Below are 72,089 nucleotides of genomic sequence, written 5' to 3'. Positions count from 1 at the left end.
CATAATTCTGTTTGTTTTTAAATAGTAATGGAAAAGGATAGACCAGATCTAAAAGTTGAAGTTCTAAATTGGAAAAAGCCCAATTTTGACGGTATTAGACAAGAACTTTCAAAAGCTGATTGAAGGTAGATGTTCGCAGGTAAAGGGATGGCTGGAAAATTGGAAGCCTTCAGAAATGAGATAAGAAGAATCCAGAGAAAGTATATTCCTGTCAGGGTGAAAGGGAAGGCTGGTAGATATAGAGAATGCTGGATGACTAAAGAAATTGAGCGTTTGGTTAAGAAAAAGAAGGAGGCATATGTCAGGTATAGACAGGATAGATTGAGTGAATCCTTAGAAGTATATAAAGGAAATAGGAGTATACTTAAGAGGGAAATCAGGAGGGTAAAAAGGGGACATGAGATAGCATTGGCAAATAGAATTAAGGAGAATCCAAAGTGTTTTTACAAATATATTAAGGACAAAAGGGTAACTAGGGAGAAAATAAGGCCCCTCAAAGATCAGCAAGGCGGCCTTTGTGTGGAGCCACAGAAAATGGGGGAGATACTAACTGAATATTTTGCATCAGTATTTACTGTGGAAAAGGATATGGAAGATATAGACTGTAGGGAAATAGATGGTGACATCTTGCAAAATGTCCAGATTACAGAGGAGGAAGTGCTGGATGTCTTGAAACAGTTAAAGGTGGATAAATCCCCAGGACCTGATCAGGTGTACCCAAGAACTCTGTGGGAAGCTAGAGAAGTGAATGCTGGGCCTCTTGCTGATTATTTGCATCATCGATAGTCATAGGTGAGGTGCCGGGAGACTGGAGGTTGGCAAACATGGTGCCACTGTTTAAGAAGAGCGGTAAAGACAAGCCAGGGAACTATAGACCAGTGAGCCTGACCTCAGTGGTGGGCAAGTTGTTGGAAGGAATCCTGAGGGACAGGATGTACATGTATTTGGAAAGGCAAGGACTGATTCGGGATAGTCAACATGGCTTTGTGCATGGGAAATCATGTCTCTCAAACTTGATGGAGTTTTTTGAAGAAGTAACAAAGAAGGTTGATGAGGGCAGAGCAGTAGATGTGATCAATATGGACTTCAGTAAGGTGTTTGACAAGGTTCCTCATGGGAGACTGATTAGCATGGTTAGATCTCATGGAATACAGGGAGAACTAGCCATTTGGATACAGAACTGGCTCAAAGGTAGAAAACAGAGGGTGGTGGTGGAGGGTTGTTTTTCAGACTGGAGGCCTGTGACCAGTGGAGTGCCACCAGGATCGGTGCGGGGTCCTCTACTTTTTGTCATTTACATAAATGATTTGGATGCGAGCAAAAGAGATACAGTTAATAAGTTTGCAGATGACACCAAAATTAGAGGTGTAGTGGACAGCGAAGAGGGTTACCTCAGATTACAATAGGATCTGGACCAGATGGGCCAATGGGGTGAGAAGTGGCAGTTGGAGCTTTATTTAAATAAATGTGAGGTGCTGCATTTTGGGAAAGCAAATCTTAGCAGGACTTATACACTTAATGGTGCGGTCCTAGGGAGTGTTGCTAAACAAAGAGACCTTGGAGTGCAGGTTTATGGCTCCTTGAAAGTGGAGTCGCAGGTAGGTAGGATAGTGAAGAAACTTGAAAGAGTTCAGAAAAGATTTACAAGGATGTTGCCAGGGTTGGAGGATTTGAGCTATAGGGAGAGGCTGAACAGGCTGGACTGTTTTCCCTGGACCGTCAGAGGCTGAGGGGTGACCTTATAGAGGTTTACAAAATTATGAGGGGCATGGATAGGATAAATAGACAAAGTCTTTTCCCTGGTATCGGGGAGTCTAGAACTAGAGGCCATAGGTTCAGGGTGAGAGGGGAAAGATATAAAAGAGACGTAAGGGGCAACTTTTTCACGCAAAGGGTGGTTTGTGTATGGAATGAGCTGCCAGAGGAAGTGGTGGAGGCTGGTACAATTGCAACATTTAAGAGGCATTTGGATGGGTATATGAATAGGAAGGGTTTGGAGGGATATTGGCCAGGTGCTGGCAGGTGGGACTAGATTGGGTTGGGATATCTGGTCGGCATGGACAGGTTGGACCAAAGGGTCTGTTTCCATGCTGTACATCTCTCTGATTCTATGACCATCTGTTTCCAGGGCTCATCATAGCACCTCATTGGGGTGAGGGGTTGGCGGTGTGGAGGGAAAGAGGGAATGTAATTGTGGTTGAATCTAGCTTAATAGCCTTTCAAGACTGGGGACACAGGAGTCTTCCACAGTTTTCCTTGGGGAGCCAACTCCCATTTGAGTTTCCCAGCTGAATTTCCCCACACCCGGAAATCTCTGCAGGACCCATCAATTTCAAAGCAGTCTCCCATCTAATTAAACAGAGCTCAATATAAACATGTCAATAAACCTCACACCTTTCTACTTTGACACTCCAATATCTTCAGGCATAAAAATAGCAGATGAGCTTTTTAATCAACTCCCATCCCAACATTCTCCTACCCAGGTAGTGTGGGAGAAATGGTAATATTGAGACCCTTGGTCACACAGGCATTTAAATGCAAATAAAGCTGGGCAGCTATGTATAATTGCACTAGAGGATGGCGTGTAAGATGCTTAAGAGCATCCTGAGGTAGTAAAAGGGACAATATGAATGCAAATCTTTTTTTAATTGGCATTTGAAACTGATAATGTCGAGAGTTTGCTGCTGGAAAAGCACAGCCAGTCAGGCAGCATCTGAGAAACAGGACAATCGACGTTTTGACATAAGCCCTCATCACGAACCTGTACCCCATACCTCTTTGTTTGGCAACACTTCCCAGGACCCTACTATTAACTGTATAAGTCCTGCCCTGATTTGCCTTACCAAAATGTAACACCTCACATTTGTCTACGTTAAACTCCATCTGCTATCCCTCAGCCCATCAGCCCATCTGGTCAAGGTTCCTTTTACTTTGAGATAACCTTATCTGATGTCCACTCCATCACTAACTTTTGTGTCATCTGCAAACATACTAACCATTCCTCCTATATTCACATCCAAATCATTTATATTAATGGCAAAAAACAATGGACCCAGCACCAATCCTTTTGGCACACTGCTGGTCATAGGCCTCCTGGCTGAAAAAACAACCCTGTACCCAACCCTCTTTCGCCTACCTTCAAGGCAATTTTGGATCCAAATGCCTAGGTCTCCCCAGTCTACCACATGGAACCTTGTCAAATGCCTTGCAGAAGTCTCTATAGGCAACATTTACCATTCTGTCTTCACCAATCTTCTTTGTCACTTCTTCAAAAAATGCAATCAAATTAGTGAGACATAATTGCACATGCACAAAGCCATGTTGACTATCTCTGATCAGTCCTTGCCTTTCCAAATGCATGTAATTCCTGTCCCTCAGAATCCCCTCGAACAACCTACCCACCACCAAAGTCAGGCTCACCGTCTGTAATTCCCTGGGTCTTCTTTACCACTTTTCTTAAATAATGGCACCACATTAGCCACCCTCCAGTCTTCTGGTACCTTACCCATGCCTATTGATGATACAATATCTCAGCAAGGGGCCCAACAATCACTTCCCTAGCTCCCCACAAAATTCTAAGATACACCTGATCAGGTTCCAGGATTTACCCACCTTAATGCTTTTTAAGACATCCAATCCCTCCTCCTCTGTAATATGGACATTTTTCACAATTTCACTATTTATTTCTCCAAGGTGTCTAGCTTCCATGTCCTTCTCTACAGTAAATATTGGAGCGAAATGCTCATTTAGGTTCTCACCCATCTCCTGCAGTTCCACATTTAGACGGCCATGTTGATCTTTAAGGGGCCCTATTCTCTCCCTGATTACTCTTTTGCCCTTCATGTACTTGTACAGTCTCTTTGGATTCTCCTTAACCCTATTGATGAAAACTGTCTCATGTCTCACTTTTGCCCTCGTGATTTCCCTCTTGAGTATACTCCTACCGCCATTATACTCCTTAAGGGATGCACTTAATCCCAGCTGTCTATATCTACCATATACCTCCTCTTTCTTGACCAGAACCTCAATTTTTTTGAGTTATCCAGCTCTATTACCAACACCAACCAGCCTTGTCCCTAACACTAACAGGAAGGCCTCCACTTTTCAAACATCCCTTTACCTGCGAATAGCCTCTCCTAATCACCTTTTGAAAGCTCTTGCCTAACACAATCAAAATTGGCATACCCACATTTAGAACTTTAATTTTTAGATAAGGTCTATCCTTTTCCATAACCATTTTAAAACTAATAGAACTATGATCACTGGCCCTAAAGTGCTCCCCCACTGACACTTCAGTCACTTAGCCTAACTTACATCCCAGGAAGTCATGTTTTGCTCCTTCTCTAGCAGGTACATCCACAGACTGAATAAGAACGTTTTCTTGACACACTTAACAAATTCCTCTCTATCAAAACCCTTAACACTATGGCAGTCCCAGGAAGCTGAGGGGCGACTTTATAGAGATTTATAAAATCGTGAGGGGCATGGATAGAGTGAATAGCCAACTTCTTTTTCCCAGAGTATGGAAGCTCAAAACCAGAGGAAGTAGGTTTAAGGTGAGAGGAAAAAGATTTAAAAGGGACCTAAGGGGCAATGTTTTCACACAGAGGATGGTGCATGTATGGAATGAACTGCCATATGAAGTGGTGGAGCTTGGTATAATTACAACATTTAAAAGGCATTTGGATGGGTATATGAATAGAACGAGTTAGAGGGATATGGGCCGAATGCTGGCAAATGGGCCTACATTAATTTAGGATATCTGGTTGGCATTGACAATTTAGATTGAAAGGTCTGTTTCCATGCGGTGCATCTCTATGATTCTATGGCTGTCCATTTTATTAGAAACCTATCATGCACATGTGGTCTGTGTACTTAGCACTATACTTCCATTGGTACTGAAAATGTATGACGTTTGAACTTTCTGTGTTATGCAACCTTAATAGAATGTTAGCTGCTGATGTTCTCCAAAAGGGGATCTCCCTGCTCATGTTTCATAGCAGCAATTCCTGAGAGAGACAAAGATGCCACTGGCTGCAGCCCTTGAACTGCCTTTTGCCTTCCTCCTTTCTTCAGAGCAATGCAAGTAGGAGGCGGCAGCAGACTTGTGCAGGTAAAGAGAGAAACAGCACCATCCTCTGTGCATATTTCTGACACAATTATGATTGAAGGAACTGTAGCTGCTAACCTACAGAAAACAAAGTTAATGGCTCCAGTGACTTCAGTGAAGCTTATGGGTCAACTTCCACCCGAGAGATTTAAATGCAAAAAAGCTAGACAGCTATATATAATTCCACCAGGTTGACAATGTAAGATGCTTCAGAGCATCCTGAGGTTATGAAAGGGTCTGTATAAAATGCAAGTCTTTCTTATTGACATTTGTAACCGGTGTCCAAACCAAAACAATGGGACGCTTCTCCAATCTGGCATTCCTCAGCCTCTATGTCACTAACTTAAGCTACAGATGGAAGGTGTTCCTAGAGCTGATACATTGAATGTTTGACTAAAGATTTCCCTGAATATAATATACATGTTGCCTCCTTCACTCGGCCACCTCATTGTGTCTGGCAATATTTGAGGCCTTTTGGTCATGGGTGGGAATGGCTTGTGTGACTCTGGTGAAGATATCTGTGAGTATGAGAATGTGCTTAGTTGATAAGACCATAAAACTGTAAGATATTGGAGCAAAACAAGGCCATTTGACCCTTCAAGTCTGCTGTGCCATTCAGTCATGGCTAATATGTCTCTCAAACCAATCCTTATGCCTTCTCCCTATAACCCTTGATCTCATTCTAATCAAGAACCTATTTATCTCTTTCTTAAAGATACTTGAATGACTTGGCCTCCACAGCCGTCTGCGCCAATGAGTTCCACAGATTAAGCATGAGAGAAATTTCTCCTTATCTCAATTCTAAAGGACATCCTTTCACTCTGAGGCTGTGCCTTCAGGTCTTAGTTTCTCCTATTGGTGGAAACATCTCCTCCACATCCACTTAATCCAGATCTCTCAGTATACTATAAGTTTCCGTGAGATCCTCCTTATCCTTTTAAACTCCATCGAGTACAGACCCAGAGGCCTCAACCGTTACACATATGACAAGCTCTTCATTCTCAAGAATAACTCCCCTCTGAACCCCCTCCAAGACCAGCACATCTTTCGGTCCAAAACTGCTCACAATATTTCAAATGCTGAGTATTTTCCAGGACTTGCTGTTTTTAAGCTCATTTAATAAATATATTCCTGGAGTTTAAAAGAGCAGTGGTAATTTTTTTCAAAGTTTTTATGATTAGCATTGAAACTGGTAAGTACGATAGAGATGAATTGGTTCCACTGTTGGGAGATCCAGAACGAGGAGCTAAAAATGAGAGCAAGAGCTTCCAGGGGTGAGTGTGGAAACACTTCTTCAGGTACTAAAAAATAGTAATTGCTGGGAAAATTCAGCAGGTCTAGCAGCATCTGTGGAGAGAAAGCTGAGGTAACATTTCGGGTCCAGTGACCTTTCTTCAGAACTGTGCCAGGTAAATTTGGTATAATATTGGAATTCTAACATTAATAGAGCTTTGTTAACATAAGGGGTTAAGAAACAACTAGCAAAGGGTGACAGATCAGCCATGCTGGGGACATTCAGCAGGTTGGGAAGCTTCTGTTGAAACAGAAACTAGGTTAACATTTCAGCTCTGTGAGCAGTGGAAGCTGGAAAATGAAGAAAGGGGAACTGTCTTTGATAGGATGGAGGTCAGGAGGGGTTAGCTGGAGGAAGGTTTCACATTGCAAGGTCAAAGGGAGTGGTAATGTGACAGCTAAAAACACAATGTGCCTGGATGAGATATGAATAGGAGAAACACAACTGTAAATGTTAAGTAAAGAAAATCATAAAGAATCAAGGGGACAATAACAAAGGAGCACACTTTCAAGGTGGAAGGCAGGAGGATTAGCAGGGGTTTGAGGAAAACGATTTTTACCCAGAGGGTGGTGAGGGTCTGAAATGCACTGCCTCAGATGGTATTTCTAATGGGTAACCTCACAACCTTACAAAAGTACTTGGATGAGTACCATTCAAGAGTATTGGCCTTGTGGTTGAAAGTGGGACTAGTGCAGATTTAGTGTAGTTGTGGCAGTACAGTCTCAATGGGCCAAAAGGCCTCTTCTGTGTTGTGTAATTCTATATTTCTATACATAATGTAAACTGTAGTTGTGACAATGGACTGAAATGTGTTAATGCCTGGAAAATCTGATACCCTGCAAAATTTGCATTCAAGTAATAGAATTAGATTAGATTACTTACAGTGTAGAAACAGGCCCTTCGGTCCAACAAGTCCACACCGACCCGCAACCCACCCAGACCCGTACCCTTACATTTACCCTTTCACCTAACACTACAGGCAATTTAGCATGGCCAATTCACCTAACCTGCACATTTTTGGACTGTGGGAGGAAACCAAAGCACCCAGAGGAAACCCACGCAGACACAGGGAGAATGTGCAAACTAAACTCCACACAGTCAGTCACCTGAGGCGGGAATTGAACCCAGGTCTCTGGCACTGTGAGGCAGCAGTGCTAACCACTGTGCCACCATGCTGCCCGTTCATTTCCAAATGAATGTCCAAAACCAAGCTTTCCATTATTACTGGGGTCAAGGACCAAAAAAATTGAAAAGACCTCTAGACATCTCTTGGAGACCAGGATCCCATGCTCAGGTGAAGTTGTTTCACCTACAATTACAACAATGTTCATCAAATCACGTCTATCCTGAGCTAGTAACATTGTTTTCTGATCAGACTAGTTACTTTTTCGGTTACTTGGTGCTCTCTTGATCATGAACTGCTACCAGCAATAACTTCATCATTGTCTCATGTTATTGGAGGAAAATAGGAGAATTTATTCTTAGAAGTGTCAAAATAGGGTTGATTTTTCAGCTTTAAGGGTTATTTATTTCAGAAAAGAATTGTGCACATAATACAGGATCAAACCTTCTTACAAGAACAGCAATAGAATCTTCCTCAATTCAACCAACCATTTGCAAGAATACACATAGTTTTACCCTCATCTTAAATTAATCTCCCTCTGTGAAAATGACATGTATTTGGTCAGATTGTGTTTGAAAAGATTTTTATTTCCTGAAAACATTTTCTCTATACAGTTAGAGTAATTCTGATGTCTCAGTTACCCTTATGCATTCTCAACGAAATTATGATCAGCATGAACTGGTTGAACCAAAGGATATGCTTCCATGCTGTATGATTCTGTGCATTTATGACTCCTATTTTTGGTACCCCAACAGTAGAAACACCTACTTACGAAACCCTTGCAGAATTTTAAAAACTCAATCAGGTCATTGCTCATCCTTAAGATCCCAGTCTTCTCAATCTTTCACCTTCCTTCATTAAACAGACTCACTGTAGTGATAGACAGCCATTTCTTGAAAGCCAGAGTGTTTCTTTATTTCCTTCCATTACTAGAACTCTCAAAATATTTGTCCAGTTTCATTGTGAAAGGGGATGTCTACAAATGTGATCGTTATTCACATTCTGGTCACGAGAGGGCAGTGCAGTAAATCATTCCCTTTCATCAATGCCATTTTATAAATATTTTTTCAAAAAGTTTGAAAGTGCATGTTATAATCACAATTTCTGCTTCAAATTTATTCAACAGGTATTCCTTGCTATTTGCATTTTGTTTCCTGTTATTTATCACTAAGTGCACTTGTTTTATTGTGCACTTGTCCAGTTGAGTGCCAAAGCACTCAATATTCATCTGGCATTGCAAGACACTTGACATAAAATTGCTACCGTATAGAATTAGGCACATTATGTCTGCACTGGCTCTCCAAAATGAACAATAAGTATTAATTCAGAATAGTAATGGAAGGAAATAAAGAAACATTCTGGTTATCGAGAGATGGCTGTCTATCACTACCGCGAACCTGTTTAATGAGGGAAAGTGAAAAATTGAGAAGGCTGGGACTCTAAGGGTAAACAGTGACCTGATTGAGTTTTTAACATTATGTAAAGATTTCATAAGACCTATGTAGAGAAGGTGTTGCCACTTCTTGGAGATACTAGGGACCACAAGTATAAGATACTCATTGAATAAATCAGGAGGATAAATCAAAGCATAGACCTCACTATTGTTATGTTGGTGTATGGTATGTTAGGACAATATTCCTTTAAGAGGTGAGTCATGTGAATGTTCAGACAGTGCTCACCAGCTTATTCAAACTTGTGTGAGATTTTTCAGTGGTTTGGAATAAAAACCTCCCTGTTTGTTGGACAGGTTTTATGTTCTTAGTGCTGACTGGAGCTGACTAACTGCCAGAATGGAATAACTACAACAAGTGTTGGTGTCTTCAATGGGAAATCAGATGAGCACATTAAGCAGTGAATTAGAAGGATATTTGATTGGTCTGGATGAAATAGTTCATGGTTAGAGCAAAAACACCAAATGGACATTTTGGGGCAATTGGTTAAATTGGCTTCTTTCAAAATATAAACATGTTTGTTCTGAAAGGAAGACATCCAAAAAGGAAGGGATCCTTTTGAAACTTATCCTTTTGCTATCAACTGAAGGAGTGGAAGAAAGAAGGGAGCCAGTTTATCTCTCCTCTTCCGTATGTTTGACAATCTGTGATATCCCATTTAGAACTGTATGAAATTGGGGAACCTCACTCAGGGACTGGTTATAATATACCCAATGGCAAACGCCAATTTTCAATGGCACCTCCTTCCTAATGGTGGAACTGGAAGTGTGCATTGTTTCTGCTCTCTTGTTTCTTATTTTGACAGTACTGATACTCTGCCTTGGGCCTTTCAATTTCTTCTAATCACACCCAAGATGCCAGTCCCTTTCATTTTCACTTGTCTATGAACCGACTCCCACCCTCTTTCCTCCCCTCTCCTTCATTCCCTGGTGCTTCTGATGTCCACCCTGAACAACTACTTCACTTGACCATAAGATATAGAAGCAGAGGTTTGAGAATTTGAGCTATAAGGAGAGGCTGAATAGGCTATTTTCCCTGGAGTGTCAGAGACTGAGGGGGGACCTGATAGAGGTTTACAAAATCATGAGGGGCATGGATAGGAAAATTAGACAAGGTCTTTTCCCTGGGGTGGGGGAGTCCAGAACTAGGAAGCATAGATTTAGGGTGGGAGGGGCAAGATTTAAAAGGGACTAAGAGGCAACCTTTTCACTAGAGGGTGGGGCATGTATGGAATGCGCTGCCAGTGGAAGTGGTGGAGGTTGGTACAATTACAACATTTTAAAGGCATCTAGATGGGTATATGAATAGGAAGGGTTTAGAAGGATATGGGCCAATTGCTGGCAAATGGGACTAGATTATGTTTGGATATCTAGTTGGCATGGACGAGTTGGACTGAAGGGTTTGTTTCCTTGCTGTGCATCTCTATGACTCTTAATTAGACCATTCAGCCCATTGAGTCTACTCTGCCAGTCAATCACAGCTGATTTGTTTCTCAGACCCATTCTCCCACTTTCTCCACGTAACCCCCGATTCCCCCTTACTAATGAACAATCCATTTATCTCTCTCTCAAATATATTAAATGATGCGGTCTCCATGGTCTACTGTGGCAATGGGTTCCACAGAGTCACCACCCTCTGGCTGAAGAAATTGCTCCTCATCTAAGTTCTAAAGTGTCGTCTCTTCACTCTGAGGCTGTGCCACTGATTCCTATTCTCTCCTACTAATGGAAACATGCTCTCCAGATCCATTTTGTCCAGACTTGATGGACTTAAGCCTCTGTATAAACAGCCATTCTTCTGCTTTCCATATATGTGCCAGGAAGGTCAGTAAAGAAGACAGAGCTGCAGAAAGCTGACTGGTGCACATCACTTTTACAAAGTCATGAACCTGGTACAATTCATTGCTGACTTTATCTTCAAGGCAGACTTTGTAAGAAAAATGTTCTTTGTTAATTAATGCTCATGATGTGCAAAAGATGCACCCATTACAGGCTGGCCTGAGACCTCGCACACTTCAAACACAATACTGACCTTATCTCCGCGTCCCATCCCACTTTCAGGTAATTGAGGTTTCACAACCCACCAAATTCAATCACTCTACCTTCATGCAGTTGCAGTTTCCATAAAATCCATGTCCAACTCAAATTGGTGTTCTCAAGGTGTGCCATTTTTCTCTTGGAAGAAAGAAGGCTGAGGATTGACCTAATTGATGATAGTTTTGATGAACTGCTTGCACAGAGAGAAGATTTCCTTTTCTGGGGAAGATGGGGAAGCAAGGAGATCATGATGGAGCTCTATATAATAGTACATCCCCAGAGTACTGTGTACAGTTATGGGAGCCACACTATAAAAAGCATGTGAATGCACTCGAGCAGCTGCAAAGGACATTCACCAGGATGTTGTCTGAACTGGGGGAGCAACTCAGCTATGAATAGAGACTAGGTAGGGCTGGGACTGTTTTCCTAGCAGCTGACCGAACTGTGTGTGTGTGTGTGTGTGTGTGTGTGTGTGTGTGTGTATCCTGATTGATACATACAAACTTATGAAGGGTATAGATAGGATAGATAAGGATGCATTTCCCCTTAGGTAAGGGGTCAATAACCAGAGGGCACAGTTTGAAGTTGTGGAAGAGGAGATTTACAAAGGATTTGAGCAAAACATTTTTCACCCAGTGGGTGTTGGGTATCAGGAACTCGATGCCTAAAAGGGTGGTAGAAGCAGGAACCATCAGAACATTTAAGAAGAATTTAATTGAGCACTTGAAATGTCATAGCATACAAACCAAATGCTGCTAAACAGGATTAGAATGGATAGATGCTTGATGAATAGCACAGACATGATGGGCTGAATAGTTTTTTTGGTTGAAGAAAATAGTATGTATGCATTTGATGGAAAGCTGGACAAGCATTTGGCAAATATGGAATAGAAAACTGTGCTGGCACATTATAAATGGTGAGAGGAGCCTCAAGTAGAGCAACAAACATTATGAACCCATTGGGCCAAATGGCCTTTTTGCTGAGCTAATCTTACATGAAACCTTTTTGACCCTGCCCAAGCAACAGGATTTTAAAGCCTGAATCTATCAACTGCCCACTGATGTGGAAAATCAAAAGATTTGGACAAAATTAATGGAGGCTATTTCTCTGCAGTTAAGGGTATGATAAGTGGTGGATTGTTGCTGCTAGTAGAGCTGAGAGATTTCTCAGATGTTTAGAAGACATTAGAGATATAGGGAAAGGTGAGGCCATTGAAGGATCTTAGCATATGAATTTACATTGTAAATTTGACATGTTTTTATATGGGGAGCCAGTGTAGGGCAGCAAGCACTGTGATGATGAATGAATGGGACCCGATGCAGAAGAGTCATAGAGTCACACAGCATAGAAACAGGCCCTTCAGCCCACCATGTCTCTGCCAACCAACAAATACCAAACCACACTAATTCCATTTACATGTATTTGGTCTGTGGTCTACTAATTAAGTACCCATTCAGATGCTTCTTAAATGTTGTTAGAGTATCTGCCTCCATCACCCTCTCAGGAGTGTGGTCCATACTTCGACCACCCTCTAGGTATAAAAATTCTTTCTCAAGTCTCCTCTAAAGCATTTGCTCCTCACTTTAATTTTATGCCCTTTTGTCTTAGACACATTTACTATCGGGAAGAGATAATCATGATCCATTCCATCTATATCTCTTATAGTCTTGCATATCTCAATCAAACCCCTCCCCCCCCCCCCCCCCAACCCCCCCACCATCCCAGCCTCCTCTGCTCAAAGGAAAACAAACCTAGTCTATCTAGTCTCTCCTCGCAAGTGTGAATTTTCAACTGGGACAGATCCTGATGAATCTCCTTTGCACCCTCTTCAATGCAATCCCGTCCTTCTGATGGTTTACCGACCAGGACTCCATACAGGATTCAAACTGTGGACTAAGCAATGTTTCATAAATTTGTAATGAGACTTCCTTGCTCCTATGTTCTACACCCCAGCTAATGAAAGCAAACATCCCATGTGCCATCTTCTTCCCAGTGTTACATGTGCTGATATCTTTAGGAATCTATAGACTTGTACACCAAGGTCCCTTTGTTCCTCAGTACTACCTGGGGACCTATCATTCACTGTGCATGTGCATCTCTTGTTGGCCCTCCCATTATGCATCACTTCACATTTATCAGGATTAAATTGCATCAATCGTTGATATTGAGAAAGTGAGGACTGCAGATGCTAGAGATCAGAATTGAGAGTGTGGTGCTGGAAAAGCACAACAGGTCAGGCAGCATCAGGGAGCAGGAGAATTGATGTTTCGGGCATAAGCCCTTCATTAGGAATGAGGTTTGTGGGTCAGGGCTGAGAGATAAATGGGAGGTAGTTGGGGTTGGGGGAACATAGCTAGGAAAGCACTAGATGAATGAAGGTGAGGGAGAAAGTGATAGGTCAGAGGGGGCAGTGATGGACGGGTCCGGAGGCCGGTGCCAAGTTGGAGGCTTGGGACTGAGATAATATGGGGGGATGGGAAATGAGGAAGCTGTTGAAATCCACATTTATCCCGTGTGGTTGCAAGGTCCCAAGGCAGAATATGAGGCGTTCCTCCTCCAGACGTTGGGCGGTAATTGTTTGGCTGTGGAGACAGCCACGGGTGGTGGGGTTGTTGGGTGCAGATGTCCCAGAGATGTTCTCTGAAACACCCACACTCACCAACCCCATCGCCCTGTGGCTGAACTCCGTCAAGGACATGCAGCTCCTGGGTCTCCTCCACCGCCAAACATTATCCCAGTCCCAAGCCCCTAACTCGGCACTGCCCTCCGGACTCGTCCATCACTGCTCCCTCTGACCTATCACCTTCTCCCTCACCACGGTTCACCTATTGCTTTCCCAGCTACCTCTCCCCAATCCCACCCCCTCCCATTTATCTCTTAGGCCCAACCCACAAGCCTCATTCCTGATGCAGGGTTTATGCTTCTCAGATGCTGCCTGACCTGCTATGATTTTCTAGCACCACACTCTCGACTCCACCACTGATATGCCCCAATGTACCAGCTGATTAAAATCATACTGTAGCATGGGGCCATTTTCCACAGTGTCAACAACCCCACCAATTTTTGTGTCAACTTACTGCAAACTTACAATTTATCCCTCATACATTCACATCCAAATCATTAATGTAAATGACAAACAGCAAGGGTCTCATCACTGAATCCTGTGGTACATCACCGGTCATAGACATCCAATTACAAAAGTAACCCTTCACATCTCTTTTTACCTCCCACTTGTAAGCCAATTTTGGATCAAGTTAGCCAACTTGCTTTAAATCTCATGGACTCTTACCGTTTGCACCTGCCTTCCATGTAGAGCCTTGTCAAAGGCCTTGAAGTCCATGTAACCAACATCAACAGTACTACCCTCATCAATATATTTTGTCACCTTTTCAAAAACCACAACTAAATTAGATAGGCTCACCCTCGAACAAATCTGTGCTAACTACCGATGGTCAATCCTTGCCATTCCAACAATTGATAAGTCATAGAGTCATAGAGATGTACAGCATGGAAACAGACCCTTCAGTCCAACTCGTCCATGCCGACTAGATATCCCAACCCAATCTAGTCCCACCTGCCAGCACCCGGCTTATATCCCTTCAAACCCTTCCTATTCATATACCCATCCAAATGCCTCTTAAATGTTGCAATTGTGCCAGCCTCCACCACTTCCTCTTGCAGCTCATTCCATACATGTACCACCCTCTGTGTGAAAAGGTTGCCCCTTAGGTCTCTTTTATACCTTTCCCCTCTCACCCTAAACCTATGCCCTCTCATTCTGAACTCCCTGACCCCAGGGAAAATACTTTGTCTATTTACCCTATACATGTCCCTCATAATCTTGTGACCTTTTAGAAGTTTACAATTTCCCCTAAACTGACGTCAGACTAACTGACCTAGAATGACCTGGCTTATCCCTGCTCAGAACAAGGAACAACCTTAGAGGAAGAGCTAAGTTATACAAAACAGAATTCAAGAAGCCATTTTTCACACAGAGGGTTGTGCAAGTCTTGAATTTGCTCCATTTTTCAAGACAGTTTTTTTTAGGCAGAGGGTATCAAGTGGCATGGATCAAAAGCAAGCAAGCTGTATGGAGGTACAATCAACTGTCATATAATTGAATGGCTGCTTGATGTCTTATGCCTATAAATGACCTGTGTTGGTTTGTGTTATATCAATGGACATGATTGCAATGGAATTTCTGGTTCACAATATTTTTAAAGAGTGTTAGAAATACTGCTTTGGCATTTGACCTTCATTCCTCATTTGAATCACCATTGTACTGCTTGCCCCTGTTTATGAATACTGTAATAGGTAGAATAATTATGTTTTAAACTGCTTCCTTCAATTCAAGGTAAACTGGAATAGTTGACCTAGGAGTCTCCTGAGAGTTCAATCTACTGGGAGCCCATTTGAATGGAAAGGACACTGGACAACTCAGCCTGGGGCAGTGAAAAGAGGTCCTGTTACAGTGAGGAGGACTGTGGGACTTTATACAAGAGACCAAATTCTGCAGAAAATGCAGTGTAATATATCAACATGACACGGGTATTCACTTGTGTTAGAACTAAATGTGTAATAGCTTTTCTACAGTATAGTATATCAGTTACAAATTAAATAAAATTTTGTCAGTGTTGATTTTAATTGGATAAAGTAGAAGCCTTAAAACATTAATCTTGTGAAGTACTTTGCATGGGTCACTGGAAACTCTTTTTAAAAGATATTGATTTTTGTGGGGATTGTAACAATTTGATTTCTCAAAGTTATGCCTGTGCTTACTGTCACTTGAGAGCAGAGAATTGAATATTGCTGAAAAGAAAGATATGGAACTGAAGCTTTTCACCTTGTACATATCAGGACAAATGCAAGAATGCCAAATTGCAAATGATCACAACAATTTATATTACCAGAAAAAAGGGTACTGGTTGGTTGGAAGTAGACACATTATCTGAGGCATTGCCATAACTAATGCAATGGAGAACTATAAAGCTCCTCAAGCATCATTTGAAATGTAGGATTCTTGGATCTTGTCCTGATATGTGCCAAAGGAAAAGCTTCAGTTACACGTCTCCCTCTTCTCAAGTATATTCAATTATGCTTATGATGATGTGTTTAGCACACTTGCTTTTCACGTTGATTTGGTTAGTTGAGTTGTCATGTTAGACTGAACCCTTGCTGTTGGAACTTGATTTAATAGATATACATAAAGTATGTGGGTCAAATTATTTGCCTCATTTACAGGATATACGACACAAATCACAATTCTGCTCATATTAATAATATTGGAGTTACACATAACACTGAATAAAGATTTAACTGTACTCTGCCAGTCTTTGGAGCCCATTCAAGAATCACTGAGTTAGAATTTGATTTATCTCAGATGAACTGATGAGTGAATTGTTTTTCATTTTGGGATATAAAATGGAAGTAGACCTTACTGTCTTTTTGGTGCAATACTTGATCTTTCTCATCTACCGAAGCATTCCAACTCAAACATGAAAGTACACTTTTAAGATAGTACCTGCTATTTAAAAGGATCTGGCATGCTTCAGTACTAGATAGAACTTCCTTTGACAAACCTGAGATAATGACTAGATCTTTTGAGTTGGACATGAGATGGAGTCAAAAGTACGAGCTTTCAGTTTTCACTTGAGCATTCCAGTTCAGCCTGCCTCATTGCCAACATTTGCATGTTTTTTTTTCAAGAGCCCTTTGTCTTCAATATGTCATATTCCTTGATACAAAGAATCAAAGGAATTTGTTCTGAATGGCAAACATGTACATCTATATGTTGTATGCCAAACATTCATCTTCTTCCAGTCATAATTCAAGAAATTAGATATCTCACTAACCTGCCAAGTCTTTCTTACTTTTATGTAACCTATTTTTGTGTAAGGGACTGAAAAATTAAACACACCTCCGATTCATTTGCAACCCATTGCACTGGAATTGTCTGACATTGATAACTGTGCTGAGAGACTAGAATCCTTGGCTTGACTTTCAAAAGCTGCATTGTTACTTTGGCCATTATAAACTGTTCTGTACTCTCCTTTTTGCTCTGAAAATTTCCAAATTTAGATTGACATATCACACATCTATTAATGGCTAACATGTAATGCTCCATACCTTATAAATTCAGCTTCATTTATATATTGTAAATAAATTACTGTACAAATAGGAGCAGATTTCACATAGCTCACAGCAAGTCACTTATTTTATAATGACAGAAATGTCACATCACATAATGTACAAAGTATGATTCTGCTGTTAAATTGGAACCGGGCTTCCTCTGGGCTAACTGATATTTATGATGACAAACATTAACTGCTCTGAGTGCTTGGGAGATATTAATATTGCAAGGGCAAACTTCCAGGTTACAGATGATTCTAAACCATCCCTTTCCTCATCCATACACCGAGTATGGTTTAACCCATAAGGTGCAGGTCCCAGTGTTCTGCTTGAGTGTCATTAGCCAGCACACCCTGAATTTAATGTTTATTGTAAAGTCATGATGTGGAGATGCTGATGAAGGAGCAGGGCTCCGAAAGCTATTACTTCCAAATTATTTATGGTAAAGGGTGAGCAGTGATCAAGATGGACAAGAGTGATCACAGAGCAAGAATTTGTCAAATCTACTGTCATATTGCAGCTCTGTGTGAGGTGTTTAAAGGGTTAACAAAATAATAACTCACATCAGAAAGTTCACAAGACAGAAAATCCTCTAAGAATTCAACATCAGGATTCTCCAGCAGCAGAACTTCAAAAAGGCACACAGCAGAAGGATTAAACCCTGGACATCCAGGTACAAATGAAATTGGTTGAAATCATAGCTAAATTCCATCATTAATCAAGTAGTAACTGAGTTGAGGCTTAACTTGCTTACTTGAGGGGTCTTATTTTAGTTGGTACATGCAATAAAGTTCAAATTATGGTTTCAGTACATGATTATCTGTGAGATTCTTAACAAGTATCGAAAATAAACATATCTTGTGCTAATTTAAACACAACAATTAGTAGCCCCGGGTGACCCACAATAAGGAGTGACCTTAGATTGCTCTAAAGTCAAAGCTACCAGCCTTGTATTCTCAAAAATCTAGCCTGAGCCTGCATTAAGAGGGAAGCTGCCCCATGTGATGACGAGGATTCAAGTAGGTGGATTAGAATAGAGGTAATCGAACAAATACCTTTTCAGATTTCATCAGGCCATTTAAATTTCTGTATAATTGAATTTTGCTTTGAAACTTTGCTGTGAAATCATGGCAGACAATCAACCTGAATGGGAGAACTTGATTATGGAATATTTGAATAAGAAACTGCCAAAGTGGATTATGTATTGTAAAGCCTGTGATGTTATGAGTCCGGGTACATCAAATAATTTGTTAGTCAGTTAGGAAGTCCTTAGGAAAGGCTGCAACCAAAGAGGATAGGCTGATAAAGGACTATTTGTTCAAAAGACACTGGAAAAAAGGATAGGGAGGGCCTATTTAAACCCTTTATCAGTGGCTCATTTATGGTAGAAGATGGTAAAGGAAGACAGGATGTAGCATTTATGTGGAAACCTGCCTTCTTGAACCACTCCAATCCATTTGGTGTAGGTATACCCACAATTCGGTTAGGGAGGGAGTTCCAGGATTTTGACCCAGCAACACTATCAGTTATATATTTCAAGTCAGGATGGTGAGGGCTTATGGAAAAGCTTGCAGGAAATGGTGTTCACACATATCTGCTACCCTTGTGCTTCCAGTTGGTTGTGGTCAAAGGTACTGCCTGAGGAATCTTGGTGCATTTCCCTCAATAGTGAGTACTCCCCTTTGTGATCTTCACCCCACCACGTTTGTCTCTAGTATCCAGCAATGACCCTATGGTGGAGGCTTCAAATCGGTGTGTGGAACTTGCATTACCTACTGTAAATTCCAGTTTTTATCAGCTGACTTTTCATGTGGATGAATTATCTCCTGCCCTATTTTGAGGAAGAGTACAGTTTTTCCTCCTGGTATGCTGGGCACCATTTACATTTATTCCTCAACTAATAGAACCTAAATAGATAATCTGGTCATCATCACACCACTCTTTGCAAGAGTTTGATTGGTTGTCACATATCCTGCGATTAAATAGTAACTATATTTCAAAAGTACTCTATTTGCTGTAAGGGGCTTTGGAATATCCTGAGACCATGAAATGAGTTGTGTAAAAATACAAATCTTTCTTCTTTTTTGTTCTTAAAATGATCTTGTATATGGGACACAGACATTTATAGGGGAAATTAAACAAAATACAGGAAAAACCACTTACGTTTCCTCTCTAGAATAGAGTTTAGCTTCAGTCTTTATTAGTGCACAGTAATACTGTCAGTCTCCACTGCTAACATTGCTTTTCATTTGATCAGAGCTGTGTGCATTATTTATTTCTTTACTGGGGAATCACTTCAGAACAATAAATGTTACATGGAAACCTGGGTACTATTAGCTTTCACATAGTGGTCACTATTATCTGTTAATTCAAATGGTTGTGGATTGAGGTCCCAATGCAGGGACATGAATATATAAATCTAGCTAAAAATCACGCAACACTAGGTTATAGTCCATCAGGTTTATTTGGAAGCATTAGCTTTCAGAGCACTACTCCTTCATCAGGTAGCTGTGGAGTAGGACCATAAGACACAATATTTGTAGCAAAAGGTTACAGTGTCACGCACCTGAAATTATATATTGAACAAATCTAGATTGCTGTTAAATCTTTCATCTTTAAGAATGGGTTGCAGGTTTCAGTTCATTAATAGGTAAATCATATAACTTCTTTTAAAAAGTCACATTCTCGAGATAATTTAAGGTTTAATTTTTAAAAAGTCATGATGTAGAGGAGACTGTGTTGAACTGCGGTGGACCAAATTAAAAATCTCCATTGCTACCTGATGAAGGAGCAAAGCTCTGAAAGCTAGTGCTTCCAAATGAATCTGTTGGACTATAACCTCATGTTGTGTGATTTTTAACGTAAAAAAGGTGATATCTCAGCTCAAAGGTGTGAAGTTAGAGTCTGTCTGTTTCCCAATCTTGTGTCAGACTGGTTCTATTTCCAAAGTGGCATTTATAAACTAATACATGGATTGACTGCCTGCAGGTTGTGCACTTTTTGAGCAAATGTAAGTTCACTACATAGACTTACATATATATGTGTGTGGGTGTGTGTGTGTGTGTGCATGAGAGAGAGAGAGAGAGAAAACGAACGAGCGAACACATGAGTGTCAGTGTGCCTGAGTTTATTTGTGTGTGCGCATGCTTGGTAAAGTGCGTGTGTGTGATGGAGTATAAACCTGAGAGGGGGTGTGTATATGGGACCGTGTGACTCTACCAGTCTGACTCGAGATTGGGATACATACAGACTGTAAACTCACACCTTTAATGCAATGTCTGAGCTGAGAAGTCACTTTTTTTAATAAAACTTTAATTTATTTTGAGAATGTGACTCAAAAGGTCTTACATATTAATGAACCGAAACCTGCAACCCATTCTAAAAGATGGAAGACTGAACAGCAATCTAGGTTTGTTAAATATCATATATACTCAAGTAACAGTCGAATTTTTTCCCCTACTTTTTAAGATTAAAGGATCGATTATTACATGGATACTACTTTTGAGGGTCTGAAATTCATGCCTGTCAAAATTCACACTGTATCATTAGCAGCCACACTGTAGGGAATCTAATCTAAAAAAAACTAATCTAAAAGAAGCCCAACTGATCTGTAAATAAATAAACAAAATAAAAAGAAATATGGTAATTCCATAAACCCGGAGCAGAACTCAACAGCCAGTGGACTGGAAGACTGGGAGTGGAGCAGAACAACTGGCAGACTGGAAAGCTGAAGCGGGACATGATGGCTGGCACACTGACTCATAAACATTGATGTGTTATCTGTGAAAAACTACTGTCGATTTTCACACACGACTTATGGAAAATTCCAGGTTATTTGGACAAAAATAGGGGGCTGACTTTTACTCTGGTATGAAAATGTGTTGCTGGAAAAGCGCAGCAGGTCAGGCAGCATCCAAGGAACAGGAAATTCGACGTTTCGGGCATAAGCCCTTCATCAGGAATGAGGAAAATGTGTCCAACAGGCTAAGATAAAAGGTAGGGTGGAGGGACTTGGGGGAGGGGCGATGGAGATGTGATAGGTGGAAGGAGGTCAAGGTGAGAGTGATAGGCCGGAGCAGGGTGGGGGCGGAGAGGTCAGGAAGACGATATAAGGTTAGGAAGGCGGTGCTGAGTTCGAGGGATTCGACTGAAACAAGGTGGGGGGAGGGGAAATGAGGAAACCGGAGAAATCTGAGTTCATCCCTTGTGGTTGGAGGGTTCCTAGGCGGAAGATGAAGCGCTCTTCATCCAACCGTCGTGTTGTTATGGTCTGGCGATGGAGGAGTCCAAGGACCTGCATGTCCTTGGTGGAGTAGGAGGGGGAGTTAAAGTGTTGAGCGATGGGGTGGTTGGGTTGTTGGTCCGGGTGTCCCAGAGGTGTTCTCTGAAACGTTCCGCAAGTAGGCGGCCTGTCTCCCCAATATAGAGGAGGCCACATTGGGTGCAGTGTATGCAATAGATGATGTGTGTGGAGGTGTAGGTGAATTTGTGGCGGATATGGAAGGAAGTAGGGCGGCACGGTGGCACAGTGGTTAGCACTGCTGCCTCACAGCGCCAGGGACCTGGGTTCAATTCCCGCCTCAGGCGACTGACTGTGTGGAGTTTGCACGTTCTCCCCGCGTCTGTGTGGGTTTCCTCCGGGTGCTCCGGTTTCCTCCCACAGTCCAAAGATGTGCGGGTCAGGTCAATGGACCATGCTAAATTGCCCCTAGTGTTAGGTAAGGGGTATATGTAGGGGTATGGGTGGGTTGCGCTTCGGCGGGTCGGTGTGGACTTGTTGGGCCGAAGGGCCTGTTTCCACACTGTAAGTAATCTAATCTAATCTGATCCCTTGGGGCCTTGGAGAGAAGTAAGGGAGGAGGTGTGGACGCAAGTTTTGCATTTCTTGCCGTTGCAGGGGAAGGTGCCGGGAGTGGAGGTGGGGTTGGTGGGGGGTGTGGACCTGACGAGGGAGTCACGAAGGGAGTGGTCTTTTCGGAATGCTGATAGGGGTGGGGAGGGAAATATATCCCTGGTGGTGGGGTCCGTTTGGAGGTAGCGGAAATGACGGCGAATGATACGCTGTATATGGAGGTTGGTGGGGTGGTAGGTGAGAACCAGTGGGGTTCTGTCCTGGTGACGGTTGGAGGGGCGGGGCTCCAGGGCGGAGGAGCAGGAAGTGGAGGAGATGCAGTGGAGGGCATCGTTGATCACGTCTGGAGGGAAATCTGCGGTCCTTGAAGAAGGAGGCCATCTGGGCTGTACGGTATTGGAACTGGTCCTCGTGGAAGCAGATGCGGCGCATATATTCCACCACATCTGCTCCCAGGAGGACCAGTTCCAATATCCGCCGCATCTGCTCCCAGGAGGACCAGTTCCAATACCATAAAGCCCAGATGGCCTCCTTCTTCAAGGACCGCAGATTCCCCCCAGACGTGATCGACGATGCCCTCCACCGCATCTCCTCCACTTCCCGCTCCTCCGCCCTTGAGCCCTGCCCCTCCAACCGCCACCAGGATAGAACCCCACTGGTTCTCACCTACCACCCCACCAACCTCCATATACAGCGTATCATTCGCCATCATTTCCGCCACCTCCAAACGGACCCCACCACCAGGGATATATTTCCCTCCCCACCCCAATCAGCATTCCGAAAAGACCACTCCCTCTGTGACTCCCTCGTTAGGTCCATACCCCCCACCAACCCAACCTCCACTCCCGGCACCTTCCCCTGCAACCACAAGAAATGCAAAACTTGCACCCACACCTCCTCCCTTACTTCTCTCCAAGGCCCCAATGGATCCTTCCATATCCGCCACAAATTCACCTGCACCTCCACACACATCATCCATTGCATCCGCTGCACCCGATGTGGCCTCGTCTACATTGGGGAGATAGGCCGCCTACTTGCGGAACGTTTCAGAGAACACCTTTGGGACACCCGGACCAACCAACCCATCCACCCCGTGGCTTAACACTTTAACTCCCCCTCCCACTCCACCAAGGACATGCAGGTCCTTGGACTCCTCCATCGCCAGACCATAACAACACGACGATTGGAGGAAGAGCGCCTCATCTTCCGCCTAGGATCCCTCCAACCACAAGGGATGAACTCAGATTTCTTCAGTTTCCTCATTTCCCCTCCCCCCACCTTGTCTCAGTCGAATCCCTCGACCTCAGCACCGCCTTCCTAACCTGCAATCTTCTTCCTGACCTCTCCGCCCCCACCCCGCTCCGGCCTATCACCCTCACCTTGACCTCCTTCCACCTATCACATCTCCATCGCCCCTTCCCCAAGTCCCTCCTCCTTACCTTTTATCTTAGCCTGCTGGACACACTTTCCTCATTCGTGATGAAGGACTTATGCCCAAAACGTCGAATTTCCTGTTCCTTGGATGCTGCCTGACCTGCTGCGCTTTTCCAGCAACACATTTTCAGCCCTGATACTCCAGCATCTGCAGACCTCACTTTCTTCTCGAAGATTTTACTCTGGTATATACGGTAAATTGTTTCAGTTGCATGACACTGTAAACTTTTGCTATAAATTCTGTGTTTTATGATCCTGCTCAACAGCAACCTGATAAAGGAACAGTGCTCTGAAAGCTCGTGCTTCCAAATAAACGTGATGGACTATAACCTGATGTTATGTGATTTTTAGCTTTTTCCACCCTAGTCCAACTCCAGCTGCTCCACATCATATATAAATCTAGGCTGACATTTCAGTGTAGTCTGAAAGTGGCAGAGGGTTTTCAGGATATACGTGCATAGAGGACAGATTGAGCAAACAATTAATAAAGCATACTGTGTTCTAGATTTTAGACACAAAATTATAAAATAATTACAAGAAGATAATTATGAACTCAGAAAACTAACTCTCAGCAATCCACTGAACTTTATCACTATATCTTGTTTGGAATTGCATCCTTTATTTTGCGTTATTTTTCATCATTCTTCTTGATAAATTGAATCACACTTCTTAATTTCATGTCATGCATCCATTATGCCAGACTTCCAATGTGCTCTTGAAGTCTCCGGTATTATCCTTCTCACAGCGCACATTTTTCATAAATTTTGAAATTGTGTCCCGCACATCCAAGTCTAGGTCAGTAAAATTGATAAGAAAGGAATAGCTTTAACATTATACCCTTAAGAAACCCCAGTCTATATTTTATCTTTACAATTTGAAACAAAAACTTGTCTGTACTGCTCATCCCGCTATTGATGATACAGGATTGATGAGAATGTTTTCAGTATTGAGTGGTAAATTGGAGAAACTAAGATTTATTTTCCTAAAGTAGACTGCAAAGACATTCCATAAGATTTTCAAAATCATAAGGGGTGTGGTCTGATGGTGGAAACTTGTTCCCATTTTCCAATAAGGGTGAGAATCATAACCTACCAGTTTAAGATGGGAAGCAACAGCAACAGGACAAACCCAAGGGGTTATGATACTGTTCAAGAAGAAGATTTAATTATGGCTTTCCAATGAGAATTGAATTTATTTGGAGAGAGCAAAATATAGATACTACATGCAGAGAAAACACAACCGGGGAGTAGAACTAGGTGAGTTACTTTTGCAAAGTACCAGCATTTTCTGCAATTCCTATTCTATGGCTTGAAGAAGAATCAAATCAGACTTCAAATATTAACAGTTTCTCCCTCCATGAATGTTGAAACTCTCCAGTATTTTCTGTTTTGATTTTCAAATTTCCAATGCACAAAGCAAATCACTGAAACCATAATAAAAATATAAGGATGCTGGTAATCTTGTTTGTTCTTCACTCATGAGTCATGGGCATAGCTGGCTTCCAGCGATGCCAATCCCTAGTTGCCCTTTTGAAGGTAGTGGTGAGTTGTCTTTTTGAACTATTGCAGTACACATTCTGTAGATTGACTCACAATGCACTTAGGGAAGGAATTCCAGAACTTTGACCCAGCAACAGTGAAAGAACGGTAATATATTTCCAAGTCAAGATGGTGAGTAGTGTGGAGGGGATCTTGTAGTTGGTAGTATTCTCATGTATTCTTTGTCCTTCTAGGTGGAAGTGGTCATGAGTTTGAAAAGTGCTAAGGATCTTTGGTGAATTTCTGCAATTCATCTTCTAGATAGTACACATTGCTGCTATTAAACAATGGTGGAGGGAATGTATGTTTGTGAATGTGGCGCCAAGCAAGCAGGCTGTTTTGTTCTGAATGGTGTCAAGCTTCTTGAGTATTGTTGGAACACCCATCCAGCCAAGTCTGCTTAGAGTCAGTGGACTGGTCCATATTCAAGAACTCAAACAGCCAACCTAAAAGAGCATGCCACTACCATCACAGACTTCATTAGTATGTGTGTAGAAGACTGTATGCTAAAGAAGTTAATCCCAATGTTCCCCAGCCAGAAACCATGGATGAACCAGGAGATCCACTTCCTACTGAAATCCAGGTCTGTGGCATACACATTGTGCAACCTTAACCTCTATAGAAAATCCAGATGCGTAATGAAATCAGAGATGTCAAGAAGCAATACCAAATTAAACTTGAGACCCAGAACAACCACACAGCTACTCGTCATTTGTGGCAAGCTTACATGAAATTACAGGCTATAAGGTGAAAATAGGGACTGCAGATGCTGGAGATTAGAATCAAGATTAGAGTGGTGCTGGAAAAACACAGCAGGTCAGGCAGCATCTGAGGAGCAGGAAAATCAATATTTTGGGCAAAATCAGAAATGGCTCACATCAACTCCAGTCTACCATATTGCCTTGACACATTGCAATTTGCCTACCAGCACAACGGGTCTGCAGCAGACACCATCTCCCTGGTCCTACACTCATCCCTGGAACATTTGGATAACAAGGATACCTATGTCAGGCTCCCTACTTATTGACTACAGTTCCATCTTCAACACCATAATTCCAAACAAACTCACCTCTAAACTCAGAGACCTAGATCTTGGCTCCTCACTCTGTTACTGGAACCCCAGCTCCTAATCCATAACAGCAACAATAGGTAATAGCATCTCCTCCATCATAATCTTCACCACCTGTTCCCTGCAAGGCTGCATACTCAGCCCCCTATTATAGTCCTTATACACTCATCATGGTGTGGCCACATTCCACCCCAAATCCATTTACAAGCTTGCTGACGACATCACCGTTGTAATTCGGTCTCAAAACCATGAGACAGAATAGGAAAGAGGTTGAAGCTTAGTGTAAAGACAACAATCTCTCCATCAACGTCAGCAAAACGAAGAAGTTAGTCATTGACTTCAGGAAACAGAGTGGAGGGCACACGCCGATCTGTATCAATGGTGCTGAGGTGGAGATGGTTGAGTCTGTCGAGTTCCTGGGAGTGATGATCACCACCAATCTGTCCTGGTCCACCCATGTCAATGTGACAGTCAAGAAATGATACAAGGACTCTTGCCAGCTTTTAAAGATGCACCACATTCTATTCTATCTGGATGCATCACAGTGTGGTTTGGCAAATGTTCTTCCCAAAACCGCAAGACCACAAGAAACTAAAGAAAGTCATGAACATAGCTGAGTCCATCATGTAAAACAGCCTTCCATCCACTGCCACCATCTATACTTCCCACTGCCTCGGAAAACCAACCAACATAATTAAAGACTTCTCCCACCCCAGTAATATTCTTTTCCATCCTCTTCCGTTGGGCAGAAGATGTAAAAGTTTGAATACTTGAATGAATAGATTCAAGAACAGCTTCTTCCCCGCTGTTACCAGACTTCTGAACGGGCCTCTCAAATGTTAACTCTGATCTCTCTCTCTCTCTGCACCTTCTCTGCCAGTGAGCCTGATGTAGGTGGTGGGAAAGTTGTGGAGGGAATCCTGAGGGACAGGATGTACATGTATTTGGAAAGGCAAGGACTGATTAGAGATAGTTAACATGGCTTTGTGCATGGGAAATCATGTCTCACAAACTTGATTGAGTTTTTTGAAGAAGTAACAAAGAAGATTGATGAAAGCAGAGCAGTAGAAGTGATCTATATGGACTTCAGTAAGATGTTCAACAAGGTTCCCCATGGGAGACAGATTAGCAAGGTTGGATCTCACGAAATACAGGGAGAACTAGCCATATGGGTACAGAACTGGCTCAAAGGTAGAAGACAGAGGGTGGTGGTGGACGGTTGTTTTTCAGACTGGAGGCCTGTGACCAATGGAGTGCCACAAGGATCGGTGCTGGATCCTCTAACTTTTGTCATTTACATAAATTATTTGGATGCGAGCATAAGAGGTACAGTTAGTAAGTTTGCAGATGAGACCAAAATTGGAGGTGTTGTGGACAGCTAAGATGGTCACCTCAGATTACAACAGCACCTTGACCAGATGGGCCAATGGGCTGAGAAGTGGCAGAAGGAGGTTCATTCAGATAAATGCGAGGTGCTGCATTTTGGGAAAGCAAATCTTAGCAGGACTTATACACTTAATGGTAAGGTCCAAGGGAGTGATGCTGAACAAAGTGCAGGTTCATAGCTCCTTGAAAGTGGAGTCGCAGGTAGATAGGATCGTGAAGAATGCATTTGGTATGCTTTCTCTTTTATTGGTCAGAGTATTGAGTACTGGAGTTAGGAGGTTATGTTGTGGCTGTACAGGACATTGGTTAGGCCACTGTTGGAACATTCGTTTAATTCTGGTCTCCTTCGGAAAGATGTTGTGAAACTTGAAAGAGTTCAGAAAAGATTTACAAGGATGTTGCTAGGGTTGGAGGATTTGAGCTATAGGGAGAGCTGAACAGGCTAGAGCTGTATTCCCTGGAGCGAGAGAGGCTGAGGGGTGACCTTATAGAGGTTTACAAAATTATGAGGGGATGGATTGCACAAATAGACAAAGTCTTTTCACTGGGGTCAGGGAGTCCAGAACGAGAGGGCATAGGTTTACGGTGAGAGGGGAAAGATATAAAAGAGATCTAAGGGGCAACGCTTTCACACAGTAGGTGGTACAGGTATGAAAGAAGCTGCCACAGGAAGTGGTGGAGGCTGGTACAATTGCAACATTTAAGAGGTATTTGGATGAGTATATGAATAGGAAGGGTTTGGAGGGATATGGGCCGAGTGCTGGCAGGTGGAACTAGATTGGGTTGGGATATCTGGTCGGCATGGACGGGTTGGACCTCAATCAGGAAGAATTCCAACATACTCTTGACTTGTGCCTTAAACGTGATGGACAAGCTTTGAAGAATCAGGATGTGAATTACTCATTGCAGTATTCTTAGCCTCTGGTCTGCTATTGTAGCCACTGTGTTTATGTATCATATCCAGTTGAGTTTCTGAACAATGGTGTCCCCAGGCAGTTGATAGTGGGGATTCAGCAAAGGTAATGCCATTGACTATCAAGGAGCAGTGGGCAGCACAGTGGCACAGTGATTAGTACTGCTGCCTCACAGCGCCAGAGACCCGGGTTCAGTTCCCGACTCAGCCGACTGACTGTGGGTCGGTGTGGACTTGTTGGGCCGAAGGGCCTGTTTCCACACTGTAAGTAATCTAATCTAAATTGTCTCTAGCACTTGAATATTACTTGCCCAATCATGGATATTGTCCAGATCTTGTTGCATTTGAACTTGGACTGCTTCAGTATCTCAGGAGTCATGAATGGCACTGAATACTGTGAAATCATTGGCAAGCATCCCCACATCTGAGGGAAGATCATTAATGAAGCAGCAGAAGATAGCTGGGCCATCGGGAATGGTTCCTCCAAAAATACTTGGATGTACTTAAACAGCAACTGTGTAGAGTGCCACAGCACCACATTCAGGAGTCTCCCGACCATAGAGTAGAATATAAAATCATAGAATCCCTGCAGGCCATTCAGCTAGAGTCCACACTGGCCATCCAAAGAGCATCTCACCCAGGGCCACTCCCCTACCCTGTCCCTGCATTTCCCATGGCTAATCTACCCAGCCCGCACATCCCTGGACAATTTAGTGTGGTCAAACCATCTAACCTGAACTTGGAGAACTCACACAGACACAGGAAGAATGTGCAAACATTCTTGGGTCCCTGGTCTTATGAAGCAGAAGTGCTAACCACTGAGTCACCGTACCGCCCACCCCTTAATCTTTCGTAATTTAGTTCTTCTCGCTTCATAGATACTCCCTAAAATGTCGAACATTCCCGGCGGCTCGGCCGTTTCCGACCACAACAATCGCGACCAACGTCTCACTACGCATGCGCTGCAGCCCCAAACTAGATCGGGCTCCAGAGGTGACGGTTTATTTCAAAAACGTCCGTCCGCTGCGCCTGCGCACTGCCGAGAGTTGGGGTCGGATGCGGGGAAGAGAAAGGATAATCGATGCGTTGCGCCTGCGCACTGCTGGGAGTTTGTGTCTGTTCACGACAAGGGGCTTGGAAATCAATACGCTGCGCCTGCGCACCTTTGAGCAAATAGAGTAGTTGCAATTTTTTCTCTCTCCCTCCGCCCGTCTTGCTGTTTGCTTTGCATTGAGTTGGTGACGTCGGGTGTACAGGGAAAATAAAACATTTCGTGTGTCGTTGGTCAATAACATACGGTGAGTGAATTTACTGCCGGAATATTTTGAAGTGGAGGAGGGTGAGGAGTTGGTGAAGGACTTCAGTGAGAACGTGAACTGATTAATTATTCGGAGAGGTCGTGGCCCCCAGAACGTGTAAAGTTTTTAGTTTGTTTAAAGAGGCGGAACCTGAATAGCGTTTTGACAAGCTAGTGTCTAAATGTCGCTTCGAGGAGGGAGCTAGGAGTAAACATTTCAAGCCCGGCAGCTTCGGCTTACGTTTCTCCCCTTGGTTATTTTTGTGTCCGGCGCTAGGGTGGAAATGGCGGCGAGGTGTAAAATGGCGGCCGCGGGCGGGGCCGTCTGCAGTTCCTTGAGAAGTCGCCGCTTTCGTGGTGCGCTCCTCCGCCTCCATCTTCTGTGGCGCAGTTAGAAACTAAGTCACTCCCTCCTCTGTCTCTTTCCTCTCTCTGCTTCACTCATCTCCTCTTTCCAGAGTCTTGGAGATGTACAACACCAAAACAGAACCTTCGTCCATGCCGACCAGATATTCTAACCTAATCTACTCCCTTTTGCCTGCACTTGGCCCGTATCCCTCTCAACCCTTCCTATTGATATACCCATCCTGATGACTTTTAAATGCTGTAATTGTACCCGCTTCCACCACTTCCTCTGGCAGCTCATTCCTTACATGCACCACCCTCTGTGAAAAAGTTGCCCCTTTGGTCTCTTTTATATCTTTCTCCCTTCACTTATGCCCACTTGTTCTGGACTCCCTTAGCCCATGGAAAATACCTTGTCTATTTATCCTAACCATGTGTCTCATGATTTTATATGCCTCTTTCAGGTCACACCTCAGCTTTCGATGTTGCAAGGAAAACAGCCCCAGCCTGTTCAGCTTCTCCTTATGGTTCAAATCTTCCAATCCTGGCAGCATCCTTGTCAATCTTTTTGGAACCCTTTCATGTTCCACAACATCATTCTGATAGGAAAGAGATCAGAATTGCCTGCAACATTCCAAAAGTGGTCTAAGCAATGTCCTGTACAGCCACAACATGACTTCTTTGCTCAATGCTGTGAACAACAAATGGAAGCACACCAAACACTGCCTTCACTATCCTATTTACTTGTGACTACTTTCAAAGAAATATGAACCTGCACTCCAAAGTCTCTCTTCAGCAACACTCCCCCAGGACCTAGCCATTCAGTGTACGAATCTGCTCTGATTTGCTTTTTCAAAATGCAGCACCTTGCATTTATCTAAATTAAACTCTATCTGCCACTCTTCAGCCCATTGGCCCATCTGATCAAGATCCTGTTGCAGTCTGAAGTAACTTTCTTCGCTGTCCAGTACACTTTCAATTTTTATGTCATCTGCAAACTTATTAACTCTTCCTCTTATGCTCACATCCAAATCACTTATATAAATGACAAAACGCAGTGGACTCGGCACCAATCCTTGTGGCACTCCACTGGTCGCAGGCCTCCAGTCTCAAGAGCAACCCTGTTTTCTCCCTTCAACCAGTTCTGTATCCAAATGTCTAGTTCTCTCTGTATTCCATGACATCTAACCTTGCTAACCAGTCTCCCATGAGGAACCTTGTTGAATGCCTTACTGAAATCCATATAGATAAGGTCCACTGCTCTACCTCATCAATCCTCTTTGTTGCTACTTCAACAAGTTTGTGAGACATGATTTCCCGTGCACAAAGCCATGCTGACTATCCCTAATCAGTCCTTTCCAAATACATGGAGAAAGTGAGGACTGCAGATGCTGGAGATCAGAACTGAAAATGTGTTGATGGAAAAGCGCAGCAGGTCAGGCAGCATCCAAGGAGCAGGATAATCGACCGGGCATAAGCCTGAAGAAAGGCTCATGCCCGAAACGTCGATTCTCCAGCTCCTTGGATGCTGCCTGACCTGCTGTGCTTTTCCAGCAACAAATTTTCAGCTCTTTCCAAATACATGTCAACCCTGTTCCTCAGAATTCCCTCCAACAACTTGTCCAGCTCACTGGTCTATAGTTCCCTGGCATTTCCTTATCACCTTTCTTAATTGATGGCACCACGTTAGCCAGCGTCCCCTCTTCCGACACCTCTCCTGTGACTATCAATGATACAAATACCTCAGCAGGGGCTGTTCTCTCCCTCATTACCCTTTTGTCCTTAATGTGTTTACAAAATCCCTTTCAGTTCTCCTTAACCTTATTTGTCAAAGCTATCTCATGTCCCCTTTTTGCCCTCCTGATTTCCCTCTTACCTACTCTCCTACTGCCTTTATACTCTTCTAACGATCCATTCAATCTCTCCTGTCTATAGCTGACATATCTTTTCTTCTTTTTCTTAACCAAAACCTCCAATTTCTCTAGTCATCTCAGCCTTTCAACCTACCAGCCTTTCCTTTCATCTTTAACAGGAATATACTGTCTCTCTTCCCCCTCCCTACTTCTGCCCATTGTACAATGTCTCCCAAAAATAGGACTCAACCTTTTTACGACGTGAGGACTTCCCCACCTCTCCAACATTATGAAACAACTTCTGTCATTTGAACAGGAGGTTCTGGAGACACTTATTAACTAATTCATGTTTGGTTGTGAACAGTGTATGTGCAAGGTGCATATTGTCACTTTTCACTAATAATGACTAATGTGTTCTAACTTGGACTTTCCAACATTAATAAAATGTATAAATGATTCTCCTCCCTTTTTACCTGAGTACTCTTTTCTCTTTTAAATTGATCCAAAAATAGAAAAGAATATTACACACCATATTCTTTGATCCTGTCCAGGCTGCCAGTTAAAACATTCAAAATCATTAAATCTGCAAACTCAGACCCTGAAAGGCATCTTTGTTTTAGTTTTAATCTTTTATCCCACTGAAATAAAAATGGCATGTGAAAGAGACTTGTCTTACAAGTCATCTGTTTTCATTTTGCCCACTAAGAGACATGTGAACTGTTTGTTTTTTGCAAACTTATCAACTGAAATGCTATGGCGGCATTCAAACATTGACTTTCTGCTAGGGAGTGTTGCTGAACAAAGAGACCTTGGAGTACAGGCTCATAGTTCCTTGAAAGTAAAGTCTCACGTAGATAGGATAGTGAAGACGACGTTTGGTATGCTTTCCTTTATTGCTCAGAGCATTGAGTATAAGAGTTGAGGTCATGTTGCAGCTGTATAGGACATTGGTTAGACCACTTTTGGAATGTTGCAGGCAATTCTGGTCTCCTTCCTATCAGAAGAATGTTGTGAAACTTGAAAGAGTTCAGAAAAGATTTACAAGGATGTTGGCAGGGTTGGAGGATTTTAGCTACAGGAAGAGGCTGAGTAAGCTGGGGCTGTTTTCCCTGGAGTTGAGGGGTGACCTTAGAGGTTTATAAAATCATGAGGGCCGTGAATAAGATAAATAGACAAGTCTTTTCCCTGGGGTGTGGGAGTCCAGAACTAGAGGGCATCGGTTTAAGGTGAGAGGAGAAAGATAAAAATGGGTTAGATCCCTTTTTAGGGCACCTTTTTGACAGAGGGTGGTGCATGTATGCAGTGAACTATCAGGAATTACTGGAGACTGGTACAGTTACAACATTTAAATGGGTGAGTATATGAGTAGGAAGAGTTGAGGGATATGGGCCAATCTGGCAAATAGGACCAGATTAGTTTAGGGTATCTGGTTGGCATGGATGAGTTAGATTGATGGGTCTTGTTTCCATGCTGTACATCTGACTGTGCTGCACTGCTAAATGCAAAAAATGTTATGTCTTCAAAAATGTTACAATTAGGTCTTCCAGTGCAACAGCAATCACAGTACTTGGAAGCGTTACCGTTTATATAAAAGAAGCTAAATGTGTTGTGACGTGACTATTAGAGTCATAGTTATACAGCATGGAAACAGAGTCTTCAATTGAACTCGTCCTTGCTGATCAAATAACTGAAACTGACTTTATTCCCATTTGCCATCATTTCGTCCATGTCCCTCTAAACCCTATTCATGTACCTATACAGATAACTTTTAGACATGTAATTGTACCTGCCTTTGGAGCTCATTCCATACATCTGCCACCCTCTGTTTTAAAAACTTTGCCACTTAGGTCCCTTTTTAAATCTTGCCCATCTCACCTTAACTCTATGCCCTCTAGTTTTGGATGCCTCTACCCTGGGAGAAAGACCTTGGCTATTCACTCTCTTCAAGCCCCTCATTATTTTGTAGACTTCTATAAAGTCACCCCTCAGCCTGTAACCCTCTGGGGAATTAAAACCCCAGCCTATTCAGACTCTCCCTATAGATGAAACCTTCCAGTCCTTGTAAATCTTGTCTGAGCCCTTTCAAGTTTAACAAATCTTTTCTGCAGGAGGCCTGCTAAAGTCATGCTTTTAAAAAGAAAGACTTCCAATTAAATTAATTTTTTCAGCATAGCTTCTCCCTTGTAAATTGCAATTTAATCGTAGCAATATTTTACATTCAGATTATAATTTTCATTGTCTCATGTGGTCTCTGTTCTCTCAAAGCACCATGTCTGATGAAGGAAAACTTTTTGTTGGTGGACTCAACTTTGACACGGATGAACAATCACTGGAGCAATTATTTTCCAAGTATGGGGAAGTTCGTGATGGTAAGCCTCCTGTGTGCACAGTATGTTTGATTGAAGCTATTTTAATGTGGCTATTTTTTTGACACTTTGTTACTGGTTGACAATATTTGGTGTATTGTCTAAAATAATGAAGTGTTGGAGGAGGGATAACCAGCACAGGAACTGTCAAAGTTGGCTGTTATTTAGGTTGGCAAAAGCAAATGAAATATAGAAGTGTTAAGGCAACAAGATTGTCAGCATTTTAAAAGATCAGATGTTAACTGTTTCAATTTCTTGAAGAGGTAGATACTATTGAGGAATCATGTGCCAAAATCGTTTATTTTGAATTGATACCCAACAACTATAATTCTCTGTCGTGTTTCTTTGAGCAAGGAGATTGTGGATCTGAGTCCTCCTCGAAGACTTGCATCCAGTTGAAGATGGTCTTCTTCCTACTTCAACTTTTTTTTGAATACAAATGAGTTTCCTAGGTCAGTCAGCAGTGGACTTTGTGATCTAGTTTAAAATTTCTTGAGAGCTATTGTAATTAGTCAAATCCCTAGCATGCTCCTGGATTCTTGCTTGATTCAACATTTAAAGGAGGCAATGGCCTAGTGGTGTTAATGCTAAACTATTAATCTGGGGACCCAATTAATGTTCTGGGGACCTGGGTTTGAATCCTGCCATGGCAGGTTGTGGTATTTAATTCAGTAAAAGTCTGGAATGAAGAGTAATGATAATGTTTATTGTCGCGGAAACCCAGTCTGGTTCACTGATGTCCTTTAGGGGAGGAAACTGTCATCCTTACCTGGTGTGGCACACATGTGGCACCAGATTCACAACAATGTGGTTGACTCTTAACTCCCTTCGATGCAATTATGGATGGACAGTAAATGCTGGCCTAGCTGACAATGCCCACATCCTTTGGATGAATTAGTAAAGAACTGAAAAATAGTGACGTGTTATTTATGCTGTAGAACCTAATTTATTGTGCTTTTGGTAAGGCTTGGGAGTGGAACAGAAGGGAAAAGAGAAGAAACGTTAAGCGGGGGGTTAGATCGTGCTGGAAGAGATGGGTTTTCTGAAGGTATTTTTGGAATTGTGTAGGCATGACATTCTGGGATGAAGAAGTCGAAAGAATATTTGGATGATATACCAAAGAATAGTGGTATTTTAAAGGTGAGGATTCAGAGGATTGTGAGGTTCATTTCAAATTCAGTGTGTTGTTCTACAAACAACCAAATATATATTTCGGGCTCGGGGACTGACTAAGTTTTTGTGGGACACCAGATGTGCAGTTGAATTTTTAGGAACTTGGAATTGTTCTTAGACGTGAAAAAGGAGGTAGTTTTTAAAAATTACAAAATTGAGGAAGGGGGGGCGTGGTGGGGGGAAGTGTGAAGGGTGAACCGAGAAATGGAATTGAATTTATGGGAAGCATTGCTCTAATTCAGACTTGACTCCAAGGGATCTGGATGTGGGTTTGCTTAAGTAAATGACAAGAGTAGTGAATTGGCCGTAAACTAAATGCTGACAATTATTCTGCTGCTGCTGCTGCTGAAGGCTACCAAGTTTATTTGATGTTGAAAATGATTTCTGACAAGAAATGATCACAGTTCTTGCCTGAGACTCAGTCCTTTACTTTGAGCTGGTATTTTAAAAAAAGTAGAAATGCATTGTATTTTTCACCTGAATATTTAATTTTGATGCTTTTGTCTTTCTTGCCTATTTTTAGTCCTTGTGGTCAAAGATAAAGACACACACAAATCCAGAGGATTTGGTTTTGTTACTTTTGAAAATCCTGATGATGCAAGAGATGCCTTGGCCATGAATGGAAAGGTATACATTTCTAGATGAGGCTCTTCTAAAGCTTTTCTTTAAATAAATGGAACTTTTTATCTGGGGTATGCTGAAAGTAATGAGTCTTCTGTACTGTAAGTGTCTTTCCAAAATAAGTACTCCATTGTATATTATATAACTGCTGCAAGTTATGTATTTGATGTCTTTGAATTAACTTGGTTTCTTTGCTTAGTTACTGGTTGAAAATCTGAGTTTGACTAGTGGACTAATTATCTCCCATTTGGTTCGCCGGGTGTTTGCAGATTATTTTCTAATCAATTCTGGCAGGAGATCTGCTATCATGATATGCTAAGCTCATCTATCTTGCACAATCCTTGCATGTCCACTGTACCGTATCTACAACTGTGGTGACATCCAAAATCCAAGTCCACCTATGTCGACCCTTGTGTGCGTACACGTCAGATGATAACTCTTGGCTATTACCAAAAGACTGACCTTTTCTGGATGTCACTTTGCGTGTTTTTCTCTTGGAATTTCAAATGCCTCACTATTCCTGTAATGGCCTATGTATTTAATTTTTGTTCCTTACCCCACAGATATTTTTTATCACCAGGGTTTAAGCATACAAGGAATTAGATAGAAGGAGCAGGCCTTGTTATAAGCTTGAGTTTTCTTGTTAATGCATCCTTCATAGAAGTTACTACTGGCTATCTGTATTGTTTGCCTAACTTCCGCATTACATCTTCCAACTACTGATATTATTTCTCCTAAATAGACAGTTGTTTACAAAATGCAGTATGACATCATTCACTGCAAGCTTCATACTGTTTTTCCAAATTTCTTACTACATTCATTCGTCTTTCTGATGTTCATAATCGGTCCAAGTTGCAAACTTTGATTTGACTCCATCTGTGATGTTTTGTTGGACCTCTGTTGATTCTTCCAAGTTCTACCAATTTTTGTTCCCTCCAAATTCTTCAATTCCTGAAAATAAATCTGATTATGTGAATATTTAATATGTAAAGAATGAATCGTTTTGAAAATGCTATGCAGTCATGCATTCTTCTCTTCACTTGAAACATTTGATTGTTTAGTTTTCTAGTCTTCCTTAAGCAAAAACAACTTAGCCTCCATTGGGGCAGTTATATAAAAGCTGAAAATGTTAACAGAAACCTATCATACCAGAATAAAACATTTCTGGGGATGATAGGTGATATGCCCACTACAACGTCTGTGCCATGCCAGTAGTGCCTGTATGCTACCTCATTCTGGAAGCCCATGTGGAAGTAACCATGGAAAACAGTTTGGAGTTGGGCACTGCAACCTACCTCCACAGCTGCTGCCTGTCCTATTAATGGCTCTCTTGGTCACGTGATCAAGTAGGACCTCTAAATGCCTGCTGTTGCCATCAGCATGGAAAGCCATGTATCAGAAGCGGTTCTTTTAACTAAACAGATGCTGCAAAAGAAGGCAGTCTTAAGTAAATGTGATACACTATTTCCTCCAGGCTGCTACTACATGTGGCCTCACACTCAGTGAACCTACTCATCTGTTCAGAGCCCTCCACTTTGGATCTGGGCATTTTAAAACAAATTTGATCCTGTTTATCACCAAAAATTACACAAGTGTTCCTGAAATATGACATTGATAGTAAACTTTGAAATTTATCCAAAGCCAACATAAGACCAAACATCATGCATCAGAGTAAAAACAGGATAGTTTGAAGTGTGTGGTCACAATTGGGATGAACTGTCTCCCAGATTGTCCCAAACTTGCCATTATATACTTATAGTTATGAATATTGTTTTGCTGTGAATATTTTCCCTCCTGTTCTTATTCCAAGTCTACATCCAGATTGCATTAAACCAATTTCTGCTTCAAATGTTAAACCAAAAGAACTGCGGATGCTGAAAATCAGAAACACAACAGAAGAAATTTCCAGAAAAGTTCAGCAGGTCTGGCAGTATTTGTGGAAAGAAGTTGGAATTAACATTTCGGGTTACTCTTCAGGAGATTCTGGAGAAGGGTCACTGGACCTGAAATGTTAACTCTGACTTCTGTTCACAGATACTGCCAGACCTGAGTTTTTCCAGCAGTTTCTGTTTCTACTTCAAATGTGTGTTGTATCTCTTTCAGATGATTGTGGAAATCATGATAGAATTAAATGACTTGTTATTAAGTTTGGGTTTAAAATGATTGCATGCAATTGCTTTATAGTTCTTGGGTAACTTGATTAATAGTACCTCAAGCTACTCTGATATTTTTTGATATACATTTGATTACAAACGTCTATTGCTCTTTACTTAGATTTTAAGAAACAGATTTAACAGATTAAGTGAAAGAAGTTCATTTTAAATTCAACATATAAGGAAAGCAGATTTTAAGTACTGTAACTTATACTCAGTTGATATTACCAGTACTACTCAGCTATGACAATTGGTCTTTTTTTTCTGTCTCTTTCAGTCAATTGATGGTCGACAAATTAGAGTAGACCAGGCAGGAAAAGGCTCTGGGGGACGAGCTAGGAATTACCAAGGTGGACAGTCGCGAAGTTATGGATTCCGTGGTGGGAGAAGTGGCCGTGGATTTTACAGAGGTGATCTATAATGATGGAAACTGGTTTTGCTGATTTATGAATGTAACAGTGGTTGCTAATTCAAAGAATTCCTAGTGTGTGCGCAGAGTCGATTCCGGCGATTGAATCACACTGACTCTCCAAACAGCATTCCATCCAGCCCCAGCCCCCTAACCTATCCCTGTAACTCTGCATTTTCCAAGGCTGATCTGCCTAGCCTGTACATCCCTGGAAACTATGAGCAACTTAGCATGGCCAGTTCACCTATCCTGCTTATCTTTGCAGTGTGGGAAGAAACTGGAGCACTTGGAAGAAACACAATGCACAAACTCCACAAAGACAGAGGTTCTAATCAATCCCGGGTTCCTGGCACTGAGCTACCGTGTCATCCAACGTTAATTTATTCTCGTGTTGGTAACCATGGAACGAGATAACATACCATTGCAAGATATTGTTTGTCCTGGCATACATGTGTACCAGTTGCTGCATGGACACTTAGTAACAAGTACAGCTTTGCTAATGTTCAGCAAAAAAGCTTTTATATCAATGATATACCAAAAGTCTAGCAGATTAGCATATTGCAGATCAGTGTTGTTTCACCCACCATTGTAAGAACTGTATTAATTCATATGTATAAGAAGAAAATTTTCAAAATTTAAGATGTTAAATTCCTACTTTCAACCTGCTTCAATGTTCTTAAAGGCTAACTTGCTGAATCTTTCAATAGATGGTGACAGAAGTGGGCGAAGCAATTACAGAAATGACTACTATAATAGGTAAATATATTGCTTTGCCACATATCAGTAAATCTGTTTTGTATTACATATTGGTAAATTCTTTATTTTTATTTCAGGAGTCAAAATTCGAGCAGCTATGGCTATAACAGTTCAGTTGGAAGGTCGTACCGAGATGATTATGATAGTTATGGTAAGTATGTGCATAGGGACTAGAAGGTTGAAAATCATTCAGCTTAAGATAGTTTGCTATGAAACTTAACCATTTAATCATGTATTTTAAAAACTTCATAGTTCATCAGATTCTAGAAATGTCATCGTTTTTAGGACATTGAGGATTATATCCAATTGAGAAAAAATATGCCAGCTGTCATTTGAGGTTGATCTTACAGCCATTGTATAATTTTCCACAATGAAGTTTACACTTTCATAAAATCTTACCTGGAAGCAAGTAGGCAAATCTGGAGTTGTTTTCTTTTTCACCTGTTTGCAATTTTGATAGTTAACTGCAGTAATGATGCCTTGACATGAACTTGAGTTTAAATGGATGGGGGGGGGGGGGGGAGGAGGTTAGGTAGGTAAGTGGTACAGTCGGAGAGGGACTCACTAAGATTCTTGTCGAGAGAGGAGGAGAACTTCTCCAAGGTAGGCCTCCTTGGAAGAGGCTTTGCAATAAAATTAAAATCAACTAATGGACAGTGAGGACTGCAGATGCTGGAGATCAGAGTCGGGGGTATGGTACTGGGAAAACTCAGCAGGTCAGGTAGTATCCAAGGAGCAGGGGAAATCAATGTTTCGAGTATAAGGCCTTTATCAGTCATTCCTGATGAAGATCTTATGCCCAAAACGTCGATTCATCTCCTCAGAGGGTCAGACAGCATCCGTGCTTTTTCACCACCATGCTCTCAACTCTGATCTCCAGCATCTGCAGTCCTCACTTTCTACTACATGAGGAAGAGATGTCAATTCTGGTGGTGTGAGCAAAAGTTATATTTGGTTTGAATTGTATTTCATGTTAATGTAATTAATTTTTACAGCAATAATATTTCATTTTTAAAACTTTTCTTTCTTAAACCTATTTTGTAAAATTTCATGTCTAATAGACTTCAATCTTTCCAAAAAAAATGTTTGGGCTTGTGATTATGTAACAGATTAACTCTACAGACTTACTTTAGATTCAAAATATGAAATCTAAAATCTAGATTGGATAATTGGGATTTTATGCATCTAAATTTTCCATTCTCTCTTTCCTATTTGGTCATCTAAGTTCACTTCTAACAACTGGCTAAATGGAGCGCTCCTAGTTGCAGGAAAAAAAATGCTCATCTCACTTTCCTAGAGTAATCTTTCTGCAGTTTTGTAAACTAAATAACCCAAGTTCAGAAAATTGTATAGACTTAGCTTGAAGTTTACTTGGAATTTTGTTTTTCAACTCTCCTCTGGGGCTGAAGAAATTATTAATATGAACCTATTGCTTGTCTTGATGACAGATTTTGAAGTATTATTTTCCCATGAATTATATTTGAGACCATTGCTTCTGCCATTAGTGGCTGAACTCCCGCAATGTGCTTTTTCAGTCAGCAGTTAATTGAAGGGAGAGGAAGATGATTCTGTGAAATCTTTTCTGCTTCATGTTTCATGGTGCTTTAGGAATGGGTATACCAGTCCTATCAATGAATTGCCTGTATATAAACAGCAAAACAATTAGCTGACTTTTTTTATATGGGCATTTAGTGTTGTAGCTGTAACAACCCTCCATCTAGACTGAGGTCCGGAAGCTCGAGATTATCCATACCTAGCGTATGGCATCAGTAATGAGCTCAAAAGGCATTCGTTTCGCCCTTATTTTCTGGAAGCAACATTATTGGAGATCATTCAGCTTTGTTTCTCTTGGTATCTCAATTTCTATCGTGATATTTCTATCTACAACTTCACTGTAATGAAAGAAAATTATTTTGGTTGTGGAAGTTGGCTTAGAATCTTTCAGTGGCCTTCTCTATCAAGAATTAAGAGGTGGGTGCTAGCTTTTCTTCCTTTGCCTCCTTTTACCCGTTTTGATTTTTTTTTAAACTGTAACCCCAAGAAAAAGATACTAGGAATAAAATATTCATCCAATATTTGGCAAACATAAGATCTTGTCAGTTGAAATAGAATGAGTCCTAATTTGGAATTGGAAGCTTGCGCTGCCTGTCCAGTTACTTGTTTTGAATCTATTTAAGTTTGTGTTTACTTGTACTCGCACTTCATGCATTTTGTGCTTAAAGTGAATGGTATTAAAGAAGGGAAGTGTGTGCCAATCAGTTACTATTGTTACAATCTGATAGTATGTGGAGAAGCTGAATTGAAAATGTATTACAAATTCTTTACATTGTGCCTGCTTCTCCTCCTCCAGCTTCAAACGAATAATCAATCTCCTTGAATCAAGATCATCCTCCTTTTGGCCCTTGAGTTTTGGAACTACAGAAAGCAGTTACCTTCTGAACTTGTTGTCTGTTTTAATATTATCAAAATTGACAGTCTGATAGTTTCTGACTTGAATGTGCATTTACTTTTAGGTCAAAAAAGACCTATTCAGCCTATTTATTTTGAAAGGTTTTCACTTTCAGGTCTAAACCTGTAAAGAACAGACTTGCTCTAACTTTTATCTTGTTGAAATCCTCAATCAGTTTTGCTTTCAGTCCTGCAGTTTTTTTTTGCAGTTTTGTGATATTTCTCTTTTTCTTCCCCTCTAGCCACAAAAAACCCCACCAATTTGAGCTAGATCACAAAAGCTATGCATGCTGCAGAGTATTGACTTTTCAAGCTTATTTTGAAATACAATTAAATGCAGATTGATTTCCTGATGGTAAATCAGCATTCAGTCATTCTGCCTGTCATTTAAAAAGTAACTTTCAGTGGAATGTTCAAACTGCTGGATCTTGAATATTTTGTACTTGAGTCTGTTAACATACAATTTACAGAAAAACATTCATTTTCGATCTAATATAGGAGGCTTGTTTTTGAAAGATTATATACTGGTAAAGTTGGCCATTTGTTCATGCTGTATTTCATGTGCAAGGATGCAACAATTTTTTTGTATAAACTTGGCTTTTTGGAAACTGATTAAAGAACCTTGCCCAAAGATCTCTTGTTGCTTTTAATCAACCATAAGTGTTACAGTGAACCCTGTTAACTGAAGTTCATCCAATTTGGATAAAATGCAGCAACTGGAATTGAATATTGATTGCTCCATTTTAAACATGGCATTGTGATTATTGTATCTTGTCTTAATACTGAATACGTGCGGTGAAAATTCCGATTTTTGATTTTGAACTAATAACTCCCACAAACTGCATAGCTTAGCACAAATATTTGGAAGCTGCATGTAATGAAGGTTGCCAGGCAAACAATGGCTGTGTTTCCTGGACAACTTTTTACCTATTAATAAAACTGCTTCTGGAATCAATAATTTAAAAAGAAATCCAAATGATTGGACCTCTGTAATGCATCAACCTTGTGTTTAAAGATGCAATGAAATGACTGACAACCATACCTGTTCTGTGACGTGTTCTACATTTGAAGTTGCTAAGTTTTTTTAATATTCTCAATTTTTAAACATTGAACTAATTAAAAGGGTGGGAGAAGTGTGGTGGACTCTTGATTTATAGTCTTGGAAAGATGGATTGCCATTAATCCTGTTCATGTTCAGGGATTTCTCCCTTTCTTCCAAACCCCTCTTTCAGTATTTCCTTTCGTTGACCCAACAAGCCAGTTTCTTTTTGCGTGATGAGTGTTGATTTATCTTTAGATTATTTTATGAAAATGCGTGGTAAAGGCCTATAAAGCAGCTAACAATTCTGGTACCTCTGACAGTTGGGAGTCTTTTAGGATTCTGCAATGGAAAACCAAGCAAAAGATTGAGGGTGAATAGTGAGAGAATATGCTAGACAGAAAAATTTTCTACAGGTATAAAAAAAATGTCTATTTATAATGGGGAAGAAGTGAATTGCAGAGACACTGAACCCATGTTTCAAGTTTGTTTTCATGGAGGAGAATATTGGAAGCCTTCTAGAAATAATTGAGAATCTATGGCAAATATAAGAGGAACTGTGACATGAATTAGTTGTTTTTAAAAACGTATTAGAGAAAAGGACTTGAAGTCGATAAATTCCTGCAACTTATAATCTACATCCCAATGTTGAAAGAGGTAGCTGTTGTAAGTAGCAACAACATTGATTATTTCTCAAATTTCCGCAGTCTGGAATGGTCCAATTAGGCTAGCATCAGCTGTATGAAAAATACTAAAATCCGTAATAAATGATGCAATAACAGGACAATTAAAAATAATAGGATTATTTCAAAACCAATTATTTGGATTTATCAAAAGGGAAGTCTTGTTTTAAGTGAGTAATTTGCAGAATGGAAGAATGTAGCATCCTTAGATTTTCAAAAGGCTTGTGACTATGCTGCACACAGGAGGCTTGTAAACCAAATTGGAGCACAAAAGATTTGGGGGAATATACTGGCATGGATTCAAAAAAAAAGTAAGGGCAATTTTCAGCTTGGCAAGCTGTGATTAGATGGATGTGCAAGTATCTGGTTGGTGTCCCAACCATTCACAATTATTAAGACATGAGGATTAAATGTAATATATCCTAGTTTGCAGATGACCCACAAGTAGATGGGAGTAAGATTAATAAGTAGGGTGGAAAGCTGCTTCAGACACGAAAGCTGCTTTGAAGGCTTACTGGATAAAGTTTGGCAGGTGGAATACAATGTTGGCAATGAGAGGTTATCCACTTTTGGTAGGAAAAGAATTACAAACCATTTGTGGTGAGACATAGCTGTTGAAATTCATGGCAGTTTGTTTCCTTCGTAAATTACTGAATATACAGATGCAGCAAACAATTAGTATTTATTTTGTAAATACCTAATTATGTGAAAATGGAATTTTGTGTTGAAATTGTCATGTTTCTTTCTGTAGGGAAAGCTAGTTTACTTGGATTGAAACACGTCTGATTTACTTAGCTATCCCAAGTAAATTCCAAAGAGGAGACTAAATGAAATTTTGCATCTTAGAATTGGGTTATGGGTGGAATTGACTCAGTGATTAAGTTAAACCCGAAAGGCCGTCGTTTTCTTAAAGAATTTGTGTGGAATGCAAGTTCTTCTGTTCCCCTCTTTCTTGCTACCTAAATATCATTACAACAGGCTTTTAAATAAAACCTTTTCTCAGACTATCGTATCTGAAAGTATACCCTACTTAGTTGTTTTGTCCTTTAATATTCAAAACTTGTGCAACAATTACAGAATTAAGATAACAGCCCATACTATCTGCCTGTCAAAGATTTCATATACTTTACAATATCAAGATTTTTGCTAGCTTTGCTGAAAGTAGTGACATTGAAGAATGACGTGTTCCTCCTGCAAAGAAACTTCAGCTGGTTATGGCTAATGCGTCAGTGGACATAATCATAGCCTTGAGGTAACTCATTTTGCTCTCGTACAATGTCCACTTTCCCATTTCGTTAAGCTGATCTATTTTAAATGTTCTGGCAATGTACTTGGAATAGATTTGAGTGAATTTCCTCCTTGGTCTCCTTTAACATGCAGATTGATTTTTAATCAGTTCAAGCAAACTGCAATCCTCATTTTGTAAAATGCACGCAAATCAAGTTGCCTTGTTGCCATTGGATGAAAAGATCAATGAAAGGCTATTGAAGTCACAATGTCCACTTAATATCCTAGACCTTAACTTGCCAAACTCCAGCAATAACTATATTAAGGTCAACCAATAAGTGGAAGGAAGAGAAATTGTGTTTTCAGCAATTTTATCAATATCCCAGTTCTTCATAACAGGTTATTCCTAATATTGTACAGCATGCATTTCTAAACTGGAGGATTGCAAGGTCCCCAGATTTCCGTCTGGGATCCAGCATACCGCAAGCAACAACTCCAGTTTTTTTTTCTTGGTTTTTAATTTAGTAGCATATTTGTCATTGAATTGTTTTCTGCACTTAACAATTATGGTTTGCTAATTTCACCTGGAAGATGGAATGGAGGAACTCTTGGGATTTGAAATACCAGCAGAGTTCCCATACAATTTGGAAATGTAGCAGATTGTATTGATTTTAATTCATCTCTCAAATTGGAAAATAAACATTTAGTGTTTAATCATTCATAACGAATTATACTTGTAAATATGCCCAAATTTCTCAATTGTGCAAATAGTACTTGAATTTTTTTGGATTTGCTAAACGACGTTTGGAAAGCAAGGACTATAGAAAATGTTGGAGTAGCTTTCTGCTGACTTATTCAAATTTTTTTTGCTGAAGTAGAATGTTATGCTTGGGTAAAGAATTAATAAATGGATTAATATTAAAATGACATGTAAGAAAGGAATAACTTGGTGACTATTTCTGTTACAGAATGAAGAAACAGAATTAAGAAGATTATCATTTAAATTTTGAATGGAGGTGAATTCTCTCAAAATGCAGTATACTGTAAGTATTTGCAATAATTTTAAACATCTAGCCAGTGTAAGCTTGACATTAAATCTGAATTAAATTTTTGTGCACAACTGCATTTGAAGGCTCGAGAACTAGGGAATGAGGCATAGTCTAAGAATTAGGGCCAGGCCGTTCAGGAGAGATGCTAAAAAGCACTTTTGTGGACGCGCGCGCAGTAGTGAAAGCTTGGAACTCTTCAAATGGCAGTCGATGCTGTTTTGCAAGGATATTAAGGGAGATGGGCTCAAGACAGGCATACAAGAGTTTGAACAAATATCAGCCATTCACTTATTGAATAGTGGAGCAGGCTGAATGGTCTTCTGCTCCTACTTTCAGAATAGAACAGAAAATTGGAGAAAGAGCATTTTTACAATATCTGTTTACTGTTCTAATTGTGAAACTAGCATCCTAGTTTTAAATGTCAATGCTTTATCACCTGTCAGTGTTCCCTTTTCCATGCAGTATGTTGACTATGTAGATAGTGTCAAATCATATTTGGGAGTCCATCATTTTGGTGCTGATCTTTGGTGTATTTGATAAGATAATTTGTATTTCCATATGTTTGTGTGGTTTTAATCTATCCTGACTGCAATTATCAGCAATTTTGTCACTGGTGTAAACTAATCGGATGGGTAGGAAGGAGAAACTTCTTCATTTTGGAAATGTGATGTTTTGTTTATATCTCAGCCTTCCTTAGAAGTAATGAATCCATATGTTCCTTTCACCCAATTCAAGATTTTGAATGCTTCTGAGTACACATGTTCGTGTTCTAATTGGTAAAACATGGGTGTTCATTCTTTTTCGAATCTTCCCGCTTCTGTTAACTCATTGCTTGTACTGTTCTAGTATACTGTGTTATGAGTTGATCCTTGAATGGTTTCGTCAAGCTATAAGATTTGTACAGTATTCCATTGAATAGTAAAGTGTAATTTGAGGTTACGTAAAATCGAGATCCACTCATGTTTAGTTCTTCAATTTTTGAAAGCCTGGATTAATTTAACTACTACCTCGTATCAATGTTTTGAAATTATGTTAACCATTTCTTGAATCTGGCTCTTAAGTACTTTTGATTGAATTATCTCTGTTTTTGCTGTGTTAGCTAATTTCAGGTTAGCTAATAGGTTGATCCTACTATTGGGAAAAAGACAAAGTACTGTTAGCATAGATATAGGTAACTTGACATGACTTTGCTTGAACTAAATTTATGTTCAGCATGTGTCTTTTTTTCCCTCCTATTTCATTAGACATTAAATCTGTGGAGATACAATTTTTTTTTCAGAATGGTAGTTAGTATTGAGTTCACCAAGTCCTCATCCCAATTTAAGAAAAGTTGGTGCAAATATATATACAATTTGCTAATTTCGAACTAAGTGTGTGCGTACTTTTTAAAAATTATGGTGAATTTTCCTTCATTCTCTGCACCAATCCCTGGGCAAAGATCTGCCAATTGGTTGAATACTATTAAACCAATTCTGACTTGACATCCCTGGAATATTGTATATGAAGACTTTTTTAACTGCAAAAATAAAATGGAAATGTATTCAGAACTGTCAATGAAATGTTTTAAATTTAGTTGAATTTAGTTAGTGTTTTCACTGACAGTTAAGTGATCAGACGTAATTGTTGTAATGAAATGTCGACTAAGTTTCTGCAAAAAAAAATCTTAACTAGAATAGTAGCATCTGGATGATAATATTTCCGGACATCTAAAAGCCAAATTATCTGAATTAACATCAGATTTATTTTGTTACACATGATTGCACAGTTAGCATAATTATTTCTAAAGTACTTTGGTTCCAGGTAAATGTTGTACTCAGTGAGAATTACTACTTATGTTTATGATAGCTAATATTATTGCATATCATTGTCAAACTGACCAAAGCTGGCACCTGCCAATGTTTTAATTGAGAAAACTTTGACTTTGTGTGTGTGTGTGTGTATGCATGTATAATAAAAACATTTGAAAGAAGTTGGTTGCAATTAAATACCATGTCTGTTCTGTTTTTGAAATAGTATTGTTAGTTATGTAATGCTTTGCTATTTGATTTTCTGAAAGTGGTATTCCTTACTTGCGTACAAATAGGATAATGCTTATAAAGAGAGAAAGTAATTTTCAGCTGTTTAGTTAGTTTGACATGACATTTACTTGATAATGCTCGTCTGCTTTTGTTATCCCTGAATTGCAAGTCTTTTTGTTAAGAAATAATCCAAACTCTGCTAGCTTTCCAACAGAAATATTAAAAAGTATACTTTGCCGTTCATTTTTAAGAAATTATACATTTATTTTTGTGAAATGATTTTTAAAATAGGTGCAACATGAAGTTAGGAAAGTGAATGGGATGTTCTGTTTATAGTGAAGCGAATTTAATACAAAGTCAGGACGGTTATGCTTCAGTTATACATTACTCGTGATCTCACCAGTGTCATGTATACAGTACTGTTCTCCTTTTTAAGGAAAGATGTAAATGCAAAAATTGTTCTGAGAAAGTTTGTGATGAACATATGGAGTGTTTGGATTGCATTGTGAGGCAAGGTGAGGCTAGGTTAAACTGATATCAACTGGGAATGAGGTGACTTATTTGAAATGACACTGAGACACCCTGGGATAATCTGGGCTAGCAGTCACTGGTCTTAAATGGAATTTTTTTAAACATTGAGAATTCTTCATCCAAAGGCAGTGAAGCAGAGTCTCTTGAATATTTAAAGCAAAGGTCGAAAATGTTTGGTAAGCAAGGGAGTGAAAGGTTCTCAGGGGTAGATGGGGATTTGAAGTTAGTCAGATTTTATTAAAGAGCAGTCTTAAGAGGCAAAAATGGCCACTTCTGTTCTCAGTGCAGATGTTATATGTATGTTGGTTTGCCTTTTCTATTCTTTGCTTCTGAAATAATACTGTCATGCTGCAACTCTGTTTGCTAGTACAGGTTGTATTTCGCTAACCTGGCACACTCTGATCTGTCAACCTCTCTGTTTCAGTGCCGGCAATATGGTTCCAGTTCTGGTCTGTGTAAAGTTTCAGTTTGGGTGACAAGTATGGAGTGGGAATGGCCAGTCTCCATCTGCATTTTATTTTGGTGAAGTGCTTTCTTTTCCTGTCTGGAATAATTAAGATCATAATTTATGGACCCTTCCATGAAATTACTTAATGGTTCACAAATTTTCCATCCTTTGTTTTCTTTGCTAGAAAAACTGACCTGAAAGTGGATAAATCACCAGGATCAGATGGTCTACACCACATAGTTCTAAGAGAGATAGCTGAAGAGATAGTGGAAGCATTAGTGGTGATATTTCAGAATCACTAGAATCGGGGAGGGTCCCAGAGGACTGGAAAATCATGAACATGACACCCCTGTTTAAAAAGAGACTAACGCAATGGTTGGAAAATTACAGACCGATAAGCCTAACCTTGGTTGTGGGTAAGATCCTGGAATCCATTGTGAAGGATGAGATTTCTTAATACTTGAAAGTGGTAAGATATGGTAACGTCGGCATGGTTTCATCAAGGGGAGGTCATGCCCAACAAATCTGCTAGAATTGTTTGAGGTAGTAACGAGCAGGTTAGACCAAGGACAGCCAATGGATGCTATCTACCTGACTTGAAGAACACCTTTGACAAGGTGCAGCACAAGAGGCTACTGAGTAAGATGGTGTTAGAGGCAAGATGCTAACATGGATAGAAGGCTGCCTATCTTGGCAGAGAGTGGGGGTAAAAGGGTCCTTAGGATGGCAACCTAAGTGGTTTTCCGCAAGGCTTGGTGTTGGGACCACAACTTTTTGCTTTATACAGTAATGATCTAGATGAAGGAACTGGGGCATTCTGGCTAATTTGCAGACTATACGAAGATAGAGGGGTGGTTAGCATTGGAGAAGCTACAGAAGGATTTGGACAAGTTTGGAGAGTGGGCAAAAGAGTGATATATTAATACAATGTGGGAAGGTGTGAGGTCATGCACTTTGGTATGAAGACTAGAGGTATAGACTAATTTATAAATGAGAAAATTCAGATGTCTGAAGTGCAAAGAGACTTGGGAGTTCTGGTCCACGATTCTCTCAAGGTGAACTTGCAGGTTTGGTAATTGGTTGGAAGGCAAATGCAATGATGGCATTTATTTTGAGGGGACTTGAATATAAAAGCAGGAATATACTTCTGAAGCTCTGTAAAGTTGTGATCAGCCCACATTTGCAGTTTTGGGCCCCATGTCTCAGGAAGGATGTATTGATCCTGGAGCATGTTCAGAGAAGGTTCACAAGAGTGCTCCCAGCAAATTAAAGCTTAAGTTTGAGGATTCTGGGTTTATACTTGGTGGAGTTTAGAAGGATGAGTGGGGGATCTAATTGAAACATACATAATACTGAATGCCTGGACAGAGTGGACATTGGGAAGATGTTCCCATTGGTAGGAGAGACTAGGACCCGAGGCCACAGCTTTAGTGTAATGGGAAGACCTCCTAGGATGGAGATAAGCAAAGTGGTGAATCTATGGAATTCACTGCCATAGAAGGCTGTGGAGGCCAGCTCATTGTGTGTATTTAAGACTGAAATAGGTTCTTGATTGCCATAGAGATCAAGGGTTACGGGGAGAAGGCTGGAGAACGAGGATGAGAAATTTCAGCCATAATTTAATGGCGGAGCAGACTTGGTGGGCCGAATGGGCTAACTTCTGCTCCTTTGTCTTATGGACTTCCAATCACAAGGTTGCCATATTAGGAAGACCGATCTGACTACAGGTTGTAACAACGGTATAAGATGGGTAAAGGTGTATTTAGAATTGAATACTATATGCAGAGTCATTGGGGGGGGGGGGGGGGGGTAGAAAGTGCTTTCTTGTAGACACATTTCAGAAATTTTTGAGAGCTTTGAACTCTTTTTTTTTAATTCCTTTATTGTAAACATTTGTTATCAGAGAAGCTAATTCTTCAATGACTGAAGAGAACTTTGCTTTTAGGCATAAAAACAATTTTTAACAGTTTGAAAGATAAAAATGGACTGCAACATCATGACATTTTTCACTGGAGTGTATGAGATTGGGGGGGGGCGAGGAGAGGGGGTGACCTTATTAAAGTTTATAAAATCATGAGCGGCATCTTTTCCCGAGGCTGGGAGAGTTTAAAATTGTGCATATTTTTAAGGTGAGAGGAGAAAGATTTATAAAGGATATAAGGGGCAACTTTTTACACTGTTTCATGTGTGAAATGAATTGCCAGAGAAAGTAGATGCAGGTACAATTAGTATTCAGAAGACATTTTGATAAGGTTATCAGTAGGAACGGTTTGGAAGGATATGGGCCAAGCGCAGGCAAGTGGGACTACTTTAGTTTAGAAAAGTGGTTAGCATGGACCAGTTGGTTCAAAGGGTCTGCTTCCATACTGTATTACTCTTACTGGTTGATAGAAAGGAATCCTGCAGGCTTCAAGGGGTAAGATATTTGTGGGATCAAAGCATAGTGTTACTTAGTAAACCCTCCTGATTAATTTGGCCCAGAAACACACAAGATTTATTCCGTGCAGTAATCTGTGAAAATTCAATAGGCCAAGAACTAGTTAAAGTAAAAATTAACAACTCTATTTCTTAACGTATAACAGAATAATTAACTAACAACTATTTATAATTTCTTCCTCTAACCTATCTTTTACTTTCCCTTCTGTAATACTAGTCCAAAAAATTCCCAATTAAGATTTACAAAACAACACTTATCTCAAAACAAGCAGCTTTCAGTTTTGTCTGAATTTCTGTTGTCTTTTCTTCTTGGGGAGTCTGCTTCACAGCTATATTTCAGGCAGTCTTTTTACATGCTGGTGGCTTGGCAGTTCTCCTCTCAACTGTTCAGTTTTCCCCAGTTTTGTACTCCAAAGCATTGGATTGTCATTGGCTTTTAAGATTGTCAATATACTAAATTCAAACTGGATTGAAGTTTGGTATTTTTCAGGATATAATTTAAACTGGTCTAATTCAAATCTGTTGTCATTTCCAGGCAACCAGCTAACTTAACTTTTGACCAAATGTTACATTGTTACCTTATTGAGAACACTTGGTGCTGTCAGGTAGCTCTACCAGCTTTCTTAAAGGTACAATACATCCACATCTTCATTACACAGTAATCATTTGAGGTCAGGATTGATTAAACTAGACTTTCACGAGAAAGTTTTAGACCGACTTATAGTAACTCTTTTTACTTAGTACTGCAGTTTTATAGTAAAATTTAAATGTCAAAATATCTGCAGTTTGAGAGGCTGTGTGTACAAGGGCCAAGCACATTAGGATTGGTCTGATGGGACAACTGAATTGGTTATAATGAGGATACACTGAATACTTGCAGATTCTGGTTTCTGCCATGACGTGACAAAAGTAAATACCCTGTTATGGTGGAAGTAACATGGTAACTAGACTCGACATCCAGCGATCTAACCTAGTTTTTAGGGAAAATGTATTCATATCCCCCTACACCTAATTGAAGTCTAACTTTGACCAATAAATCTGGAGTTAAAACTAGTCTCAGTAATGGTGACCACAACTACAATTGTTGCAAATGTCCAACTAGTTTAGGAAATCTTTTATGGAAGAAAATCTGTCATCTTCACCTGGTGTGGCTTATGTGTAACTACAGATCCATGACGCTTTCTTAACTGCCTTCTGAAAGTACCTTGTTTACCATCTGTTCAAGGATTGTTAGGAATGTTGAATAATTTCTGGCTTGCTAGTGAAACAGGGGGAAGAAATATGCCTGCCATAATTTTTAGAATGAATTTTCATTTCCAGCTTATTCAGAAATTGGTTTCAGCTGAGCCTAGCATTGGAGCCAAACATGGAATTGAACAGCTGTGTTGAGAATCTCCTCGCGTATCCATGTGATTTAGTCAACAGTCAAAAGCCTTTTGTAAAAATGACAATCAACCAAGTAGCGAAACTATGATGTGTTCAGTGTCAATTTCATACTTGCCTAAATTGAAAATAAATGTATCTCTTTAAACCGTTCAAAGTAATTTTGCAAGAAGTCTGACCAAATGTATCAACCTGCTACTTATTTCTGTGCTGAATACGAGTTTGAGAGAGATCCTGTGAAAATTGCTGTTTTTCATGAACTAGTTTGGAAGGATAACTGAACACACTTCCTTTCTAATATTATTACATAGAATTGCTGCATGAAGGATATTGCTTATCACATTTTGTCTTATTATTTTAATATTCCCCGATTGCATTAAAAGGCTAGATGAAATATGGAGCTATAGTAGGATTATAAAACAGGAGTTTGCTATTTATTCCCTCAACTGTTTTGTCCTCATCTGCTCTATAATAACCAATAATCTGCATACTGTGATGCTGTTACCAAACTTGGCTTTCTATAAGAAGACAAAGAATCACAGTATATGTACTTAAATTTCCAAAATTGTCAATTAAAACGATTTGACTTGACACAATGCTAAAGGAGTCCTGTATTTGTAAATGGCTGACTGCTTACGTTGCAGGTGGTGCCTGATATAAAATTTCTGTTGGGAAAATTGAAGTCTGCGGCACAGAAATTGCTACTTTACAACCAGATTTCTTCTAGGCTGTTGGCAAAATCCATTGCTTTGCAGAGCAAAGTCTGGGTCATTGGCAAAGCTTTAAAATGGAGAAGATTAATCACTATTCTCAATTTTGGAAATTTTGTTTGTTTTCCTTTTTTCACATCTTTAATATAGCAAATATTACAAGCTGTCAGTGCTACATTTTTTTAAATTTATTGGTCTTACTCCTAGGGCTATTTGACATGGTTTGCATGCTATAGTGAAGAATTGCTGTCTTGATTTGGTAATCAGAGGCTTAGTCAAGGAGGCAGGATTTAAACAACCTTAAAATTGAAGCCAGGTGTTAAGGTTTAGGGAGGAGATGCTAACATTTTACAAATTGGACAGGATATAGCTAAATGGAGATGTAAGTTGAAGGCAAACGCCAGAAACTTTGGTAAAATATTGCTCCCTCCCATCTTGCTAGATCAAGCATAGAAGCCGTGAAGGAAAGGGTGCATATCATGTTGACTGAGCTTCATGTATGTTGGATAACAAGTGTCAACCAATTTTCACTCAAACTATGAAAGTCTTTTTCACTAAAGTTTGTAACTTCAGCCCGTGTTTGATTATCAGATGAAACACATACCAATCCCAGTGTTGGTGTTTCAGCATGGTGGTTCACGTAGTGTGTCTTGAGAATGCTGACCATGATTTGGAGACTTGTCCGTGCTGACCAGACGTCCCAATCTAATCTAGGCACACTTGCCAGCATTTGTCCCATAGCCCTCTAAACCCTTCCCATTCAGATGCTTTTTAAGTGTAATTGTACCAGCCTCCACCATTTCCTCAGGCGGGTCATTCCATACATGCACTACCCTTTGCATGAAAACGTTGCCCCTCAGGTTCCATTTAAATTTTTCCCCCTCACCTTAAACCTATACCCTCTAGTTCTAGACTCCTCCCCCCACCCCCCCCACCCCCACCCCCAACCCAGGGAAAAAGACCTTGTCTATTCAGCCTATCCATGCCCGTCATGATTTTCTAAACCTCTCTAAAGGTCTCCCCTCAGTCTCTGATACAGTAGACAATAGGTGCAGGAGTAGGCTATTCTGCCCTTCGAGCCTGCACCACCATTCAATATAATCATGGCTGATCATCCTTAATCAGTATCCTGTTCCTGCCTTATCTCCATAACCCTTGATTCCACTATCCTTGAGAGCTGTATCCAACTCTTTCTTAAATGAATCCAGAGACTGGGCCTCCACTGCCCTCTGGGGTAGAGCATTCCACACACCCACCACTCTCTGGGTGAAGAAGTTTCTCCTCATCTCTGTCCTGAATGATCTACCCCGTATTTTTAAGCTATGTCCCCTGATTCAGCACTCACCCATCAGCGGAAACATGTTTCCTACCTCCAGAGTGTCCAATCCTTTAATAATCTTATACATCTCAATCAGATCCTTTCTTAGCCTTCTAAACTCAAAGGTATACAAGCCCAGTCACTCCAGTCTTTCAGCGTAAGGTAGTCCCACCATTCCAGGAATTGACCTCGTGAACCTACGCTGCACTCCCTCAATAGCCAGAATGTCTTTCCTCAAATCTGGAGACCAGAACTGCACACAGTACTCCAGGTGTGGTCTACCAGGGCTCTGTACAGCTGCAGAAGAACCTCTTTGCTTCTATACTCAATCCCTCTTGTTATGAAGGCCAGCATGCTATTAGCCTTCTTCACTACCTGCTGCACCTTGTCTCAGTCACAACCCTCGAACTCAGCACCACCTTCCTAACCTGCAATCTTCTTCCTGACCTCTCCGGCCTATCACCCTCACCTTAACCTCCTTCCACCTATCACACTTTCAATGCCCCTCCCCCAAGTCCCTCCTCCCTACCTTTTATCTTAGCCTGCTTGGCGCAGACGACTCATTCCTGAAGAAGGGTTCATGCCCAAAACATTGATTCTCCTGCTCCTTGGATGCTGTCTGACCTGCTGCACTTTTCCAGCAACACATTTTCAGCTCTGATCTCCAGCATCTGCAGTCCTCACTTTCTCCTAGAACATTTTTTTTAAGTTGACAAGTTGTGTCTCATGAGGTACTGCAGGATCCGTGTTTGAGCCCCAGCTTTTGGGCAGCACAGTGACTCAGTGGTTAGTCTCAAAGAGCCAAGGACCTAGGTTTGATTCCACCCCCTGGCAACTGTGTGGGGTTTGTACATTCCCAAAGAGTCTAGTTTTCCCCAGGTTCTCTGATTTCCTCGCACAATCCGAAGATGTGGATGTGGGTGGGGTGCTCTCCTGAGGTTCAGTGGTAACTCGATGGACTAAACAGCCTGCTTGCACACTATGGGGATTATGTGGATTCTATTCTCAAAGTATCATTGTATGTATATGGGAGTTAATGTTTGTTTTTGATGGATGGCAAAATTTAGGTGGAAGTAATTTCAGCTTGGGATCACACTTAAAAAGAATTTTGGAATGAGCTTGCAAAGATTTAGTATCTGGAACACTGAAGAAATGAAGTAATTTGTATATCCAAAGCAACTAGAGAATTTGTTAAATAGAAAGACAACTTTAAGTTCAAAGGAAGTTGACCTTTAATTTAAAGGATTGCAGCTAGAAGCAAGGATACTTTGCTTGGAGTACACCTGGGCTGTTGTGTACAATTTTTATCCTTGTCTCGGTGAAAACAGAGATCGTAAGAGATTCACCAGACTAATTCCTGGGGTCAAAGGTCTTCAGCCCACAGGTTGAAAACAAGCTAACTAACAGTAGTACTGGAAAATTAATGAATTGGCCTTGCTGGCTATCCATTTTGAAATGTACAAGATAATTTGAAGCAGCAGTCTCATTAGTTTTACTGGGTATTCTTTTGGACTGTGAGGAAAGTTTGGTTTACTAAAGAAGTTGAATCTCTTGTCAAGAGGAAGAAGGCGGCTTAGTTAGGGCGCTTAAGAGTTACAAGTTAGCCAGGGAAGACCTAAAGAGAGAGCTAAGAAAACCCAGGAGGGTACATGAGAAGTCATTGGCAGGTAGAATCTAGAAAAACCCTAAAGCTTTCTATTGGTATATCAGGAATAAAGGAATGACAAGAGAAAGAGTTAGGGCCAATTAAGGATAGTAGTGGGAAGTTGTGTGTGGAGTCTGAGGAAAAAGGGAAGTGCTAAATAAATATTTAGTGGTGTTTGTCATTTTTATAAATGACTTAGATGAGGGAATAGAAGGAAGGGTTAGTAAATTTGCAGATGACAGGTCAGTGGAGTTGTGGATAGTGCCGAAGGATGTTGCAGGTTAGAGATAAGCTGCAGAGCTGGGCTGAGAGGTGGCAAATGGAGTTTAATGTTGAAAAGTGTGAGGTGATTCACGTTGAAAGGTGCAACAGGACTAGAGTACTGTCTGATGGTAAGATTCTTGTTAGTGTCAAGCAGAGAGATCTTGGTGTCCATATATGTAGATCCCTAAAAGTTGCCACCCAGGTTGATAGGGTTGTTAAGAAGGCATACAGTGTGTTCGCTTTTATTGGCAAAAGGATTGAGTTTTGGAACTATGAGGTCATGCAGTAGCTGTACAAAACTCTGATGCGGCTGCACTTGGAGTATTGCATACAGCTTTGGTCAGCTCATTTTAAGAAGGATGTGGAAGCTTTGGAAAGGGTTCAGAGGAGATTTATGAGGATGTTACCTGGTGTAGAGGTGAGATCTTACATGGAAAGGTTGAGGGACTTAAAGACTTCATTCGAGAGGTTGTGAGGGTCTTACTTGAGACATACAACATAATCCGAGGATTAGATAGGATAGACAGTGAGAGCCTTTTTCCTCATGCTGATGGCTAGCACAAGAGGACATAGCTTTTAATTGACCTGTGATAGATATAGGACAGATGTCAGAGATGAGTTCTTTACTCAGCTGTAGGGGTGTGGAACGCACTGCCTGCTACAGTAGTAGACTCCCCAACTTCAAAGGCATTTAAATCGTCATTGGATAGACATATGAATGAAAATGGAGTAGTGTAGAATAGATGGGCTTCAGATCGTTGCACCGACCTGTAGAACCATCGACGGCCGAAGGGTCTGTACTGTGTTGGGATGTTCTAAGGGTTAAATAGATTGCAACTATACTGCTGGAGCTCAGAACAATAAGAGTCCTTGTACTTTTTTTGAAAACAAGGAATGATCGTGTCTAGAAATAGGAGTCTGAATCTGAGCCTCCAGTGGTACGTTGATTTTTCTTTTCCGGCAGGTAGTGATTTTTTTGAGTTCTCAGCTCCTTGGTAATGTGGAGTTCGAAATGGAAATGTATAGGTTTAAGAATTGATTCCTGTCGTCTTACACGTTTTTAAGCATACGAAAATTGTTAAAGACTTTGGTAACTTTGAATAGCGGAGCGAGTTCGAAGAGCTGAGAGTGAGTGGCTGTTTGTTAAACCTCCCCACCCCGCAAAATGCTTTAGGCTGTTAGAATCTTTCGTGTTATTTTCTAGTTGTCGAGAAGAGAAAGGAGACCTCCTTTGTTGCAATTGAATTGTTAGCTGTAAATAAAGTTGTTAAATTGGCGCTTTGCTTGTCGTCTCCCTCGGTTGTTGTAACCTGGAAGGCTGTTGGCAGCTGCTCTGAAGAGGTTTCATTCAGTAAAAGGAAATAGAGAGAAAGGGCTGAGAGGATGCGCAGAGCGACTGAATCCGGGGTACTGCCGGGGGGGGGGGGGGCAGTATTAAATCGCAGCCCCTCGCGCCGTGCTCTCATTTCGTCCCGGAGCTCTCAGCAGCTTTGTATGTAACTCTGTTGAAGTCAGTTGAAGGCCGCTGCGGGGCTTTGTGCTCGCTCACTTTCGGCGTTGTGAGTGAATCGCGCTAACGGTTCGGGTCAAACCCGGTGACAGGGTGGGATGGCCGGTCCGTTTATTGCCGCAGGGCGGGGGAATCACTAACGGCCGGGAATGCCGTGTGAATGTGCGCCATCGGCTTCCATCCCGAATGGAAGCGCGGCGCGCAAACCACCGTCGTCTTTGAAGCTAAAATACGCTTGGATGAGAAACGTGTGGCGGGGTGGTCAGAATTGATGAAGCGGTTTGGAGGTGTTTGTTGGTTATAACTGATGAAGGTTGGTGGTGTGTGTAAAATGGCGGCCCCACAAAGCCAGGCCGGCCGGAGATGGCCACTGCCTGGGACCCGGATCGTGCCGCACTGCGGCACTCTCTCTCTCCCTGCGAGGTGGGGAGAAACCGAGCTGGCTTTGGATCTGCTGGGTAGGTCGGGGGAGGAAAGTGTTCCATGTGCCGCAAACCATTTACTAAAGCAGAAAACTGCCTATTTACCATCCCCTCCTTCAAACTGTCTCCATCCAATCGACCCCTTTTTTACACTACCACCATACAAAAGAAGACCTAATTTTACTCTTCACTTACTACCCACATAGGTAAAGCAAGATGTCTGACGAAGGAAAGCTTTTTGTGGGTGGTCTTAACTTTGACACGAACGAACAGTCCCTGGAATCCGTCTTCTCCAAATATGGGCAGATCTCCGAAGGTTAGTATCTGGTGTGGGGCAGCTAAATATAATTGCACTGTGTTGACATCACTTAAGTGGGATCTGGTTTCGAATGGACATCTTTGGAAGTTTGTTAGAAGTGTTTTTTTTCCTTTACATTCTTCATCTTCAGTATAGAATGAAACAGTGGAATTTTTTTAAAGTGCACGCATCCACCACAGCATTGATGCCTTAATTTTAAAGTCTTAAACAGGTTGATCATTTCTCTGTTGACTGGTGCTGAGGCAGGTAATTGAAGAAGGACAGCAGTAAATGAGTTATTGTGGGAGGGTGCAGTATATGTAGTGAGAAAAACCTTTTATTGCTGTAAGTACTGGCATAAGTAGTTTGAGTCAAATGGCTTGTTTCTTTAATTTGATGTAATTCTGTGATAGTCTGTAAATGTTTTTAAACTGTTTCAGTCATAAGATGGCGTTTCGTAACATGAACTGTTTTTCCCTATCTGCTTTAGTTATTGTAATTAAGGACCGGGAGACACAGAGGTCAAGAGGGTTTGGTTTCGTCACCTTTGAAAATCCTGATGATGCAAAGGATGCTATGTTAGCTATGAATGGAAAGGTACATTTAAATACCCATTGTTTCTGCAAACTTCACAATTAAGGTGTCATAAGTGGTATATCTGCTGTCTTAGCCTAGGAAATGGATTCATGCTATTCTCTGTCCCACTATTCCAGAGACCTGAGCACATAATCCAGGGTGACTCTTCATTATAATATGGAGAGAGCAATATCAAAGGTGCTGTGTCTAGGATCAGATGTTAAAGTTTGCACGTTCTCCCCGTGTGTGCGTGGGTTTCCTCCGGGTGCTCCGGTTTCCTCCCACGGTCCAAAGATGTGCGGGTCAGGTGAATTGGCCATGCTAAATTGCCCGTAGTGTTAGGTAAGGGGTAAATGTAGGGGTATGGGTGGGTTTCGCTTCGGCGGGTCGGTGTGGACTTGTTGAGCCGAAGGGCCTGTTTCCACACTGTAAGTCTAATCTAATACCCTGTCTAACCCCATAGGTGGATAAGATGGTGTTTTTTGAACTTAAGTAGAAGAGTAAGGATTCCTTAGTTAAAAGTTTATTCCCCATTGGTATTACTAAGGAAAATTTCTGTTCCTTGGCCATTTGGTCTCACTTCCTAGAAACTGTCTTTAGTTTAACCAGACATTACAAGTTTGTGTTCTGTTTGATGCTCAGCTTTGAATCATGTATCTATTATAAAATACTTCCACCTGTAATGCCCCACCAACTCTACCCATTCCTTGACCCACTTGGTGAAATCATCTCCAGAATCTGTTACCTGATGTTTTTACTTATGGATTCTGGTTTTCCAGATTGCCAGCATCTAAAATATTTTGTTCTAGTTTTCCAATGCTGTCCTGATCATTCCCCTATCTTCCTCCTCTGAACTTGCTTCATCTGTTTTATGTTGTTAATTTTTGTCTTATTGCAATTCTGTCAGGTGCCTTTGGATATCTATTATAATAAAGTGTTAATGTTTTTCAATAATTACAAACCATCTGCTGTAATTCCCTGTCATGTGGTAATGATTGCACTTTTCACGCAAGAAAAAACACTCAGTCATAACTTGATGTAAAGAAGGTCATACTCATACAGTATAGAAATAAGCCCTTTGGTCCACCACTGCTATGCTGACCAACAAAGATCAAACTATACTAAATCCCATTTGTCTGCACTGGGTCCACAGCCTACTGTGTTATGACATTTTAAGTATTCATTTAGATTCTTAAATTTAGCGAGAATACCTATTTCCACCACAGCCTCAGGCAGCACATTCTATATTTCTACCACTCTGTGCATGAACTACGCCCTCCAATCCCCTCTAAACCACATTTTCTTTGCCATAAACTTATGCTCGCTGGTCTTCGATTCATCTGGCATGTGGAAACGGTTCTCATAATCAGCACTTTGTGCCTTTCATAATTTGTTATGCTTTGATTAGATATATTTCAACCTCTTCTGCTCCAGGGAAAACAAACCCAACGTATTCAGTTTTTCCTCATAACTAAGATTTTCATCTCCAGCAATATCCTGGTCAATCTCCTCTGCGTCCTGTCCAGTTCATTCACATCCTTCCAATAGTGGAGTGACCAGAATTGCGTATGTTATAAAACACTGGTTAGGCCACAGATGGAACAAGGGTGTAACAAGAGCTCTTGTTCATACATTCTACAGCTTGGCTGGTGAAGGCAAGTATGTCTTCACCACCTTGTCTACCTGTGCTGACATCTTCAAGGATCATAGGTATACAATCTTGAACCAAAACCAAGAAAGCAGCATGTATTCTAAATTCCTTAAGCATTGAGAGTATATTTACCATACTTTTACGTAGTAGTTATGAGATTGCATTTACTTAGAAGTACAAATGCCATAAACATCAAGGTCCCTTTTTTCCTCCGTACTCCTAGGGACCTTCCATTCATTACCTTCCTTAATAGACCTCCCAACATGCATGTCCTCATACTTAACAAGATTAAATTCCATTTGCCATTGTTCTGTCCAATTTACCAGATGATCAGTATCGGACCATAGCCTGACACTGTCCTCACTACCTGCAATCATACCTTCAAACTCCTATCCCAAGTTGGTAACGTACGGGCGGCGTAGTGGCTCAGTGATTAGCACTGCTGCCTCACAGCGTCAGGGTCCCAGGTTCGATTGTAGCCTCTGGATGACTGTCTGTGTGGAGTTTGCACATTCTCCCTGTCTGCGTGGGTTTCCTCCGGGTGCTCCGGTTTCCTCCCACAGTCCAAAGATGTGCAGGTCAGGTGAATTGGCTCATTGTGTTAGGTGCATTAGTGAGAGGGAAATGGGACTGGGTGGTTTACGCTTCAGAGGGTTGGTGTGGACTTGTTGGGCCAAAGGGCCGTTTCCACACTGTACGGAATCTCAATCTAATCTAATCATAACAAGCAGCAAGGGTCCCAGCACTGATCCCAAGGTCTTAAGAGATCCAATGGCTCTCTTTTGCTGTTGACTCCTTTGTGCTCTCTCAGCACTTCAGGGTATCCTGAACATTGTTAAAAATGCAGGAACTTTCTTAAGTGGTGCCATTTGACGTCTAATAATTAAGATGTCATTTTTCTTTGCAGTCTGTTGATGGGCGTCAGATTAGGGTAGATCAAGCTGGAAAATCCTCTGGAGAACGGTCCAGAGGCTACAGGGGTGGAAATGCAAGTAGTCGTGGATTTTTCCGTGGAGGATCTGGGCGTAGAGCCCGTGGGTTTTCTAGAGGTATGAAACATTAACAATTATACTTTTAAAAGAATTTCACCACTTCAGTGACTACATTCAGCTGATCTTGAAAAGACTGCTGTGTAGACTTTTTGCTGCTCCCTTTATTTGTTACATTATTGATTTTTTTATAATAATGAAGTTACTGTATTTCTGGTCAATGTATAGCAGTTTTAGAATAACTTATTTTCAGCTCATAGTGACCATTTGGTTATGTTTAATGTGGTTTGAAATGAATGTTTAATTAAATTCATTATTTGTATCCTTATGCAGGTGGAGGAGATAGAGGGTACATGGCACGATATGATTCAAGAAGTGGTTATTCTGGATCAAGAGACTACTATAACAGAGATAGGTGAAGATGTTTCTTCGTTATTTGTTTTAGATATTTTCAACTCATCCTGTTACCATGTACCTCTGGAACAGATGGGACTTGATCTCAGGTGTTCCCATCCAGAGGTTGGGACATTACCACTGTCACAAGTCCCCATGATTGGCAGAATATTTTTATAAATAACTATTTGCTCTGAATACTGTCTTCAGTTCTGATCTCCCCACCGTCAGAAATATTTTGCTAAACTTGAAAGGGTGCAGAAAATATTTACAAGGATGTTGCCAGAAGGTTTGAGCTACAGGAAAAGGCTGAATAGGCTGGGGCTGTTTTCCCTGGAGCGCCGGAGGTTGGGGGTGACCTTAGAGGTTTACAAAATCATGAGGGGCATGGATAGGGTAAACAGCCAAGGTTTTTTTTCTTGGGGTGGGTGAGTCAAAAACTGAAGGGCATAGGTTTAAGGTGCTGTACCGTACAACTCAATGACTATGACTATAAATGATCTGGAAAACACTACAGGGATTTTTGTTTGTCCCTAGGAGTCAAGGGAGCTATGGCGGCGGTGGTTCCTACAGGGACAGTTATGATAGTTAAGGTAGGTGCCGTTAAAAATGAAAAGTTTTAAGTAAAAATTTATTGGGTTGGGGTTACACTTCATATCTTCTGGTATGATGTAGTTATTTTGGTAAGCAGTCTATTTGCACTGTGCAGTGCAGTAGTGCATTTCAGCATTGTCCACACAATTTGAATTATAGAACCATAATCTCTATACTGAAAGCTCAGTACAATGTAATATTGATTCTTCCTGTTGTACCACTCAACAGTGCATCTCCTGGGGCGGAAAGTATTACTAATGGTAGGTTCTGGCCTTGCAGATTGAAAGAACAGGTTCTTGGTCTGTGCTGTACCATAGTACTCAATCCCTGCTACTAGGTTGTATAAATTAACTGCAGTAGCACAATATTTGTCAAACTGGTTCATACTGCCATAGTTTAGTGCATTCTTTTCCATTTTGATCCTGGCCTTTTAAACTTTTTAGCTCCTAATCTGCATGCCATTCTTATTGCCATCTGTTCAGGTAACTTAACAGATTTGTCCTCCCATCTAATCATAGGCACTACAGTCTTGAACTAAAACCAAGAAAGCAGCATGTATTCTAAATCTCTAAAGCATTGAGTATCTTTACCATACTTTTATGTAGTTTGAAAATCTCAGACCCAGTCCCCTGTTATCTTCCCATAATGTATTAATTGTGAGATTGAATTTACTTTGGAAGTACAAATGCCATAAACTTCAAACGTCATAATCTTCGGGTAATGTTCTACTGTGCCTGATAGCTCTAAAAGATGATCCAATTCAGTCCATAACACTGATCTAGCAATAGGAAGAAGAAGCTATGATTACTATTGCAGTCTTTTTACATTGTACCTGCTTCTTGTTCTCAGCTACACAACGAATAAATAAATCTTCCTGACTCAAGATCGTCCTTCCTATGGCTGTATTTATAAAGATTTTCGGAGCTTCGTGGATTCGTATTGTGTGCTTGTATTCTCACTGACTTGTAGTAATTCAGTTTGGCCTTGTTAATCACAGCCTGACAGCTTCTGACATGAGGATGCACACTAAGTGTTGGTTTGGTAATATTGGAATTAAACAATGAAATAATAAGCATTCTCAGGCAGATGGCAGAGCCCTCAATATTTTTCTTAGTAATATTTTGAGGTTTTCATTTTACTTTAGAACCATCTTGTTTTTGTCTTTGCTCAAATACTTCCTGTAAAGTCTAGTTATTTTGGAAATGAAGTTGCGGGGTTGACTGGAATTCTAGTAAAACAAACATGTAAAAGGGGCTTATAGTGTGTTCTCAATCTATTTTTATGCTAAGCAAACTGATGTTTTATAGAAGCTGAACAAGCTGTGGTCTTTGTTTCGAAATAAAGGCTTTTATAGCCACTTATTCTTGTTTCATTTTTAAAAAAATGTCATCTGAAACGTTCCTTTAGTGTAGCAGGGTAGGAAAGCAACATTGGAACGGAAGATGTCCTCTGTCTCTCAAATCGTCTTGATACTGCTGAAGATAAAAGGCTTCATTTTTAACTTGTGATTGGACTTTTGTGCATCTTTCAGTAGTTTCAAGAGTTCTGTACACTGTAAATAATCAGTTAATCATGTTCCAAATTCTTCAAAATTTACAAATGAAGTCCTGAGCAATGTACCTTTATAAATTGACATGTATTGGATGAGAAATATTTGAAAATGGCTTTCTTTGTGTTGTATGTTCAAGTGGTTTAGAGTTGACCTTTTGTACTGAAACAGGCTTCACGAAGCCTCATTAAACAAAATACGTGACTCATAACCCTGATCTTTCTGTAGTTGGATTCTTATGGGATGGGATGTAGTAGAAAGGGTATAGGTATAGATTAATTTTGCAATCCTGTAATGTTAAAAGTAGTTGGAAGGTCAATTTTAAAAATTGGTGATATTAGGAGCTAGTTTGAGCAAGCAACAAAGTCTTTAATTGCTATTCAATTATAAATATAAAACCACAGTTGATGCCCTCCTTAGTTTGAAAGTTAATTGATGAGATGATTGCCAGTTTAGGATTGAGCAACCTGTGGCAAAGGCTTTTTCAGATACTCTATATTGTAATGTTTTTATTGTATAGAATATAACACACTGTCATAAGGTATCAATCAGTTGACCTAAATTGAAATCAGAATGGTCCCTTTTCAACAGTTGTTTGCATTCTAATCATTACTACAGTTCCAGTTTTCCCAAGTAACTGGCATGCCTGAGGTAATTGCCACGATTATTGGTTATTTGAAATTATTCCTTAGGTTGGATGTTGAATCTGTTGTACTTGCCTTTCATTTTAGATCATTGTTTTCAAAGCAGGGTTATGAGGAAAAGTGCAGTTGAGGATAATCAGATTAGCCATGATCTCGTTGGCAGAGCAGACTCCAATTGAATGGTCTACTTCTGCTCCCTTGTCTTATGGTCTTATAAATAGCTTATGTTTGTAGTGGTAATTTTCTTCATTACTTTATGCAAAAGGGTAAATTTTGAATGGGGAATGTTGACATATTAGTTTGAAAAGAGCTACTTCTGGTGCCAGCTATCAAAAGGCTGTCTTTCTGTTGAAGAATTTTGTTTTTTTTTTATCTTTTTTCCCTTTTCATGTTTCTCAAAAACTGATAGCTTTATTGTGACCTACTTGCATTGAATAATTGATTACCAAATGGAAAAGTTCCATTCCAAAACTTACTACTTTATGGCTGACGTGATAATACTACTACTAGCGGCTGGATGATGTATGAAAGTTTCTTTTTTTTTAAAGAGTTCAGTTATCAGAAACATCAGGATAAAAGTTATCAACATTTCACAAACTGTCTCTGTTGCTATAAAATTGGGCACAGCTAAATTAGGTGCAAATGTCTGTTCAGAAAGGTATTCAAGTCCATTTAAAGATTTTTATAACGCTTCACAACTTCTAAGGATCTTTGCTAACATTTGGAAAGAAATGGCCATGGAGAACGAAGTGCTGTGCCTTCTTCAATGAAACCTGAGATGAAAACAGCACATGGCTAAGTGCATATGTGGATATAGTCCTAGATTTGAGGTAACTCCTTTTACTCTCATAGGCAGTTTCTGTTGACTGTTCATTCAAAAGACTGAAATAATGTGCTTGTGAAATTTCATTTATTTTATTGGGTTAGTTCTTTAGCAGAAGCCAATTCATAAAATTGAACACCACGCCAAACCTTACTATAAAGCTTTATTCCTTGATCTATTCATTCAGTTGCTTGCGGTATTCTATTCCATTGACATATAACAGTGGGTACTCAAAAAAAAAATCCCTTTAAAAGAAATTGGACATTATAACATTAGTGGCACAATTTATTCCTTTAACTAGGATTTGCCTTGTGACTTTTTTCTGAAAATTGTTAAAAATTACATTAAATTGTTAAGCCTGAAAGTTTCATTTTGTTGAGTTGTTCTAAATGTCCAAACATAACTAATAGTCTCTCTTCATATTGCAGAATGAATCTGCGTGATTTCAAGTGAATAATGATGTTGATTGCCCCTTGACACTGAAGGCAGAGGAAAGCATGTGGGGGTAAGTTTGATTCACATTTTCACTAAGTTGCATATGTAATTGTGTTTTAAGTTTGAGACAGGTTGATTAAATGTTTTGGCTCCTAAATTGTCTGTCTACTTTTACTTCCATTGAAGTAAGGCTTAAACTAGTGCCGTTGTCCCTTGGTTAACCTAGCACTTTTAGATTTCTTTTCAGTAAAGAGCAAATTGCCTTGCCATGTTGAGCCAAGTAAATAAAATTGGTGATTTAAGGAAAATTACTTTGAGGCTCAAAATGGTTAGAGGCACACTTTAAATGCATCAGAGACTGCTGTGTACTTTATACTAGTATTAAATATATTAGAAGAGCACTTTCAGAGTCTCCCTCTGTCCAGGCAGCCATTGAATTCACATTTTATGTCGATCTTTGTAGTACCTCCTTGTCAAATGAAAAATATACGTTACAGTTAAAGTTTGTTATGTCCATAGGTGATCCAAGATAATAATATGTATGAAAGATCAACTTTGTGGATATTATCAAACAACTGGATGTATAAATGTTTGATTTTATTATTGAGGTAAGATTCTGAGCTGAATGGAAAAAGTCCTATTGTATAAAAAGTAAAACATTAAGTAGAGTTCTGTTGAAGAGTCACTGCAAAATTGGAATGGAAGTAAACAGTGAAGGTTGCCTCAGTGTATAAATAGCTCTTGATAAGATGGGCCAGTGGGCTGAGGAGTGGTAGTTGGAGTTTAATTTAGATAAAGGTGATGTGCTGCATGTTGGAAAGGCAAAATAGAGGAGACTTGTACACTTAATGGAGAGGTCCAGGGGAGTGGTGTTGAACAAAAAGGCCTTGGAGTGTAGGTTCGTAATTCCTTGCACGTGGAGTTGGAGGTAGATAGGATAATGAAGAAGGTATCTGGTATGCTTTCCTTTATTGGTCAGAGCATTGAGAATAGGATTTGGGAGGTCATGTTGAGGCTATACAGGACATTGGTAAGGCCACTGTTGGAATGTTTAGTGCAGTTCTGGTCTCCTTGCTATAGGAAAGATGTTGTGAAACTTGAAAGAATTCAGTAAAGATTTCCAAGTATGTTGCCAGGGTTTTAGCTATAGGGAGAGGTTGACTATGTTGGGGAGGTTTTCCCTGGAGTGTCGGAGGCTGAAGGGTGACTTTCTCATGGTTTTATAAACTTCTGTAGACATGGATAGGGTAAATAGGCAAGGTCTTTTCCCTGGGGTTGGGGAGTCCAGAACTAGAGGGCATAGGTTTAGGATGAGAAGGGAAAGACTTGAAAGGGACCTAAGGGACAACTTTTTCATGTAAAAGGTGATGTGTATATGAAATGAGCTGCTAAAGGGCATGATGGAGGCTGGTACAATCACAGCGTTTAAAAGGTATCTGGATGGGTATGTGAATAGCAAGGGTGTAGAGGGATATGGACCAAGTGCTGGCAAATGGGCCTAGATTACTATGAACCTGCATCCCAAGGCCTCTTTGCTCAGCAACACTCACCAGGACCTTACTATTAAGTGTATAAGCCTTGTCCCGATTTGTCTTTCCAAAATGCAGCACTTCAGATTTAACTAAATTAAACTCCATCTGCCACTCCTCGGCCCACTTACCCATCTGATCAAGATCTGGCTGGCATGAATGAGTTGGACCGAAGGATCTGTTTCGGTGCTGTATGTCTCTGTGACTTTAAGTAGTAATCTATTATATTTCATTAAGACAGAGTGTGGTGGTAGATGGTTGCCTTTCAGACTGAAGCCCTGAGACAGCAATGTGCCACAAGTATTGGCTGGGTCACTGCATTGCGCCACTTTACAGAGATGATTCTGATGTAAACATGGGTATGGTTCGTAGGTTTGCAGATTACACCAAAATTTGGAGGTGTTATGGATAGCAAAGAGAGTTGCCTCAGAGTACAGTGGGATCTTGATCAGATGGGCAAGTGGGCCAAGGAGTGGCAGATGGAGTTTAATTTAGTTAAATCTGAAGTGCTGCATTTTGGAAAGGCAAATCTAGACAAGGCTTATACACTTACTATTAAGGTCCTGGTGAGTGTTGCTGAACAAAGATGCCTTAGGCTGCAGGTTCATAGTTCCTTGAAAGTGGAGTCACAGGTAGATAGCATAATAAAGATGGCGTTTGGTATGCTTTCCTTTATTGGTCAAAGCATTGAGTATAGGAATTGTGAAGTCATGTTGCAACTGTACAGGAGATTGTTTAGGCCATTGTTGGAATGCTGTGTGCAGTTTGGGTGTCCCTGCTATATGAAAGATGTTGTGAAGCTGAAAGGGCTCAGGAAAGGTTTAACAAGCATGTTGCCAGGGTTGGAGAGTTTGAGTTGTAAGGAGAGACTGAACGGCTCAGTGGTTAGCACTGCTGCCTCTCAACGCCAGAGACCCGGCTCCTCGTGTCTGCGTGGTTTTCCTTCGGTTTCCTCCCACAGTCCAAAAATGTGCAGGTTAGATGAATTGGCCATGCTAAATTGTCCGTAGTGTTAGGTGAAGGGGTAAATGTAGGGGAATGGGTCTGGGTGGGTTTTCCTTCGGCGGGTTGCTGTGGACTTGTTGGGCCGAAGGGCCTGTTTCCACACTGTAAGTATTAATCTAATCCTGAATAGACTGGGGCTATTTTCAGTGGTGCTTTGGAGGTTGAGGTTTTAGATGTTTATACAATCATGAGGGGATAGGATAGGATAAATAGACAAGGTCTTTTCCTCACAGTGGGGGAGTTCAAAGCTAGAAGGCATAGGTTTATGGTGCGAGGGGAAAGCTTTGAAAGGGACCTGAGGGGCAACATTTTCATGGAGATGGTAGTGTGTATATGGAATGAGCTACCTGAGGAAGTGATGGATGCTTGTACAATTATAACATTCAAAAGGCATCGGAATGGATAGAAGATTAGCAAGGGTTTAGATGGATGTGGGGCTAATGTTGGCAAGTGGGACTAGATTTATTTAGGATATCTGGTTGGCATGGATGAGTTAGACCAAAGGGTTGATTTCCGTGCTGTACGTGTCTAAGTTTTGTAGTTGTAGAGATATGGTAACCTAACCCATGCAGATCCTAACAGTATTTTCTAATATTCTCCAGTGTATCATATTAAAGCAGTGGTGTTGAACCTGCAGTACACTGTGATCATATTTTTAAAGCATAATTCTCTGTTGTAGCGTCTAGTGTCATAAACGGTATTATCATCCTGTTCAATTATGTTGACTTGTTTTAAATGTGAAATGTCTATAGTCTAACATTTTCCCTTTCAATCCAGTTTTCTTATTTCTTGTCTTGTTAAAACTTTAATCCTTTTTTTAGGTACAGTCTCACAGTGATGGTTATTCTTCAATGAGTTATTCAATTCATCCATCAAGTTGAGTGAAAATAGTTGAAAATCTTTGCCCCAGAAGGCTGTGGAGACAGAATCATTGAGTATTTTGAAGGCCAAGACGGAATTTTGGAACTTTGAACTTTGTGGGAGCCTAAGATTATGGGAAATGGGCAGGGATGTGGAATGTGAGACTTAAGATCAAATTAGTCATGATGTTGTTAAATAGTGGCGCATACCTGAGAGGTTGACTTACTTTTCGTACTTCTATTTCTCATCCTGAACGGCAGCTAACCTTTTACAAGGAGATTATTGCTTACAGACATTGGCTATCAGCATGCAGCATAGACCTGGCTGATCTGCATTAACCTCAAGAACATTTCTACTTGTAGTAGAAATCTGCACATGTGTTTTTCCAATTTTTATTGTTCAGTATCTTGTTTGTTCTAACTTCATGATAAAATATGTATTTGATCTGAAGGTTGGTGGTTGCAGGCAGAGGATACTGTAAAAATACCAAGTCTGAAAGGGTGTCACTGGAAAACAGCAGGTCAGACAGGATCAGAGAAGCAGGAGAGTCGACATTTTAGATGTAAGTCTAATGTAGGGCTTATGCCCAAATCTTCGACTCTCCAGCTCCTCTGATGTTGCCTGTCGTGCTGTGCTTTTCCAGTGCCACCATTTCCGACTCTGATTTTCCAGTATCTGCAGTCCTCACTTTGTCCTAGTTGGAAAAAATACTAACTACTGCAAAACTAACTGCTGGAGCCAGAGGAAATAATGGAAGATTGTGCAATTACAAACTATTTCTTTTACAGTGTTCAATAAAATATTTGAAACAAAACTACCTGTTTTATGATTTGAAATGTCTAAAACTTGATATTTACCTCCTAATAATTCCAGCCAACACAATGTTGAAATTCAGGTCTGTGGTTATTCCTTTAAGTGACAGGTTGGACTATGTAGTAACTGATAACTTAACAGATTGATACTTTTAAAGTTGTGCATTTTTAGAATTAGTGCTTGCATGAATCAAATGTTTGCAAATATATTGTACTGTGGGGACACAAGTAGTTGAGGTTAGTTTTGGCTTGGGTTGGATGGTTAATTAATAGCTCTTGAGAATTCTTGCCAGCGTGCATGACTGGTTTCTGACAGATGCTAATCTTCTCCAGTTTGTACCAGCTTGGAGCTCACCTGAGGAAAACCCTACCCAACAAGCAATTAAAATGGACAGTCTTGCCAACAATGCCATGATCATCTTTCAGATTCTTGTACCCTGTAAAAGATTGCAATATCAAATGTTAACATACATTATTCCCCCTAGGCATATTCATTGTGTTGTTCTGGACAGTATAGCAATAGGAGTTATATTTTCGAGGTAGAAGAAGGACCACCTATCAATTGCCAAGTGTGCTGTCTTATGATGAAATAGCGAAACCCATGATGTTGCCAGTATGTAACTGTTGGTTGCTCTTCAATATCAAATGACATTGAAGGAAAATTATTTCCTGCTGAGAAAAACAGCTGTATTGATGATAGTCGTTTGGTGGTTGGAAAAGAGTTTTGTTTCCAAAAGTGTATTTTTGTCATGTTGACAGTATTATTATCTTTCCAAGATTATTTTCACAGACTTCAAAATTTTTAACAAAATCTGTAAGTGGGTATTTTCTCAGATCATTTTACATTTGAGTTATGAGGAATTACCCACTCATGTTTACAGATAACTGAAGTACTTTAATGCTTGAAGAGTCCAGCAATTCAACCAGGGATTCACCTTTTTAAAAATGATTTGATCAACCTTTTATTACTACTTGTCGTATATGAGCTAGAAACAAAGAAAATAATTAAAACCTCTTAATGTAATATGCCCAAACAAATTGAAAGTAATTTATGTTCTGTGTGTAATTGGCAAAAAATCATTAATATTGCCTTTCAAATATGTACATCACATACAATTTTTTGATTAGCTTGCACTTGCCCTAACATTTTGGAAGTTTGCATATGGGAAAATTTACTACTGAATAAAGTAATTTTGGAAAACACTGGTAGCTTTGATTTGATTGTATAAACCAGATTAGAGACAGGTGAATGTAGGTAAGTTTGAAAAAGAATTATTGCATGATCATGTCAATCATATTGTCATCGTATGAACGTTTGGTGGTATTTATGTTATCAACAGCTGTTTTGAGCTGATAGGGATTTATGTAAGTTTTGGGAGTAAGTAATAGTGATTTGTTTCATTCAAATCTATATGAAAGTCTTGGGCTTTCATAACATTGCATAAACCCTTAATGAAATGTACAGGTTTGTCTGATTGTAAAATGTTATGT

General features: G+C 40.5%; 2 protein-coding genes across 11 annotated transcripts; both read left to right on the top strand.

Annotated features, from left to right (window-relative positions):
- Window positions 1-29,482: 29,482 nt before the first annotated feature.
- LOC132828825 (cold-inducible RNA-binding protein-like) lies at window positions 29,483-42,387 on the top strand. The gene is made up of 7 exons (XM_060845974.1): window positions 29,483-29,633; window positions 34,096-34,199; window positions 35,893-35,996; window positions 38,421-38,553; window positions 39,260-39,308; window positions 39,386-39,459; window positions 41,659-42,387. The coding sequence occupies exons 2-7, from the start codon at window positions 34,100-34,102 to the stop codon at window positions 41,670-41,672; spliced, it is 474 nt and encodes a 157-aa protein (XP_060701957.1). The 5' UTR covers window positions 29,483-29,633; window positions 34,096-34,099; the 3' UTR covers window positions 41,673-42,387.
- Window positions 42,388-45,653: 3,266 nt separating this feature from the next.
- LOC132828915 (cold-inducible RNA-binding protein-like) lies at window positions 45,654-70,600 on the top strand. Of its 10 annotated transcripts, none has more exons than XR_009646176.1 (8): window positions 57,981-58,066; window positions 58,646-58,755; window positions 59,228-59,334; window positions 61,872-62,013; window positions 62,287-62,368; window positions 66,385-66,461; window positions 66,911-66,999; window positions 69,747-70,600. XR_009646176.1 is itself a non-coding variant. In XM_060846112.1 (7 exons), the coding sequence occupies exons 2-6, from the start codon at window positions 58,656-58,658 to the stop codon at window positions 62,936-62,938; spliced, it is 486 nt and encodes a 161-aa protein (XP_060702095.1). In that variant the 5' UTR covers window positions 45,654-45,748; window positions 58,646-58,655; the 3' UTR covers window position 62,939; window positions 63,790-65,833. The 10 variants fall into 10 exon arrangements, 6 of the variants coding, with proteins under 6 accessions (XP_060702095.1, XP_060702096.1, XP_060702099.1 ...); XR_009646175.1 differs by lacking the exons at window positions 66,911-66,999; window positions 69,747-70,600 and adding exons at window positions 62,887-62,939; window positions 65,840-65,963 and having other exon boundaries at window positions 66,385-66,464; XR_009646174.1 differs by lacking the exons at window positions 66,911-66,999; window positions 69,747-70,600 and adding exons at window positions 62,884-62,939; window positions 65,840-65,963 and having other exon boundaries at window positions 66,385-66,464.
- Window positions 70,601-72,089: the final 1,489 nt, after the last annotated feature.

Source organism: Hemiscyllium ocellatum, chromosome 28, assembly GCF_020745735.1.
Source record: "Hemiscyllium ocellatum isolate sHemOce1 chromosome 28, sHemOce1.pat.X.cur, whole genome shotgun sequence".
In the NCBI taxonomy this organism is placed as follows: Eukaryota; Metazoa; Chordata; class Chondrichthyes; order Orectolobiformes; family Hemiscylliidae; genus Hemiscyllium; species Hemiscyllium ocellatum.
Note: the sequence above shows the minus strand (reverse complement) of the source record. Positions and strands in the feature narration are given on the sequence as shown.

Excerpts from the sequence above, each read along its gene's own strand:
- LOC132828825 (XM_060845974.1), top strand. The coding sequence starts at position 34,100 with ATGTCTGATGAAGGAAAACTTTTTGTTGGTGGACTCAACTTTGACACG. Across the intron at positions 38,554-39,259 it reads TGGCCGTGGATTTTACAGAG|ATGGTGACAGAAGTGGGCGA; the intron begins GTGATCTATAAT and ends ATCTTTCAATAG. Across the intron at positions 39,309-39,385 it reads AGAAATGACTACTATAATAG|GAGTCAAAATTCGAGCAGCT; the intron begins GTAAATATATTG and ends TTTTTATTTCAG.
- LOC132828915 (XM_060846114.1), top strand. The coding sequence starts at position 58,656 with ATGTCTGACGAAGGAAAGCTTTTTGTGGGTGGTCTTAACTTTGACACG. Across the intron at positions 58,756-59,227 it reads ATATGGGCAGATCTCCGAAG|TTATTGTAATTAAGGACCGG; the intron begins GTTAGTATCTGG and ends TATCTGCTTTAG. Across the intron at positions 62,014-62,286 it reads AGCCCGTGGGTTTTCTAGAG|GTGGAGGAGATAGAGGGTAC; the intron begins GTATGAAACATT and ends ATCCTTATGCAG.